Source organism: Megascapheus bottae, chromosome 14 (assembly GCF_031878675.1).
Source record: "Megascapheus bottae isolate mThoBot1 chromosome 14, mThoBot2.hap1, whole genome shotgun sequence".
In the NCBI taxonomy this organism is placed as follows: domain Eukaryota; kingdom Metazoa; phylum Chordata; class Mammalia; order Rodentia; family Geomyidae; genus Megascapheus; species Megascapheus bottae.
In genome coordinates, this window is record NC_143522.1 from 5326731 (window position 1) to 5388347 (window position 61617).

Below are 61617 nucleotides of genomic sequence, written 5' to 3' on the forward strand. Positions count from 1 at the left end.
AAAATCAATCTCAACAAACAAGCCAGGCATCGTAATGCATGCCTCTGTAAGCTGGCAAGTGGTATTATGGCTCAAGTGGTAGAACACTAGCCTTGAGAAAGCCCAAGGACAGTGCTCAGGCACTGAGTTTAAGCCCCAGGACTGACAAAAAAATGAAATTAAAAGTTGTCATTAGATTGTAAAAACACAGATTTTAAAGGTGGATTGAAAGGGTAAACTGTATAGGCCAGCCCTGTCCAGCAGAAAGGTACCTATTTGAAAGTTTAGCTACATGTGTAATGTTAAATTTTTTAGTAAACATATTTTTAAAAGGTGAAAATTATATAATACATTTTATTTAGCCTAATTATTAAAAGTTTATTTCAACACATAATTGTGTAAAATATTCTAAACAATGCATCCCAGTTCAAATTTCCACATTTACAATGCATTATAATTCATGTGCCTAGTCTATTGTGGCTACTGTTAGGAAGAAGTTGCCTTGAGAACAGTAGTCCTGGTTGATTACAGATTGGCTCTGTCTCCATAGACAAAAGTTGTTTTTTTTTGTTTTTGTTTTTGTTTTGTCGGTGGTAGGACTTGAACTCTGGGCCTGGATGCTGTTCCTGAGCTCTTCAGTTCAAGGTTACCACCTTGAGCCACAGTGCCACTTCCATACATATTTGAATTTTTTTTTTTTTTTGCTAGTTCTGGGGACTGAACTCAGGGCCTGAGCACTGTCCTTGGGCTTTTCCTCAAGGCTAGTGCTTTACCACTTGAGCCACAGCACCACTTCCGGCTTTTCTATGTATGTGGTACCACGGAATCGAACCCCCGTCTTGGTGCATGCTAGGCAAGCACTCTACCACTAGACCAAACTCCCAGCCTTAGACAAAACTTTTAGCTACTCATTCCTTTTGCATCTTCCTCTGAAAAGAGAGCCATACTTCTTTAGCAATCTTACAACGTTTGTAATTGTATAAAATGAGAACCTGAAGAAGATTCTTGGAAAGGTCTTGCAATTTTTCCAAGAATAAAGTACACCTGGTGACATTAGTTTGAGCACGGTTTTTTAGGATACTTGTGATTTTCAGTAACCATTGCAGGTCATTACCAGGTGTTAAGATACGAAAGCTTATGCCAGTGCCCCATTGGAGATATATTTCCAGATTAGAAAACCCAATTAAACCAGCTTCCTCCAAAAATGGTTATTAATCTTTTTAAAAATAGACTGTGGCACCGTATTCAGGTTAATTATATCATTGTGAATAATAAGATGCTTTTAATACAGAAGGGAAGAGCCAGGGCGCCCATCACAAGCATTCCAAGAGCCAAAGGATCAGGAAATAACGCAGGGATAATTGACCTGTGCTATTTACGTCACCACTGCGGTACTTCAGTGACACAGAGAAAGACAGAAACACAGGCCTCCAGATGGTCATGAAGAGTAACATTTTTGTGCGTTCTTTTCAGGAGATTCTTTGCAGAGCTCCAAATGCGTCTCCTATACATTGCAGTTATTTATCCATCCACCGAGTTCTTATATCACTTTTCCTCCTTAAGAAATGGCTCAGCAAGTGGCTTGAATGTATTTTCGTTTCAATTTTTCAAAGTTGAGTCGTGGAGAAACAACTCCCTTTGTGGTGTGTCTGTGATCCATCAGTCACTTTGCTCTCAGAAAGGCACCTATGTAGTAGTTCATTCAATCCAGGTCTCAACCTCTCTCTCCTCCCCGTCCCTCTCTCTCATCCCACACATCGGCCCGCCAGTCCTGGGACCTTTTCCCTCTTTCTCTAAGGTAAGACCTTGCCCATCCTCTCAGCTCTGGAGATCCCGGTGGGCCATCCTTAGCAACAGTTGCTAGGGGCGGAGACATGCAAATCAATTCCAGGCCCAACTATCCCAGTGCGCATGCGGCAAGCAAAATCTCAGCTCTCTCGAGATTTCGCCTTCCCGGAAGCTCTGGAGGTCGGTTCCCGGTAAACGGCGTCGCGATGTGTGGGGACTGTGTGGAGAAGGAATATCCCAACCGGGTGAGCAAGCGGGCACCTAGAACTCCTGTCCTAGGGCCGTAGCCGGCCCTTGAGACTCCTCATACCACCACCGCCGGCCTGGCCCGAGCCGCACGACCCCTTCGAATGACCCGGTAGCTGTATTCAGACACCGGTCACCTGGAGCGGCCTGCGAGACTGCCAGGGGCGCCGGGCCCCGAGTCCCCGCCCTGACTGCTGACGTCAGCCGTCACTCCTATTCTCCTGAGCTTGTGGGGACGGCCGAGGAGAAAGCTCACCGCTGTGACTGTCACCACCACACAGGTGGACAATAATCCCCAGTCCCCCCTCCCCCATGCCATCCTCCCCCTCCATTTGTTGACACTAGATTCTCTTACTGAATTCTAGAGCTAGAACTGCTTCTGCGATTGTCTGTCCTGGCCTAGGTTTTCGAAGATGCTGAAACGAATACCTAGGGAAGGGAAATCACTTACTCAAGTTCACATTCTAGATTAACTAAGATTGAAATTTCCAGACCATTTCTTTCTTTCTTCTGTTTAATCTATACCTCTAAGGCTTAGTGGGTTTCCAAGCTTGTCTTTTCTCATTCATTCCGTGTATACCTAACTCGGATGTATAGATTATGTAAGTAACAAGGAGAGTACATGGTTAACAGAAATGAAAAATAGAACTGTGTATAAATGCTATTTAAGTTTATAGAGAAAAGGAAGAGTGATAGAGAAATAGGACCACGATGATTTCCTCCAGAAAAGCTGAGATTCGGTTGGGACTTGAAGAAGAGCTGTGACTAAGATAGAAAAGAGGGAAAGTGAGTTAGAGGCTGGGGAAAAGAACAAGCAATTCTCATTCCGGTTTTGTGACACACACACACACACACACACATATATATATATATGTGTGTGTGTGTGTGTGTGTATGTGTGTATATATATATATACACACACACACATCCCTGGAAGTGTATGTAAGCATGTCCACAAGCTGCTTAGGATGTTGAGGCAGGAGAATAGTGAGGAGTTTGAGGCCAATCTGAGTAAAGTTAATGAGACCTGATCTCAAAAAGATAATACAACTGTAGACATACTGCATTTACCTAGCATGTGCAAGACAAGGGGTGGGGACAACATATTCATAAGGGCTTTATTTGTAATAGTGCTACCAGAGACATAGTTGTCTTAACTCTGTTCTTACATCCAACAAGGAAAGAAAAACAGTGAAATTAGAAATATGTCACATCTGGACACTGACCCTATACATCTGATAGACATGATGGACAGAAGAAGGATATTTACATGCCACAGGAAGAAGACAATTCATTTCATCATAACCCAAGTTTCAGGTACAGAGGAAACAGTAGAGGAAGAGTTAGAGGCAGAGGGCAAAGGTAGGCATGAAGAGTCCCAGTCGCAGGTGTGGGTTGATTGATGGTGATCTCAGTTCTGCCTCTCAAGTTCCAGAGAACTTCCCACTGTCATCACTTGAGGGGATGAGGTGATTCATCTTGCTCCAGGGTGAAGCCTCATCATTATGTGCGATTGTCTTTATTTGGAAGTGGTCTGTCTTGTAAGCCTCTGCTGTTCCTTAAGTATCCTTTGGTTCCTTGTTACAAAGATGTTATCGATCACTCTGTCTTTGCTGGAATCCAGGGTATTGCAAAGTGACTATAGAAAGAAGGCTTAAATCAAGACCAATGTGAAAATCTAAGGTAGAGATGCAAGATTTTTCTTCTGTTTTTAGTTAATTTGTAGGTTCAAGAAGTCAGTGCTTTTCAGCAAAAATAGGTTTATAAAACCTGTTCAAAAAATAAATTTTCAGTAGATTGAAAGAAGGTTGCCTTGAGAGTGGGAATGATAGCATTAGCATTAGCTTTTGGGGTACTTTGTAGTACTTGTGTAGTTTGCCTATGAGAAATGTCTATCCCTACATGCAGCCCTCAGGACCTGAGGTTACCTATGAGTCAGGAAGTTTTAGTTATAGCAGTGTTTTCTTTCAGAGCCCTTATAGTCTGTAATTTCTGTTTCTATCTCTATGTAACTTTTTTTTTTCCCCTTAAGAACTGGAGGCTGTGCACCTGGTGCACTGAGGGCACATGCCTGTAAACCTAGCTACTCAGGAGGCTAGAATCTGAGGGTTGAGATTTGAAGCTGGCCTGGGCTGAAAAGTCTTTTAGGGTTCTTAGAATATATGAAAGAAACAAGGATGAATTTGTAACTGGAGTCAGTTGAAACAATAAAGATCATATTGAGAAGTTTAGATTTTATGCTCTATAAGCTAGGGTCAGTTATCAAAAAATTAGGAATAGAGAAATGACAATGAAATTTGTTGTTAGGAAAAATGAGTCTTGGCTATGAATTAGGATGATTGGATAGAGGTATTGTGAAAGAGTGTCCCATAGCATGACAGTGGTATACAAATGTGACAATTAGTCCTGATTTCAAAGAAGGGAAGACTTGATTGATTTAATGTGAGAGAGAAGAAAGGAAAAGTTGTAGATGGTTCTAGAGTTTTTGGTGTAAGCAACTAGGAAGTTGCAAGTATCATTGCAGAAATTGGAAAGACAAATGGTCAAATTATTTTTTATCAGGCATCATTTGATATTGAAAATATAACAACTGCTCTTTGGGTATGAAATTTAAATAATCATATTAGCCAAATAAAGGGTTCAAAATTGAAAGAATGTGTTATATGAAAAAAAGAATGTAGGGAATCAAAGACTGTGTGACAAAGAATAGATTAACCAGCCTCGGCTACATAATGAGTTTGAAGCAGGACTGCACTATAGTGAGACACTGTCTAAATCCTCATCATCTAGAAAAAGAATAATTCACTAGGAAATAAAAATGTAAATGGAAGAAGAGTGAAGTATTTGAGGTGGTTGGAAAGCCAGGGAAATGCCTTTCTGAAGCACTTTTCTTGCTTTTTTGTCTGTTCTGAAATAATTAAAGGGCTGTCATGAGGAAGAATTAAATTCTTTTTGCATTGAGAAAGGCTTATTTAGAAGTAACTAGTAGGTGGATATTATGAGTTTGTGGAGTTTGAATCCAAATATGGAACTTTCAAACAGATGTTCAAAGATGGGATAAGATCCTTTTAAAGAGCACTGAGCTCCCTTCCTGTTGTTCTATAGTGAATATGTGGAATCCCATGGTTAATTTTCAGATTTAATTGGGAATTTTTCCCCCATTAACTGAGATTCTTTGAAGTCTGATGTATTTTTAAGAACAGTAAACTTAGAAGCCAAGCCAGGCACCAGTGGCTAATGCCGGTAATCCTAGCTACTCAGGAGGCTGAGACCTGGAGGATTGAAGTTGAACCACAGGCAAACTGGGAGCAATAAAGCTGAGCAGAAGTGCAAAGCTCTGATTTCAAGCCCCAGTACCAACACACACACACACACACACACACACACACACACACACACACACAGAAGCCACTTTTGCACAAGCCATAGAAGCTTGGCAAAGGGGTAATAAAATGTGGCAGCATGGGACTGGAAATGTGGCTTAATAGTAGGGTGCTTGCCTTGTATGCGTGAAGCCCTGGGTTGGATTCCTCAGTACCACACAAACAGAAAAGGCCAGAAGTGGCTTTGTGGCTCAAGTGGTAGAGTGCTAAACTTGAGCACAGAGAGGCTCAAGGAAAGAGCCCAGGCCCTGAATGCAAGCCCCAGGACCAGCAAAACAAAAACCAAAAAAACTAGCAGCAAATATGGTTTGTCAATTAACAGAATTCCTAGAAAAAAAAGTGGCTTGTTGGTAAGCTCTAAGTACATAATAAGTAAGTAATATTTAATTATTTATCTTTGTTGTATAACATGGCTGCAGCTTTGTAGTGGATGTTTTTTACAGACCAGAAATACACAGTACTGAATTTGTCTTAAAGCTCTGACCTACTTTGTAATGTTACACCGAGAACTTCCAACTCAAATGTGTCTAGTTGTAAATGATTCTTACTAATGTTCTGAACCCAGGTATTTTTTGTTGTTGTTGTTGTTACTGTTAAACTGTAAATGAAAACTTTTTTTTCAACAAGCATTTTTTTTTTCAAAAAGCATTTGGCACTTCTTTTTTTTTTTCCCCAAAAAAGCATTTAGTAAGCCCCTTAGAATGAGAGCTGTACAGGCCAGGGGTGGGAGTATGGCCTAGTGGTGGAGTGCTCGCCTAGCAAGCAGGAAAACCTGGGTTCAATTCCTCGATACCACATATGTAGAAAAAAAGCCAGAAGTGGTGCTGGGGCTCAAATGGTAGAGCACTAGCCTTGAGAAAAAGTCCAAGGACAGTACTCAGGCCCTGAGTTCAAGTCCCAGTAGTGGCAAAAAATAAAATAACAAGCCAAAATTGTAATAAAATATTTCCAGTTAACCTAGAATGAAACTTCTGTTTCTGTATTTTGTTTTAGCTTTAAGCAACAGTAATACAAAAGAAAATCATTGATTTGGATTAATCACACTGAAAAAATTATTAAGGGGTGGGGAGAGGGAAATTGGGAGAAAAACATGGGAAGGGTAGCAATATCCAACAAGAAGGGTCCTTACTACCTTACATATGTAACTATAACCTTTACATACATCACCCTGACAATAAAATAAAGAGGGAAAAGTAGTGTGAATTATGGTAGTTAAATTAAAAACTACATGTCCACATGTTTATTTACCTCATTTAAAACTAAGCTACCAGCTAGGTGCCAGTGCTCAGTAGTTACTCAGGAGGCTGAGATCTGAGGATTGAGGTTCAAAGCCAGCTCATGCATGGAAGTCTATGAGACTCTTATGTCCAATTAACCACCAGAAAATCAGAAGTGGCACTGTGGCTCAAGTCATCAAGTGCTAACCTTGAGCTAAAGAACTCAGGGACAGAGACCAGGCCCAGAGTTCAAGCCCCATGACGGACCAGAAAAAATAGTGAAGCTACCAAAGCCATTTACTCAAATTACTTATTAGATGAATGAGCTGGATTTATAACTACCAAAACATTTGTATATAGGTAGGTATTTTTAAAAATTATTCTTACATTTTAATATCTGTAGTAGCAAATGTCTGTGTTAATAATGAACAATCTGAAATAAGTAGGCTAACTTCTACTAGGATTATTGAAAAACAAGATTTAACTAAACCTAAAGCAATAGAAAACAGAAAGTGAAGATCAGAATTAGAAAGTAATGAAACAGAGGTTAGGAAATCAATAGCTTCCAGCTAGGATTTGAACTTTTCCTAGTGCTCATCCAGTGAGCTATATTATCACAGCTCTCTATTTTAACTATAAACATTTCTTTGACAGATCATTTGCAAAACGACGTATGTCTTAATTATTAGCAAAAAATGTTTTATTTAGTTTCTTAGAGATGAAGTAAACTTTCTTCCTTCAATACTGTTTATCAATCTGATTTACTCTAGAACTCAACCTTACTCTACCTGCATTACACATTTGTAAAGCCTGACATCTGTACATTGGAATGCTTTTTTGTTTGTTATATTATGCTATTAAGGCACAAGCAAAAGCTATTTTAATAATCAATAAGCCCATCTTTAGTGTTGACTTAGTGTTGTCGTTTTAATTAAAGTTTAATTCTAGCTAGGATGACTGGCACATATCACTGTCTTGGGTTTGTTTTTTGCCAGTCCTGGGCTTGAGCTCAGGGCCTGAGCACTGTCCGTGGACTTTCTCAAGGTCAGAGCTCTACCACTTGAGCCTCAGCACCACTTCCAGCTTTTTTCTATATATGTGGTACGGAGGAATCGAACCCAGGTCTTCGTGCATGGTAGGTAAGCACTCTACCACTCGGCCAAACTCCTGGCCCCTGTGTCTTGTTTTTTTGAGATGGGGTCTCATGAGTGTTTTGCAACAGTTAGCCTAAACTTGGAAATATCCCAGGTATTATGGTATGCTTCATTTAATATTATTGGGTATTATCTTCTTCTGATTTTTCCATTTCACATTTTACTAAGGTTTATTGTTTCTAAATATGTACTTGTACTTGGTTCCCTCTTTTAAATGCAATTGCAATCCTCAGATTTACAGACCTAACATTGTAGTTTTATTTGTCATGAATTACATTTCTTTAGGGAAGCTGGTAATTTAAAAAATGACTTGGGTATGGCTTTCAAGCAAGTAAATCTATCCCTCCCCCTTTTTTCTGTCGGTCATGGGGCTTGAACTCAGGACCTGGACACTGTCTCTAACCTTTTTCACTCAAGGTGAGCCCTCTGCCACTTTGACCCATAGCATCACTTCCAGTTTTCTGGTGGTTAAATGGAAATAAAATGTCTCATGAAAGCTAGGTGCAGTGGCTCACCCCTGTAATCCTAGCTAGTCAAGGCTGAGATCTGAGGATCAAGGTTCAAAGCCAGCCAGCATGTGAGACTCTTAATCTCACCAGAAGTAGTGCTGAGGCTCAAGGGGTAGGGTGGTAGCCTTGAGCTCAGTGACAGCATGCAGGCCTAGAGTCCAAGCCCCATGACCGGCAAAGAAAGTCTCTTAGACTTTCCTGTCCTGACGGACTTTAAACAGTGATCCTCAGATCTTAGCTTCCTGTGTAGCTGGGATTACAGGTGTGAGCCACCAGTGCCCAACTGTAAATTCCCTTTTGGAAAACACTTTAAGCAAGTTTTTCCCCTTTAGAGTGTATTAAATCTTGTATCATTTTTACCAAAGACTTCAAAATAAAAGAAAATTAAATTCCTATTTTTAACATTTTAGGGTAACACCTGTCTGGAGAATGGATCTTTTCTACTGAACTTTACAGGATGTGCAGTGTGCAGTAAGCGAGATTTTATGCTGATTACCAACAAATCTCTGAAAGAGGAGGATGGAGAAGAAATAATTACCTATGATCGTAAGTTGACTTCTTTTAAAAATGCAAGTCTGTTAGTACACACACACTCTCTCTCTCCCCCCCCCCTCTCTCTCTCTCTCTCTCTCTCTCTCTCTCTCTCTCTCTCTCTCTCTGTGTGTGTGTTTTCTGAGGCCTCTTTCAGTATTGTATTGCAATACAGTTACCAGTTAGGTTTTTAAGAAGAAAATATAGTCCACACCTTATTCATTTACTATTATCAGATGTTCTACATAAAAGACTTTTTTTAATGTGTTCTGGTCCTGGGCTGGAATTCAAAGGCCTATGTGCTATCCCTGAGCAAAAACGCTCAGGGCCAATGCTCTGCCACTTGAGCCATATATTCACTTCTGGCTCTTTGGTGGTCAGTTGGAGATAAGATTCTCATAGACTTTCCTGCCTGGGCTGACTTCAAACTGTGATCCTCAGATCTCAGCCACGTGGGTAGCAAGGATTACAGATGTGAGCCACTGGCACCCAGCTTCATAAATGACTTTTGCAGATAACTGAAGTTTTGGTTCAGGCACCAAATTCTTTTTTAGGGAACTTTGTAAATCCTTCATATCACCTTAAGCAAAATGAAGTGTTTTCCTTTCCTCCTGTAGAATAACTTAGTGGTGGCCTCCAATAGCTATTAACGTGTTGAAGACTGCTTGCCCCTATCTAAATGAAACTGTTCACATTTACATTTCTTGTCTCCTAGTTCTTGGATATGTTCCAAATATGTTTGAAGAATAAATGTATAGATAATAACATTTTGAAACTAGCATATGAAAGACACCAAGCCTGTGGGATAGACTCAGACAATTGAAAAATGTTGTTTTTCCCTTTTGAAGTACTACTATTTCAACTCAGGACCTCATGCTTGTTAGACTGGTGCTTTCCTATTTAAACCATGCACCCCATTGTCTTGTTTTTGTTGGTTGCATTTTAGATATAATGTCACAGAACACTTTTTTTTTGGGGGGGGGGTGGTCATGGGGCTTGAACTCTGGCCTGGGCACTATCCCTGAGCTCTTCAGCTCATGGCTACCACCCTACCCTTGAGCCACAGCCCCACTTCCCATTTTCTAGTGATTAATTGGAGATAAGTCTCTCAGCTTTGTATTATCTGCTGGCTTTGAACCTTGATCCTCAAATCTCACCCTTCTGAGTAGCTAGGATTACAGGCATGAACCACTGTGCCAGTACAAAACATATTTTTTTTTCCTCAGGCTAGTCTTAAATCGAAATCTCCCCACTCTGCCAGTGGCATGAGCTGCTGGGTACCTGACATCATTATTTTATTAAGTGTGCATTCACTTCATCCAGGCAGGAGGGCATGATAGTTGAGAGCAGGGCTTTGGAGGCAGATTGCTTGGAGTTGAATTCTGGTTCTAACACCTTCTACCTCACTAGTTGTCCTACTAACTTATCAGTGTCTTTGTTTCCTTATTTCTGAAAGTACAATAATTATAATATTTATCTCACTGGGTTTTTAAGAACATTAAGAGACTACATAGGTAAAAAGAATTTAGTGGGGTGTGGTGGCTCACATCTTTAATCGTGGCTACTCAGGAGGCTGACATCTGTATCGGTTCAAAGCCAGCCAGGGCACTAAAGATGGGAGACTCTTACCTCCAATTAATGACTAGAAAATGGGAAGTGGGGCTGTGATTTAACGGGTAGGGCCATAGCCTTGAGCTGAAGAGCTCAGGAACAATGCCCAGGCCCAGGGTAGGACAGTAGCCTTGAGCTGAAGAGTTCAGGGACAGTACCCAGGCCCAGAGTTCAAGCCCCATGACCCACAAAAAAAAAAAAAAAAAAAAAAGAATTTAAAAGAGCATCTGGCACACAAATCAGTTGATTTTTTTTTTTAATTATGTTCTTGTTTTTACAAAATCTTCTGTTACCATTAAATTCATATTGAAAGGCTGGGAATGTAGCTCGGTGTTAGAGCATTTACCTAGCATACTGAGGCTTTGGGTTTTATCTCTAGCACTGAAAAAAAAATACTACCTTAATATCCTTCGGGGGGTTTTTTATGATTGGTTATGCTAGCAATTTATTCTCATTTTGACAATAAAAGCTTTTAAGTAGTTAGATCCAGGTTACTTTAAAAACACATTTAACTGTCTGTCAGTTAATTACCTTAGAGAGCTTTCAGTAGGAACTAATGCATGCACACTAAGACTTTGAGTTCAGGCCCTAATTATATAGCAATTGCTGTGTGACAGATTGTGAATTTCTTATTATGGTCAGCATTATAATAGATTTTTGCTATGATAAACATCACACAGGATTCTTATACATTATTTGCTGAGAATCAAAGTGCTACTGTTTTAAGAAACTTACCAATACTTGTGTATATAAGTTTCTCTTTGTTTTGGCAGATTTGTGTAAAAATTGTCACCATGTCATAGCCAGGCATGAATATACATTCAGTATCATGGATGAATTTCAGGTAAATATATAAGTATGGATATATTATGGGAAGGGGATACAAATAATAAAAGTACCCTTGAAAATCTACACAAAAGTTTTTAGGGACTAATAGCAAGTATTAGTAAAGGCCATCCTTGTTTTCTCTCCATACACATTGAAAGAGTAACTTTAAATGTGGATGCATCTCTGTAACCTGTCGTCACAAGAGACATAAGTGAAAGTTTCTGCATTAAAAATGGCATTTTTATTTAGAAAAAATAGCTCAGAGCCAGAAATCTTGTTGCATGCCTATAATTCTTGGGAGTAAAGGAACAAAGGTTAAGAGGATCTTTTTGCCAGCCTGGGCAAAGGTGAGATCACATCTCAACAAACACCATCGTGTCTGTATATGTATGGTAGATTTAAGTGTGCAGCCTGATTATGTAGCTCAGTAGTAGGTTTTCTATGTAATATGCACAAGGCCCTGGATTTGATTCCCAACACAATCAAATTAATTAAAATGTAGTTTTTAAGAAGCAGCCTTTTAGCCAAGTGCTGATGGCTCATACCTGTAATCCGTGCTACAGGAAGCTGACATCTGAGGATCATAGTTTGACACCAACCAAGGCAGGAAAGTCTGTGAGACTCATCTCCAAAAAGCCAGAAAAGCCAGATGTGGAGCTGTGTCACAAGTGGTAGAGTGCTAGCCTTGACCAAAAGGAGGTCAGGGACAATGCTTAGCTCCAGAGTTCAAGCCCCAGGACTGGCAAAAGTAAAACAAATTTAAAAACAAAACAAAATTATGGTCACAACTGTGTTGCCCTTCTTGAACTTGCCAGTAGAAAAGGGAATAAAGTTGTCTGCACCGTTGTCTCTGTCTAGTTCTGTAGCGTTCTCTAGTGTTTGCTTAAACCTAAGAGGTCCTGTCTTAATTAATTTCCAAACAACTAGCAATCTCAGTATCAGGTGTAGAAATACTAATAAATTAACAGAGATGTTTGTTTTCCTAAAGAAGACTGAACAGTTTTTTTTAAGTTTAAAATAAATGTTTATACTGTGTATGACTGTATTAAATAGTTTAGAAAATGACAGCTGTAAGAACAAGACTTTGCCCTAAGGATTTTTGCCTAAAATAAAATCCCTTCTGTTTCCAGTCTGGACATTTGTTAAGCCCAAGACACACTCTCTTTAAATAGATGAAATTTCAGGCAATTAGTTGTTTAAGTATGAGGCATGATGTGGTAGTGAATTTAACATAATTATTTTTCTATACTAAATTAAAAGTAGCTTTTTCAATTTGGAAATTTTCTTTCTTTCTTTTTCTTTCCTATTACGTATTTTTCTTCCTTCCCGTCCAAAGACTTTAATATCCTATTAAAAAAATACCTCTCTAAGAATAGAAATTGTCCTTAAGTGCCCATTTTCCAATTGCTTTATTGCTTTAACTAGAAGTACTAAGCCTAATATGTAGGTTTTTAAGTCTAAGAAATAACTATGCACTTCCAAGATGACATTCTCATATTTGTAGTAAATAAAGCATTACCATATACTCAGTTTATGTAAAGAAAAGGCTCTGGGGATGTATGAATAAACCTGATGTTGCTTATAAGTGTTGAAGAAATTGATCTAGTGTACATAGAGAATCTCTATGGCAGTTTATAGGAAAGCTTTAGCCAACAAAGTCAGTTATGAAGCATGCTTTTTTCTATGCCTCGAGGTAATTATGTACTTTGTCTTCTAGGAGTACACCATGCTGTGTCTGTTATGTGGCAAAGCTGAAGATACTATAAGTATTCTCCCTGATGACCCTCGACAAATGACTCTGTTATTCTAAGATTCCTAGTTCTGTTGTAACCACATTGGTTAGTTTATAATACAGCAATCCTGGTGTTTTAGCTGATAATGAAACTTCTTTGCATATTTTAATTAATTTATTTTTTGTTTGTTTTTGCTGCTTAAACAGCAATTCTCTGAACGAAAAAGTAATGGGGATTTGCACTTCTGTAGAGCCAAGCTCTTTTGCCGAAGTTTCTAGTTAACAATTATCTGACCCAAAAGTAACTAAACTAAGTGCATACGTGGGACCCAGCTCATGATTTTCCATAGAAGGAACCAGAACTCCTTGGGAAAATTAAGGGTAGAATAAGGCAGAAAATATGCAAGATGAGCCCTGGAGCATCTAGGCCACAAAAGAAACTTAATGAAATATTAAAAAAAAATAGCACAGGAGAATGTCAGATAGACAAAGGAGCAACTAAAGAAGCTCCCAGTGACCACAGCTGCACAACCTGAACAAAGAAATAAATGACGTGGTATTGGATTATGACCCAAACTATATAATAAATATCTCTGAGTCCATTTGGATGTTAATATGTGATTGAACTAATGAAATGGATAGATGGATGAATGAATGGATGCAAGCAAACAAATCTCTCACAGGAGAGAGGCGCTGAAACTCAGGGCCTGGGTATTTTCCCTGAGTTTCTTTTGCTCACAGTGCCACGTCCAGCTTTTTCTGTTTATACGGTACTGAGAAATGGAACCCAGGATTTCATGCATACTGGGTAAGCACTCTACCACTAAGCCACATTCCCAGCCCCGGGTAAATAATTTCAATGGATACTTCTATTCCTTAGTGTGAGTTGTACACATAATAACTTCATTCTCTCCCAAAGAATAGAATATGGGAAGCAGGGAGAAGAGAAACTATCTAGTGGAAAAATTTGACAAACAGCCAACTTATTTGGGTTACTTAATATCAACAACAGGGTATGTTGATGGCATGTACACAAGGTTAGGAAGGTTAGGAAGAGACTGAGAATATCAGCACTCCAAGGAATCTCATCTTGTTAGATAAAAGATTTATTACTCAGAAAAGTTTAACTCAGAAAAGTTAAATCAGCTGCTGTATCAGGATCAGTTGTTTTATTCCTGGAATATGTTTTCCTTGTGGTTGCAAATCTATATCTGACCTGCTGAGGAGATGGTTTGGTAAAATGGATTTAAAAAGCAGAGAAAAATTCATTACTTTAAATAGCAGCACTGAACCTATTACAGCCTTTGTACTGTCCATTCTTGGAGTTTGCTAATGCTTCCAGCTTAGTCATTTGAAGCTCATGAGTATGATCTTACATGGCCCTGCTGATCTTGATCTTTTGCAGAACATGTAATTAACTTTGTTTGGGGTATAGATTACAAAAATTTTAAACAAGATCTTATCCATGTATTTCATTGCTCATACCATTTTTCTGTGTTGTGTTATTTTTTTGTGTGTGTGTGTTGTGTTATTTTATCTTCTAGAATGCCATATGGGTTTGATAAAATAAAAACTACTTAAATCTAGTCACTTATTTCCTGTTTAAATAAAGGATAAGTAGGCAAAAGCTTTGGGGTTTTTTTTGTTGTTGTTGTTTTTGCCAGTCCTGGGCTTGGGCTTAGGCCTGAGCACTGTCCTTGAGTTTTCTCAAAGCTAGAGCTCTACCACTTTAGCTACAACACCACTTCTGGCTTTTTCCTATGTATGTGGTATGGAGGAATCAAACCTAGGTCTTTGTGCATGGTAGGCAAGCACTGTACCATTAGGCCAAACTCCTGGCCCCACAGCTTTACTCTTCTTTACTTCCCTTTTGAGCTTCTAGATGAAAAAGAAATCACTTGTGAATGTCATTGGAAGCGTGGTCTGGTCCTGATTCTTCATTCTTTTTCTGCTCATTTTATGTAGGAGTCTGATGTTTACACAGTTGACATCTTGAAAGGAAAAGCTCAGCCTGCATTTGTTATTGTATTGCTTTAGGTGTCTTTCCTCAGATGTTGGCATCCCTCAGTACCAATTAATTGACATAGAACCCAGCTTGGACACAACTAAATATTTTGTCTTATATATATTGTTACTAAGACATACATGTTCACTGCTCTGTATTTAAATGTATCAAAAATCCTGCTGATTTCCTTCTTCTATGAATAAGTCTAGTTATTTGACTGAACTTGAAGTACTGGATACTAAAAATGTCAGTTATTCAACTGTAGTACAAGTCTGTATTATGAGATACAACTTTGTATGTAAGTAGAAAAGAAAGCATGAGCACATGGCATTAGCTCTGCCATAGTTATCCTACCCATACCTGTTTAAGAGAATAATGGAAAATAGAAGGCATCATATAAAATGCCATTATTGGGTTTTTTTGGACAGTTACACATTTTTAATGTTTTCATTATGACATTTGCATACATAATAATGTAATTTGGTCATGTTTACCACATACCCACACACATTACTCTCTTGTCCCGCCTCCTACTAACCAACTTCTTCCCAAATAATCTCCCTTCTATCTTCATGTTTTTTGTTTGTTTGTGCTGGTATGGGATTTAATATCTGGGCCTCATGCACTCCCTTTGGTACTCATAACTGGCTCTACCACTTGAGCCATGCTTTCATTTCTGGTTTTTTGCTGGTTAATTGGAGAGGAGTCTTAGGTTTATCTGCCTTGACTGGTATCCTACTTTGATCTTAGGATCTCAGTCTCCTTAGTAGCTAGGATTATAGTCGTGAGCTTTAGCACCTAGATTTTTAATTTCTTTTTTTTTCTAATCTAGAGTTTACCTTAGAAAGAAAACATGAGTCTGGCTTATTTCACTTAACATAGTGTTCTCCATTTCTACCCACTTTCCTACAGTTGACATTAATTTTGTTCTTATGACTAAAGGCAATTTATTTATATGCCACAGTCTCTTCATGCATCCATTGGTGGGCATCTATGCTGATTTCTTGGCTATAGTGATAATGCTATAATTAATATTCCATGGAGTTTTAAAATCAATGCTATAGTTGTGAATGAAAGCATCTTAAGATATGCAGGGCTGTGTGCTGCAGGCCTTCTTTAGTGGCTTTTTTTGTTTCTTTTGTTTAGTAGTAGCTTGTTGCTATTTTCCTAATGCCTGCTGTTTAGAATTTATAGATCAGTAAGGAAAGGGAAAGGATGAGGAAACATCTTCACTCCATTCCAGACTTCTTACTGTAAGCCACCAAACATTCACACTCTCTTCCACTTTTTTGTACACTTCTCTCTATGACTCCCTTCTATCGCATGTAACCGGAGTTTATAAAGATAGTACTATCTTTTAGGATGATTAGCCCCAATTGCCTATATACAAAGAAATATTTATATGGGATTCTGTGTCTACATAAATGCACATACATGTATGTAAAACATACACAGATTTTCATGTATACCTGGATGTACATGAGTACTTTATGTATCTGAGCTAGTTAAGGGTGGTTTTCTTGCTCTGTTAATGTAAGCAACCAAATAACATGGACCTAACTGGGCACTGGTAGTTCATGCCTATAATACTAGCTATTCAGGAGGCTGAGGTCTGATGATCCTGGTTTGATGCCAGCCCACGCAGGAAAGTCCCTGAGACTGTCTCAGCACTGGACTAGAGCCACTGGACTAGAGCACTAGACCAAGCAGAGTGCTTGCTGTAAACATGAAAACTGGACAAGTATGAGGCCTTGATAATGGTAATAGTGATAATCTGGAGCAATCGGTGGCTTTGAAAGAAAATGTGAGCAGCATTTAGAACGACCTGGCTTAGCTTTTATTTCTACTCTTTACTTCTTTTATCCCTGGAAAGTGTTTTGTTCAACTAACTTCTCTTTAAATAGTGATAAAAACTCATCTGATCCAAATGAGGAATGGAATGTATGGAAAGTACTTAATGCTGTTAATGAATATAGAAAATATTTGATAAGGAAGTTTGAGTTTGGCTATTTTAAGAGCAATATTGCAATAATCATTAATATACTTAATCTCAGTCTGTATTTGTTAATGGCCCTAAAGGTACTTCTTCCAAATTGTATTTTTTGTGAGAACTCTCAGAGAAGCGATTATGTCATCCCTCTAAATTGAGCAGCATTATCTCAGCACTTCTGGAAGAGTGTGTTAATGAGACTTCTCTCTACTTCTCAGTGCCCTGAGGGAAATTTGATTAAAAGAATTTGTTTATCCAGGAAAAAGCTTTGCCTTGTGTGTTGCTGCTGCTGAGGGTGAAAAGGGGACAGATGAAAAGTAAAGGAAAAGAATACTTTCTCTTCATTTTAATAACACCACGGTCAAAGGTTCAAAGCTCAGGGTGGCAAAATGGACATTTTCCATCCTTCTCATCTGTTCCTTCTGAGCCAAACTGGTCAGGTCCAGTCTGAATCAAACAGCATTTCCCTGAAGAGCCCTCTTTTGGTATTGTAATTCCTTCTGACTGCTTGCAAAAGTCACTTATACTGAAATACCCATTCCTTTGGGAATCCCTAAATTATTCATTCAACTTGAGCCTCAGAAGAAAGACACACGACACTTCATAGGCATATCAAGCCTTCAATTGCCAGTGACATAATGCTAACATCTAGGATAGCTGGCTATTGCTGGATATAACAAGGGTCTATACCACCATCAAAATGATGAACAAATCATAGTATGATTTCCAGCATGAACCTCTCATTTTGTCAGGGAAGCAATTTGTCTCTGTAGTTTAACTGCTTGAAATCAGTGTGTACGTGGTACTGCCTCAAAAACATTCACGCCTCAGTAGCTTCAAGAAAATGAAAGGCTTGTGTCAAGTTGAGGGCAACCTTAATTTAGCATAAGGTGCCACAGAAGGATGCCAGGGGATTCCCATTGTAATACTCAGGTTACTCTTGCAGTAAAGTACCCCCAGTGACACAGACTTTTAGTTGAAGGTCAGACAATGAGGAACCTTAGTCTCTACCATATTGGCTTCACAGAGGATATAAGAACTTGGAACATGATGAAGAGCAGATTAAAGGGAAAACGTTTCTGGGTGAGCATAGGATTCTTTGAACAGTATTTAGTGTGCAAAACTGCCCCTTCAGGCCTTCTATGAGAAGTAAAATATTCCACCTAGTGGCCAAAGGGAAATGTGTAGTAAGGGTCCAGGGTGAGGTTTATAAGGCAACGGTATAGGGCAGTGCCTCTCAGCACATAGAGAACATGATAGAACCCAGCCTGGGTGGTAAGGTAACGTAGGAATGCACTACTAGAGGAGGGACATTGTCCTTACAAAGCCACTCCATACACCAGTTCTTACAATACCAACTCGAGAGGTTATTAATTCTGAAGAAAGAAATGAACCCAGCCATTCATGCCTCTGTTTGTCTTGAACATAATTGGTTCATATAAGGGCTTGAGAATGGGAAGAATGTGACCTTTAAAAGGAGGCTCAGAGGTCAGGAGTTTGGCCTAGTGGTAAAGAGCTTGCCTAGCATGCACGGAGTCCCAGGTTTGATTCCTCAGTACCATATATATAGAAAAAGCAAGAAATGGTGCTGTGGCTCAAGTGGTAGAGCTCTAGCCTTGAGAAAGACCAAGGACAGTACTAAAGCCCTGAGTTCAAGCCCCAGGACTGGGCTGAGATTCAGAGCCAGGCATGGTGGCTGATGCCTGTAATCCTATCTACTCAGGAGGCTGAGATCTGAAGATCATGGTTCAAAGCCAAACCAGGCACTAAAAAGTCCATGAGACTCATCTCCAGTTAATCACCAGAAAACCAGGAACGGTGCTGTGGCTCAAGGGGTAGGGCAGTAGCTTTGAGCTGAAGAGCTCAGGACAATGACCAGGTCCAAGAGTCCAAGCCCCATGACCTACCAAAAAAAAAAAAAAAAGAGGCAGCTCAGTCTAGCAAAAGATCAAAACCATACTATCCATTCAGGTAATTTGGGGGAAAAATAAAGTCTTGTGTTTCCAGTAACTGCACCCTGTGTGCTTTTGCTGACAGTAGTTGACCAAATGGAATTTCAGAAATTTCCTCAAAGGACTGATAATACCTAGCTGGCCAAATACCCACAGTGAGAATCTTTTCCTGATTGTAATCATCCAGCAACACCCAGTATGCCTAGAGGAAAAGGGTTTTAGTCCTCTTCACTCCTGTTTTTTTCTCCAGTTCTGAAGAGGAGCCATAAAAGAATAAAACGCACATTTTCTACATATCTTCTTGCCACTACAGACCTTGCTTGACAGTCTGCACTCCCGATAGCCATTAGTGTATTCCCTTGATCAACTTCCTCCACCAAAAAGGAACTTGTGTGCCACTACCTCCTCTGTCCTGCTTCAGTGTGTACCACCCATCTGACAAGAAGATACAAACAGCCTGGCCATTTCCACACCTGTCCTTTATTAGACTCATTCTCTAGCAGGCTAGCTCCAGGCCTTTCACACTTTTCAGACATCATCCATTAGGTTTAGGAAGATGCTATCATTCTGTGAAGTCCCAGGGCCTACCTGAATCTTAGAGCCCCAAGTTTAAACACAAGGAGAGTTGAGAAAAAGGGAACAGGTGGATGGAAAAGGCAGGGCTCTTGAATGAAGGGGAATGATGTACAGACAAAGCTTAGGTCTAGCAGTGCCTCCTCAGGGCAGGCTTACTCCTAGGGAAGGAAGCTTAGGGTCTGGAAGGAGAGGGAGTTCAGCGGGCTGAGCAGCTCACATCTATATGGCAACTTTGAGGAGGCGCTTGATGTCAGGCTCGATGTTGATGGTTTGGAAGGTACGGCTGTAGCGGCGGAAGGGCTCCCCCTCTGGCCCTATGAGGAACTTCTCAAAGTTCCAGGCCACATCTGAGCGGCGCACAGGACTCCACATGATGAGCTTAGGATCGGTCATGAGAGAAAATGGGTCATCATAAGGGTAGGGGAGCTTGTCCTTCAGGTAGGCGAAGACAGGATGCTCATTCTGCCCATTGACCTCACACTTTTGGACAAGAGTGAAGGTGGGCTGGTATCCACCCCCAGGACGGACATACTTAAGACTGTTCAGGATCTCCTCATTCTGACAGTTCTCCTAGGGGAGAAAAAAAAAAAGACAAGGAACATGGAAACAGGAAGAGGAAGCCAAGAGTCCACTACTGGAAGTCTTTTTTCCAAATCTCCCTTGCCAGGATCATTCTTTTCTAGCTGTATGACATGTATGTTTCTCTTCCATTTTGTCTAATATCCTTGGGATTTTCCCTCTCCCTGCTATTGTTTGATAGTCTGCTAGGCCATTTCTGAAAGTTCTTGTAGTTGCTAGTTTTGCTGCTCTTAACTGAACATTTGAACTATTGCTTCTGAACATAATTTTCCCTGAGAGGTTCATAAAGTGCTTATTTGAAACTCCAGGGAACCTTAGTTAGGGGTCAGAAGAAGCAAAGGAAAGGATTCATAGCTCATTCTAACTTATTTTACTTACCTACAACCATCTACACACCCATACACACACATACAAGCTCTCTCCCTCTCCCTTCCCCTCTCCTTTTCTCTCTTCCCCTCCCTCCCTCTATCTTTCTCTCTCTCCTCAAATAAAGGATGAAAGTGAAGCTCAGGAGAGTGGGATTACAGTTTCTGGCTTTCATCTTACCTTATCCTAAAACTAAAATGCAAATAGAAGGACATTGATGTAGGAAGAACACACACAAGGGAAAGGCAAAATAGGTAACCAACAACTAGTCTAACAAAACTACGTAATGGCCAACAGGGATAAATTAAATATGATGAAAAACAGGGGTTTCCTGATCTAGAACAGGGTTTGAAAAAATAAGTGCTGCTTGTAGGGCTGGGAGTTTGGCCTACTGGTAGAGTGCTTGCCTAGCATGCACAAAGACCCAGTCAATTCCTCAATACCACATACATAGAAAAAAAAAAATCTAGAGGTGGTGCTGTGGCTCAACTGGTAGAGCTCTAACCTTGAGAAAACCTAAGGACACTGCTCAGGCCCTGAGCCCAAGCCCAGGACTGACAAAAAAAAAAAGTGCTTGAGGAGTAGAGGTTGTAAATATATAATTATTGCTTTCATTTTGCTTCTATCCAAAGACAACCAAACCTCATCATTACTCACTATACTCAGCCACAAGTGCTTTTAGCTTAGAATCTGTTACCTGTCATCCCCTCCTCACTACCATCCCATAACTTGTGCCCAGTCACAATCTCTGTACTTGACAACCCCCAAATGCCAGTGAGAATCTATTTTCTCCCTCCTTCCCAGACTAAGAATCAGATCTCCCTGGGATAGAAAGTTCCTGTCTTTAGCCAGATTCAGTGGTGCATGTCTGTAATCCTAGCTACTCAGGAGGCTGAGATCTGAGGGTCCTGGTTCAAAGCCAGCCAGGGCGCTAAAGACGAGAGACTCTTATCTCCAATTAATCACTAGAAAAGGGGAAGGGTGGCTGTGGCTCAAGGGGTAGGACAATAGCCTTGAGCTAAGGACAGTGTCCAGGCCCAGGGGTAGGGCAGTAGCCTTGAGCTGAAGAGCTCAGGGACAGTGCCAAGGCCCAGAGTTCAAACCCCATAACCCACAAAAAAAAAAAAAAGAAAGTTCCTATCTTTGACCTTCTAGAAGAGTCATTAGTACAGTCAGTTCTAGGCCATGGTGACATTCATGAGCCCCATCTGATCTCTATCAGACTTATCTCTTGATGCAAATGGTTAGCTGGCTCCTGGTAGGTAATGGACTCCCTCTAGCACCTAGGCAGACCAGAGTGATGATGAGGTTAGAGGCCCTTCTAGGGCTGGCAGAAGTCTCTTAAGAGGTTTTGCCTTTCCTTTCTGCCTCTGTGCCTTGGGAAAGGCTTGAAAGAGAGCCAAGAAGGAAATGGTGAACCGAGCAATAATGGTTTTGGCTTCAGTTCACCACAGCCAGTGATCTTTCGTCCTTCGTGCTTACATATCCTAATTTTTCCATGCCTTTCTACCACTGTGAGTTGAACGAAGGGAATTATTAGTGTTCACTTGGTGACATCCTGCCTCATAGAGTGTCACTTGGTGACAACTCAGCTCATAAACAGAAGAATTACTAAAAGGTAGGGCATAAGGTTGAAGATCTGTCATAACTTGACTCAGATTAGACATGGTGCATGTGATTCCCAAAGGCCTTTGCCTTTTTCCCATTCCTTTTCCACTTGACTAAACCAACATGTTTCTGATCTAAATAATAGGTTGCTTACATTTGTGTAATATTTTCTATTTTTCTAATTACTTTTACATGTCTTTCCTCACGAACCTCACAATAGTCCTGTGAGTTAAATGGCATTATCTCTAGTTTACAGATGTGGAAACTAAAATAGAAATATTCAGTGCCTCTTTCAAGGGCTCAGAGCTACCCGAGCAGCATCAAATATAGCAGGAACAAATGTCTCCGAGTCAGTCCAATCATAGTTTGACTTTTGGCCTATTTCTTCACTCGTTCATTCAGCAAATATTTAATGCATGTATTTGGTACCCTAGGCTCTGAAGATAGGATGGAGATAAAAGACACACCTGGTGGCAGTCCTCATGAAAGACAGTGGAAAGACCATAACACATGAGAACACATAACCTCCACGCTTAACTTAAACATCTACTGCCTTGTGGAATTGCACTTCCACCTGAATGAGGAAGTATGCCCATCAATTCCAGACGCTCCAACACAATCATTCACTCCCTTTCTTCTCTTGCAAAAACTATACCCAAAGGACCCCTCACCTGATGTCCAAACTGGTTGCAAGGAAAACCAAGAACCACCAGGCGTCTGGGAAAGCGGCATTGCAGCTCATTGAGCTGGGTGAAGTCCCGGGTGGTTGTGCCTCAGAGCGATGCCACATTCTCGATCAGCACCGCCCTGCCTCGGAACGTGTTGAAATCTACCTTCTCCCCATCCAGGCTGATGGCACTTAGATCATAGAAGGACTTGGCGATGTAGGCCATGGTGAAGCACCGAGTGAGCCCTGCGCAGTCGTTGGAGCCCACTTAAAGGTTTGTGGAAGGGGTGGGGAGGAAGGAGGAGCCAGGAATAACAGAAGAGCACACAAAGGGCCTTTGAGCCTTTCCTGGATGACTTAGCAAAAACATGCACTCACCTGTACACGTTGTTTGAATTAGGAGGTTGCTCCTCCTTCCTTACCACCTCCAGCCCCACCCTGCTGGCAACCTGGAAAGGGCCAATTTGATATCTATGAGCAGATGTGAATAATTTACTCCTTGCGGGAAACAAGAGCCCTAAAGGTCAGATGAGGAGGAAAAAAAGGAGGGAGGCATGCAAGATTGACTTCTATTTGTCCTAGCAGATTGTTTTCACTGGACACAGACATTAACTGAATGCATTTATTCAATGTCAATCTCTGAAAAGTACAGTGGTGTGGGTATGGGTGTGTCAAGAGGAAAAGAATGGGATTTATGTCCACCGGAGTCAGATGACTACTGAAATAGACACAGCACTTTTGACATTTTTCTCTGTAGCTATAGCTTTCCACAAGGACAAAATCAGAGGACCCCCCCCTCCTTAGGAAAGAGAGTATGTCACTTTCTAGAAATAATGACTTTTGGGCTGAGGGGAGAGGGAAAGAAGGAGGAAGAGGAAGAAGAAAAGGAACAAGAGAGGAAATGGAGAGAGAAAAGGAAAGAAAAAAGGAAGGAAAGAAGGAAAGGAAAGAGGGAGGGAAAGAGGGAGGGAAGGAAGGAAGCAAGGAAGAAAGGGAGGAAGGAAGGAAGGAAGGAAGGAAGGAAGGAAGGAAGGAAGGAAGAAAACAGCATTTCTCCATTCTCAGTTTGTGCCAGACAAAAGACATGAAGTTGTGTTTGTCTTAGAAATTTCCTGCCCACCCCCCTGACCCTCCACCTCTGGCCACACTGAGTTGTGTTCTTATTTCCATCTTTACTTCTTCATTGTACCATCTCCTTTTATACCCTTCACCTCCATCTCCCTGGTCATAAGGATGAAGTCGTTGCTGGAGGTGTCACTGTAAAGGGCCACAGAACAGGTGGGTAAATTCACAGTAGATGAACTGTGCCAATCTCCTTTTTTTGTTGTTGCCAGTCCAGGGCTTGAGCTCAGGGTGAGCACCGTCCTGTCCTTTGTCTTTCTCAAGGTTAGTCCCCTACCACTTGAGCCATAATAGCACCACTTCTGGCTTTTTCTATGTATCTGGTACCGAGGAATTGAACCTGGGTCTTGGTGCATGCTAGGCAAACATTTTACCACTAAGCCAAATTCCCAGCCCTTCTCTCTCTCTCTCTTTTTTTTTTTGCCAGTCCTCGGCTTGAGCTCAGGGCCTGAGCACTGTCCTTGGACTTTCTCAAGGCTAGAGCTCTACCACTTGAGCCTCAGCACCACTTCCGGCTTTTTTCTATGTATGTGGTACCGAGGAATCAAACCCGGGTCTTCATGCATGCTAGGCAAGCACTTTAACCACTAGGCAAAACTCCCGGCCCCTCTCTCTCTTTTTTTAATCAAAGGTTTAGTCCTCAAGACTTCACAGAGTGGACTTGTGCTGGCCATCCCCTCAGAGAAGGAAAGGTGAAGCTGCTGTGGTTCTACTAGTGCCCCTAAACTGCCAGGATATCTTTAACTCCAGCTGTTCAGCGAATTCCAAGACATTTCAAGATGATCCAAGGGCTGTAATGGGGAGCCCATAGAAACAGGAAAGACACCAGTGCTACTCCAGTCTTCTCGGCACCTGTCAACCAACTTACAAAAAAATGCCTTGATTTCTTCTTTAGTAAAACTCACAAGTAGGTTTTCCTTAGCTTTGGATTTTAGAGTAAAATTTTAGTAAGAAGATCAACACTTATAGAACTACTTTATGACCCAGGAATCCTAGCCATGGATGTTTGTCCAGTAGAACACAATCAAGGTTACAGTAAATCCACCAGCACAACCACTGCAGCATTAATTACCATAGCCAAAACATAGAATCAGCCCAGATGCCTCTCAATGGATGAACAGATCAAGAAAATGTAGTATATATCCACAATGGAATTTACTCATCTATTAGAAAGAATGATTTTGTACCTTTCATAAGGAAATGGAAGGATTTGGGGAAAATGTTAAGTGAAGTAAGCCAGACTGAGAGAAATAAAGGTTGCATGATTTCCCTCATTTGTGGTAGCTAGCATGTCTCTATAAATGTGAATAAACACACTAGGTGGGATACAAGTGGTTACAAATGAATTAAGTATGATAGATTACAGAAAGCTCAAACAGTGTAATCCTTTAGAAAGACTAGGTCAAAGCACAAAGAAAACACCAGGGAATGGGTACTTCCAAGAAGGAGGGGTGGAGCCAACAGGAGAAGAGTAGGTGAATGAAGGGGCTGGGGAGATGGAAAGAATGCAGTACAAATTTCATTGTATACACTGAAAAATTAAGAAAAATAAGGAAAGGAGTGGGTCAAAGGGAATTCTGTTAAACGAGGTGACACTGATCAAGATGCATTACATTCATAAACTACTTTGTTATATGGCACCTCCTTTGTACTACTACTTAAAGGTAATAAAAATTATTTTTAAGAAGGTAAACACTTCCTAGAAGGTGTTTTCATAGGTATACATCCATTGGGAATGATCTCCAAGAATAGAGAATAAGCAAGGATGGGGAGCAGCGGGTTTTGAGAACCTGATTTGTTGAGCGCTGGAGGAACTATCTGCTATGTATGGAGCGTCTAGCTTTTCTGTCTCATAGCTTGTTGCATGGCTTGGTCCGTGGGAATTGTATATCTTAGCCAGCCTCTCCCTAAAAGTGAACTTCTTTGTCTAGACAGGAATGGAAGGGGTGGCAGGAAGCTCAGAGCTAAGTGTGTCCTCTGCTAGCACTGGGTGGAGTCCCTGGATATGGCCAGTAAGTGTCCTTACTAAATCACTGAGTCAGAGGGACTTGGCACGCTGACAGTGGCTGAAACTTAACATTAACTAGTCAGATTTTTATATGCCTAACTAGAGCTTTGCCCAGCAGCTTGTGATTCCAGAGACCTCTCTTACTCACTGCCTTTTTGAAAGCCCTCTTTGGGTAGACAAAGAGTGAGGGGCAGGGTGCATGCTCTTCCATTTCTCCAGGAAAACATAGAATGCTCAGGGGTCTCTCTGGGCTCTCTTAACAACTGAATAAAACTAATGAGGCACTCCTAGAATATTCCTTTGTTTCCAGCTTCACTCATAATGGCTCCACTTTCCCAGAACTTTTTAACTTTGGATATGCACTAACAAATGTGTTTCTCCTGGCTTTCAGCAGAGGAACGGTGGCTCTGGAAGCAGGACTACCTTAGTAGTTGGTGAAGAAAAGCCTAGGTTGCTGGTTCTAAGTGTCAAAGAGAATTGCTTATAGAGATTTTTCTAAATTGAGATGCCTAAGCTTTGTTCTTTCTCTGGATTCAGTGCAGTGGTTTCTAGTTATAAACTTGACGAGTCCTTTGGCCAATCTTCCAAGCTCCCTGACCACCTAGTTCCTTACCTTAAGAAAACAAAAAAGACAACCTCCTTCCCTCGTTAGATCAGAGGAACAAGGCATTACAAATGCTCTACAAAGTGCTGTTAAGATGGTAAGACTACTTTTGACCTGCCCTCCTTTACTCCTTTCTTATTTCCTTTTCTTCCTCCTAAACATTTTGTGCATCAACTCCACATCAGTATTAAATGTCTAGAGTCCTTTGGAGAGTCTATTCATCCTCTGCTTCCCAGGTATCCAATAAAAAATCTGAAAGATTACTCAGTCCCTCCAGGACAAGCTTCCCGATCCATCTAGAACAAAAGAGAACTACTAGCTTTGAAGACCCCATAGACATTCAGCTTCCTCTACTCCTCCAGTGACTGTGTGTATGTCTATGTGTCCTCAAACTGGGGCTTGAACTTATCTGTCTCTTAGCTTTTTCTTCATGGTAGCATGGTTGGCATGCTACCATCTGAGCCACACTTCAGGCTTTCTGATGGTTAATTGGATAGAAGGCTCATGGATTTTCCTGCCTGGACTGGCTTTGAACTATGATCTTCAGATATCAGCCTCCTGACATCTAGGATTACAAATATGAGCCACTGGCACTTTGGTGACTGCTTATTTTATTTCTGTGATATAAGCCTACTCCGGGACAGTGAAGACTTTGTGGTGTGGTGGAAACAGAAGACGCAAATCCACCACCTCCATTGCCTCTGTACTGCTGCTGTTGAGGCGTTGGGGCCCTTTCTACCCATACCCCACCTATTTTCATTTCCTCTGGGATTCACACAGATACACCTGTGGTTTGAAATATTCTTTATTTTGTAAACATTTCTGTTTAAAATAGATGAACCCTGCTCACGATTCATATAATGGACCCGAGACACAGTACACGAAGTTCCCCTGTCACAGGGAGCTAGTGGGGCTCAGGAGCAGGTGGTGTGCTGGGAAGGGACTGAATCTAAAGACACGGGGACAGAGGAGGTGACAGAAGACAGGCCAGGAGAGCCTGCTCAACAGTCTAGGTCTAGTGCCATAGCCCAGGCCACCTCTTGGACAGGAGGTTAGCGATAAGAGGCTGGTATCTGGCAAGCGTAGCTATACCCTAAAATCTCAACCCTCCTGCTATTGCCATTCCTGTTTGCAGCTGTGACCCTTATGGAGAGACTATATCAGTCCATAGGATCCTAAACCCATGCTTTCCCTTCTAAAACCCAAAGGGTACTGTAAAACTAGAATCCTCTTTCCTGAAGTAGGGGGAGAGTTAGGAGAGAAAAACAGTGGTGATGTTCTCTTGGGGAGCAACAACCCTGGCCTACAAGTTGAGGCTAGTGTCTAATATAAACTTCTTGCACAGATCCTGACTTAGGGAAGCCTGAGAATTGGCTCCACTAGCCTTCTAGGTGATCATTCCCAAGGTGATGCTTCTTACATCTTGATACTGCAGGCTTGGCCCTCGGGAAAGCAGTTCCAGCAAGACACAACTTGATCCTAACTTGACATGTCTTACTAGCCAGTGATGTGTTCTTGTTCCTGCTCTTTTTTTTTTCTCTTTCTTTCTTTTTTTTTTTTTTTTTTTGTGGGTCATGGAGCTTGAACTCTAGGCCTGGGTACTGTCCCCGAGCTCTTCAGCTCAAGACTACCCCTTGAGCCACAGCCCCACTTCCCATTTTCCAGTGATTAATCAGAGAAAAGTTTCTCTGTCTTTAGTGCCTGGGCTGGCTTTGAACTGAGATCCTTAGATCTCAGCCACCTGAGTAGGTAGGATTATAGGTGTGAGCTACTGCAACTAGCATGCTTTTCTTTTCTTTCCACCATGCTATCCTGTCTCACATTCTTAAATCTTCTGCTGGACCTCTACAAGTAGAAAATGTTGGGTGATTTTTACCCTATATCATTTTGTGTGAAATAAGAAAGTGGGCTCTTCTCCTTTACACACACACACACACACACACACACACACACACACACACACACGTTTGGGTCCTGGGTAAGTGAACAATTAGTAGCCAGTTCTTTCACTTTGCCTTCAGCCCTAGTCATGAAGTATAGCCTGGGTCTATCCTCTTACCTAGTCTGTGATGGACTTGATTCTTCTTTTTTTTTTTTTTTTATTATTTTCTATTTTTTGTGCTGGTACTGGGGCTTGCACTCAGGGCATGGGCACTATCCCTGAGCTTTTTTGCTCAGGCCAGTGCTCTACCACTTGAGCCACCGCACTACTTCTCGCGTTTGGTAGTTAACCGGTGATAAGAATCTCATGGACTTTCCTAGGTTGGCTTTGAACTGGGATCCTCGCATCACAGCCTCCTGACTAACTAGGATTACAGGCTTGAGCAGTTAGTGCCCAGTCAACTTGACCTTTCTTGAAGGAACCTCATTCAAGCTATTCTCGGGCCACTGACGGTTAAAGAAACTTCTGAATAGAGAACTCTGGAAGAGGGCATCCTATTCCCTCCCCTAATAGCCACAGTGCAGTTGGCAAGCCCTCGAGCCTACTTGGGAGAAGAAGACAAGAGGAGCATTTGTCTTGAATGGGGGAAGCAAACAGCACCAGGCCTTCCTCCTCACGGTCTCCTTTTCCTTTCCCAGGAATCTTTGCCCTTCCACAAACTTTGGGTCCCAGAGATACCTTGACTGCTGAAGTCTGGGTTCAGTGTAACAGTGACATGTTTATGTCACTTCTTACCTCTGCCAGGAGTCCAGGTACACGCTCTTATTCAACAGGAAAGGAAGGAGGAACTTAGAAGGTCCTGCTATGCTCACATTCCCTCTCCGTGGTGCACAGGCACCGGCTCTGCCCCTGACATCTAGGAGCTAGCCCTTCACTTCTGAGCACACCTCCTTGTGAAGGCTTCACCAGCCCCGGGGCTCTCCTTGCTCCCGTGGTACCCCCAGGCGTTGGTCCACACCTCAAATTCAGGAGTCCATGTGGAGAGGTTGTATACTCGCTGCATGGGAGGTAGAGAATGGAGGTGACTTTGATCCCTGTGGCCCCTCATTTCTTTTCTTCTCTGAAGAAGCTGAATTTCGGTTCACCACAGGCAGGTGGGCAGCAAAGCAAGGCCAAAGCTCAGGAGGGGAAAGTGTAGAGGTAAGAAAACCCAGTTTTGAGGACCACCAAGTGATGTTTCCTTTCTGCCTCAATGATCCACTTTTCCAGGTCACGGGGAGGCAGGCCTTGGCACAAGGAGGGGCAGTGGGGAGGGGAGGAGGGAGAAGCACCCTTAGCCTTTGGCCTGTCACAAAGCAGGGCAGCTTGTCCTCTCTGGAGCAGATGGAACATCTCTGTGTGCCTGGGTCCATTTCCTCCAACCAGGGTTAGGAATGAAGAAGCTGCAGTGGCAGCCACAGTAGGACATTTAGGCAAAAGGGTAGGTGCTGTTTCCACACAAAACACACTGGAAGGGGCCAGAGAAAGAGAGAGTGTGTGGGGGAAGAAGAGAGAGAGCAGAGAGGAGACAAGATGTTCAGAGAGAGGGGCCTTTGAGTGGCCTTGACACAGGCTCAGCCATTGTCCAGGGAGCTTGGGGTAGCGACTTGGTGCTTGCAGCACATTGTGGGTGGCAGCAGACCTGTGGCTGGGGAAACAGGCTGAAGGATACCACTCCAGAATTGAGGGGCTGGGGACAGAGGCTGCTCAGACACCACAGCAGAGCTGCTCTCAGGGCCAGGCGGGGACAGTAGCAGCTAGGGTCACCAAATGAGAGGACAGCAGTGGGCAGAGCCCAGGCTTCCCTGCTGTCCCCAGCCTCTCGAGGGAAGGGAGTTGGTGGGGTACCCCCACACAGGACCTTCAGCACCAGCAGGCTTTTGAAGAGTTCGCTGGGCCCTCAGGTTTGCCCTCTTCTTCCTCCAGCTCTGCCAATGCCAACTCATTGCTGGCACGCGTCCGGAGACCATCCAGTTCCTTCCTGTGGGCTTGCAGCACCAGCTCCGTCAGACGTGTGAAAGACTGGGAAGCCAGGGGGCAAGGGTTAGTCTAGTGCCCATCTGCTGTCCCTGAAACCCAGCAGCGCCCCAAGGGTCAACTTCCTGTTTATCTTGGTTCCTGTGTGCCACTTCCTCCTCTCACCTTCCTGCTCTGCTGGGCTCTACCAGAGACAGACAGCTGGCCCCAGTGCTCTCACCTCTTTAATGTTGAGGTTGGTGCAGGCACTTGTTTCATAGAAGTCCATGCCATACTCCTTAGCCAGCTGCAAGAGAAGAGAGTCATCAAGGGAAGGGAGTGGCTGTGCTATAGGATACCTACTTCCCACAAACCAAGCTGTGCTGAGACAATGCCTCTAGCTAGATCACTTCTCAGAAGAAACTGAGAGTTCCTTCCAAGACCCAGGTTGGCAGAGGATGGAGAAAAATGTTCTATGTATGTACACCTACCTCCTCTGCCTGCCCCCTGGACAGGATACATCAGAATACATCGAAACCAAAATGTAGTGCAGTGCAGTATATCAATAGAAGCATCCTTTTTTTTTTTAATCTCTAAAAGCTATTGTTGTTTTGCCTTAGTAGCAGTGCTTAGATAGTGCCTAAGAACTGTCCTTTAGCTTTTTCACTTAAAATCTGGCACTCTACCACTTGAGCTCTAGTTCCACTTCTGGCTTTTTTGCGGCTAACTAGAGACAAGAGTCTTGTGGACATTCCTGCTTAGGCTAGTTTTGAACTGGAATCATTAGATCTTAGCCTCCTAAATTGGCAGGATTACAGGCATGAACCACGGGTGCCTGCCTTTTCTATCAGCTTTGAACACATTCTTTTTGTATTCAATGCACTGTTTCATCACACTTCAATGAGATGTTTATTTGTCTATATCTACCTGAATTCTCCTTTAATGTCAGAAATAAATAAAAATGAGGAGCAAAGGCATTGGAGTTCAACAGACTCAGACTGTAGTACCAGGGGTGCCATCTCGCAGCTGCATAGGCCTGGACAAGTTACTGCTCTCCCTGAGCTCCAGGCTCATCTCCTGTTAACAGGGAGTGACAGTGTCTGCCAGCCAGGGTGTGGGCTGATTGAATGGAATCATGCACAGAGGAGCACTCAGTAGTATGATGCCACACAGGCAGTACTAGATAAATATTGCTACTCTAATAGGCTACCCTCTGCTTTCACATTTCTCAATGCCATGGACTTTTTGTCAAAAAAATCAATTTTATTTTAAGAGCTAATGGAATGCTATTGTGCTATTGACTGGAGAGAGAGATGTTGAGAGAGAGAGAGAGAGAGAGAGAGAGAGAGAGAGAGAGAGAGAGAGAGAGAGAGAGAGAGAGAGAGAGAGACGGGGGAGAGGGAGAGAGATTCTTGAAGCTCTAAGTGAGTGGATAACTCTTACATCAGAATATCAATCCTTGTCTCTGTTCTCTTAAAATAATGGTCCCTGTATATCTGGTAGGCAGGTGCTCAACCAGTTGAAACACACCTCGAGGCCAATATCCCTGTATATGGGGATATTAATTTAGCATTGTCTCCCTCTTTGCCCCATGGTTTCTCTAGGTGGTCTGGATGCTGTTAGAGAAGACATCAGCAACTCAAAGTAATTCCTCATCACTGACACAAGGATGATGCTTTAAATAGAGGCTGATCATATCTGGAGGGATACAGACCCACAAGACTTGCTGCCTAAGAGGCAGTTATGTATACACTGACCCTTGATCATTGACTGAAGGACAGAGAGCAAACTCTTAACAATGTCCGTTCTCCAGGGCCACAGGATGCCATGGGACTTGCAAGAGAACCTGAAAACAGGGAATGCACTCCTAGGACTATGCTGTCGGGATTAGATAGGAAGCATACTCTTTTTCGGGATTAGATAGGAAGCATACTCTTAGGTCCCCACTCTTAGGACCTGAAGATAAGAGGGTATGTGTCTTAATCCCTGCTCTCAGGATTTGTTCTGAAAGTGCTGCCAAAGATCCAAAGGTGAACCCCCCACTTACCTGCTGCCCTTGCTCTCTTCCCACCTGCCGTTTCTGCTCTTCATCAGCCTTGTTCCCTATAAGAATCTTCTGGACACCTTCTGGGGCATACTAGGAACAAAGGAAGGGCAGAAATGCCAGTGAGGCCACTGGTCCCTTCTCTTTCCAATCTCCCCTTAGAGTCTCACTGGTTTCCACATGACAACCAAGCTTAAGACTGGAGGACAGGAGCATCTCTTATCTGTGGTTTTGTTTCTAACCATTTCAGTTACTTGTGGTCTAAAAATGCTAAGTGGAAAATTATAGAAACAAACCATTCATAGATTTTTAAAGTAAATTTTATTATGGGTTCATTGTTCTGCTTCATTATTAGTATTAATCTTTTACTATGCCTAACTTACAAGTTAGTTTATCCCAGGAGTGTATGCATAGGAAAAAATACAGTATGTAAAGGTTTTGATGCTACCATAGCTGTCCCAGCAATGACATGAGGACAGCTGATGGTAGAAGACAAACTAGCTAATATTGGTATCTTGTTAGGTTGAACAAATGGTATTGGAGCTACAAAGGACCCTGGACTTAATTCAGCTCTTGTTCAACAGATGAGGAACTGGGGACCAGAGAGTTCACATGGCTTGCAAAAGTTTCCCCAATATGTGCACAGTTAGAGCTGAAAGCCCAGTCTTGCAATTCCATCTGTTTCTGAAGTTTCAGGAAGGAAGGCTAGGCACAAACTAATTTCCAGGGAAGGCATAACCATTGGGGCTATGTAAAAAGCCTGAAGGAATGGAAGCTTCAGCTTCTTCACAATTTATTTGCCCAGAGACTTTATCCAGTGCTGTGGAAGGCAAGGTTCCCTGGAAGCATTGACTTACCTACCCTGAGAGCTTACCCTTTCCCCACCCCTGTCAGGGAAGCAGGTATCTCCTACCTCATCAACGTCACTGACCCACTTCATGATGTGCTGGTAGGAGCGCTCACTGCTAATGTCGTAGACTAAAAATATTCCCTGAGAGAAGAGAAAAGGAGAGAGAGCTGGGGAGGTGGATGCACCAAGAAAGTGCACAATCATGAACCCAGAAGGGTGATCCTTACATGTTGGGCCCTTTGTTCCTTCTCCTTGCTTGACATGAGAACCCCTCAGCATCCAGAAATGTTGCCTTCTCTCCCAGATCCCCACACCTGCCTCCTTCTAGATCCATTACACATTTCTCTGGGGGTAGGAAGGCACCACATTCTTTGATCTAGCCATTGTTCCTGGGTGGAGGACAGAAGGGAGGAGGAAGAGGATATGGAACCCACCTCGGGTAAGTCTCTAAGACTAACTGAGGAATGAACAATCAGACAACCTCCAGAAGGCTGCCCTGAGGCTCCCTCCCTGGCAGACAATCTGAGGGCCCTATTTCAGAGGTCAGTGATTAGAGATGACTCAAGCATCCAGACCAGGGAACGGAGTAGCAATATCCCACCTCTAACCTCTGAAAACACCGACTCACCTGTGCCCTTCGATAGTACTGCTTTGTGATGGTCTGGTATCTCTCCTGCCCCGCTGTGTCCCTACAATACAAAGCCAGTCCTTCAGTCAAGTATGGACCAGAGGGGCAGATGGGGAGGGGAAAAACAAGAAATAGGAGTGCCTGTGCTATTGAGAGAGAAACTGGGGAGCTGCCATGTAAAAAATCTGAGGTGCTTGGATCTCCAAAGGAATCCAAACACCCCTGACTCTTCAGTGAGAGGCTTGGTCCACTGGCCTAGGCCACAACTGACAACTATATTTGTACCTGGACCTACAACCTTAACTGAGCCTTGGACAGCTCTCTCTAAAATTTGACCACTGCAGACTCAGCTAGTCAGGAGGATGCCAACTCCCCTTCCCCAATATCCACAAGACCTCTGAAGTTAAAGCCATGGGCTCCATGGTAGCTTGACATAGGGCAAAAACATTATTTTCAACACTGCTGGAGAACCACAGCGGCCCCTAGAGGCTACAAGTAGAAATTGCACTTAACTCTCACCAAGAGTCCCCCCAATAGATAAGATGTAACCTTCTATCCTTCCAGTCTTAACTACCATGTGGTACAGCCCTAGGGTAAAGCCCAATTCTGAGATAATGGTTACTTTATCAATTCCTTCTAATTCCTACCCCTTCGTGACTTAGAATTCCCATAAAGTTTGTTAAGAAACATATCAGAGATTAAGGCTCACACGCTATCATAAAAAATAGTCAGTTATTCCAGAGGAACCTAAGGAGTTTACATATGACAGTAGCTAATGAAGAGTAGCCAGCATCCTCTCCTACACAACTCACCAAATCTGTATCCGCACTTTGATGCCATCTACCTCTATGGTCTTCATCTTAAAGTCAACACCTGGGGAAAGCAAGCAAGCCAAAACATTAGGAAGGGCACTTGTGAGAACTGACTGGGAAAGGTCCAGGGAGCTCACATGTGAAGAGATTACCTTCTGATTAATGTGAAAAAGATCACATGCAGCAAAGGCCTGCTTTAATTATAAACGGACTCTAATCAAATGCCTAGCGATTTGAACTGGGCTTCCACTTAACTCATGGGCTCCTGTTTCTCCAAGCTCCATTTACTACACAGTATAAATCAAGGGCATTTCTCATTACTTAATAGGGTTTCTGGGAAGAGTTAGGGTAACTGGGCACAGCAGCTATTGTTAGGACCTGGGACAGAGCCTGCCGTGTTATGGGTGCACATAGCTGTCAAATGGCCAATGGATGGAGATGGCACACAAGCAGGGTCCACAGGTTCTTCTGCCCAAGGGCCTACAGAGCTAAGCTACCATAGGATGCAAGACACTTAGGGATTTGGAAAATAGCCCAAGGTAGAGACACAGTGGAGAAAATTTGCAGCAGCAGTGGACACTTCCAGCCACAATGGGTTTGCCTCCCCTCTGCTAAATGAGGGGACACTTTTCAGTCACCCTGCTTCTGTCCAGCGCCAACTGTACCCAGTGATTCAAGAGCTGTATCTAGTACAGTAATTAAGCTGAAGTGTTCTTGTATTTCCCGGAGGTGAGTAAGGAGGCATCATGAACCAGTTTTCAGATAGCAGCACAGAAAAGGCAGAGTTCTAGACCACCGTTCATCAAGCTGCACCGAAGGCCTCCAGAAGTTGGGTGCCAGTAGCGCATACCTGTAATCCTAGCTACTTAAGAGGCTGAGATTTGAGGATCGCAGTTTGATGCCAGCCTAGACAAGAAAGTCTGTGGAAACTCCTCTCTCAATAAACTAGTCAGAAAAAGCTGGAAGTAGTGCTGTGGTTGAAGTGGTAGAGCACTAACCTTGACCAAAAGAGGTCAGGGTCAGCACTGAGGCATTCAATTCAAGCCCCAGAACCAGCAAAAAAAAAGACTCCCGTGTGAGCATTTCCAGTACCACTGCCACTCCACCGCCACAGGTGATAGACAGGTGTTAGACCTCTGCCACAGAGGAAAACATGACCTTATCCATCCTGTTCCTGGCTTTCCATGAAAATAGACTAAATTCATCCTCTTCCTTTCTGCCATCAAGACGAATTATCACTTAATTAAAAGGGAGAAAGACTGAGTGAACAACCTGAGCTAAATCAAGCTGATCATCCATGAATCATTTTTCACCAGCCCAAGCTGACTCATATCTATTGAGCTGTATTTTTCCAAATGGGTAGTGTCCAGTAGCCTCCATCCCTATGAAGAGGAAGAGGAGGAGGAGGATAAAAAGAGATGAAGGAGGACACCTAGCTTTGGTAAGAGGCAGAAGCATGCTTCCTCCTCTGAAAAAATAATTTAAAGGTGTGTGCGTGTGTGTGTGTGTGTGTGTGTGTGTGTGTGTGTGTGTGTGTGTGTGTGTTTTGCCAGTCTTGGGCTTGAACTCAGGGCCTGGGTACTGTCCCTGAGCTTCTTTTGCTCAACATTAGCATTCTATCACTTGAACCACAACACCACTTCCAGCCTGCATGAGCCACTAGTGCCAAGCTCACCTTTTTCTTTAAATAAAAAAACAAAAGCTTAAAAAAAAAAAAAAGCCAGGCACAGTGTCTCAGACCTGTAATCCTAGCTACTCAGGAGACTGAGATCTGAGGATTACAGTTCAAAGGCAGCCAGGACAATAAAAAATGTGAAACTCTTATCTCCAATTAACTACTAGAAAACAGGAAGTGGTACTGTGGCTCAAGGGGTAGGGCAGTAGCCTTGAGCTGTATAGCACAGGGACAACACCCAGGCTCAAGGGTAGGGCAATAACCTTGAGCTGAAGAGCTCAGGGACAGTGCCCAGGCCCAGAGTTCAAGCCCCATGACCCACAAAAAAAAAAAAAAAAGTTGTGGGACACTGGTAACTCACATCTGCAATCCTAACTACTCAGAATGCTGAAATCTCAGGATTATAGTTTAAAACCAACCTGAAAAGGAATATCCATGACACTCTTCAATAAACTGCCACAAAAAAAAAAAGCTAGAAATGAATCTGTGGCTCAAATTACAATGCCTTGAGCAAAAAAAGCTCAGGGACAGCACCCAGGCCCTGAGTTCAAACACTAGGACTAGCAAGAAAAAGGTTCCAATAGCATTTATTCCTTCTACTCTATGTTCCCCCACACTCAGGACCTTCCAGCATGAGCACCCTGGCCTGTAGCATCCTTGCCCAAACTTGACCCATTCCCTTTTCTATGTGGCTACTGGTTTTTTCCACTGTGATTCTGCCAGACCCTGCCTGATTGAGTCCTTCACACTCATGTATTCTCACTTGGGCAATTTTGGCATCTCAGCCAGCAGTTTATCCAGCTCTCTCCTTGTCCTGCACTCTCGATATAGTGCCTCTCTACTATATTGATGATGGAGCCTTTCGTCTAAGTTCCACCCCACTCTCCTGTTCACTCTTTCTTGTTCTCTCTGCCTTCCTCAGAAGAGTCTTCTAACCTTTACAGCTCTCATCTTTCAGCTGACTTCTACTCTGGGTGCCTCTCTAAACACGTTACCCCTGTTTGTTGTTTCTTTCATATCCATGAGAAGAGATGTTCTCCATCTGTCTCTACCCACTAGAGTTTGCTCATTCTGGTAGCAGCAATGAATTGCCTACAAGTCAACAGGAGATTGTTATAATGCAGCTCTGAATTTAGGCCAGGTGAGGTAAGAAGTTGCATAAAGCTGGATTCCAGGTGAGATAGAGGTTACTGGCCCATGAATCACACTTGCAAGTAGCAAGTTCCCAAGACTGTGGTTCTCTAAGTATATCCAGGACTACAGCATCACTGTGAACATCTTAAAAAGGAAAACGCTTAAGTCCCATCTCAGACCTATAGGATTCTTTCTGGGGAAAGGAGGAGAAGAGGAAAACCCAGCAGACTGAGTGTTTCAGTAAGCTTTCCAGGAAACTCTTGTGCATGCTTAAGTTTGACAACCATTTTGGCCAAAAGCTTTGCACCTAAAGTCTGAAGAGAGGCAGTAGGCTGTAACCCTAGCTACTCCTGTAACCCTAGCTACTCCTGTAACCCTAGCTACTCCTGTAACCCTAGCTACTCTGGTGACTGGGATTTGAAGACAGAGGTTCAATGCCAGTCCAGGCAAGAAAGTCATGAAACTTTTTTTTTTTTTTTTTTTGCCAGTTCTGGGGCTTGAACTCAGGACCAGCATGCTGTCCTTGAGCCTCTGTGCTGAAGGCTAGTGCTTTACCACTTCCCGGTCATGAGACTCTTATTTCCAGTTAACCACCAAAAAGTCAGAAATAGAGATGTGGCTCAAGTAGTAGAGTGCTTGCCTTGAGCAAAAATGGTCAGGGATAGTTCCCAGATCAAGTATAGACAGAAAAAAAAAAGAGAGAGAGAAAGAGATGGGCGGGGGAAGGGGGGAAAACAAAAAGGAAAGAAAGGAAGAAGAAAGAGAGAAGCAGTATGATTGTTCTTGTTAGCTTTAGAATTACCCTAAGAGTTTGTTGTGTATGTGTATGTTTTAAATAAAGCTACCTTAAAAATAAAATAAAGTGCAGCTCAGCTGGAGTGACATTGTGTGTTAGGAATGGGGGGCGGAGATGGAGGAAAGTGTGGAAGGCCTGATGTAGTGGGAGAGACATCTGTCGGCACTGGAGTCAGATCCTGGTCTGGCACTTGTGTGACTGTGGGGGGAAGTCTTAACTTCTCCCAGCTCCAACTTTCTTATCTGCAGAACATCACTGTCTCCTGAGGTTTGTGGGGGGATATATTTAAACAATGCAGGGAGTGCACCTGACTCACCGAGATTCTCACTCCTACTTTCCCTCTGCTGAACAAAGGCTCCTGGGAGCAGTTGGAACTCTGATGAAGCCAGATTCCACAGTCTGGTCCCAGGTCTTAGTCCCTCATTACTTCACTACTTTTACTAGCACAGAAACGGATACCTTCATCAGGGAGCTTTAGAGATGCAAATTCTCAGGGTTTCCCCACACCCACAACTCTTATGTACACTGAAGCTCTATCCAGCCCAACTCTAAGCACAATTGCAACGGAGGCTTACAGATAGTACTTGTCTGTATACAGAACCCTACAAAGTAGGCAGGAGAGATACCGTGAGGCATAGAGAAGCCAGCCTATGCATGTCTCCATTTCTTGTGGCTCAGCCAGAACTTGGCCAGGCCAGACCCCAAGTTCAGCCCCTGGTTTTCCTCAGAGCACAGGCCCTATTTCTTATTGACCCCTAGGAGTGTGGAAGGAGTCATATAGCCTATGACTGTCCACAGCTTCCTAATGGCTCTGGGGGGTAAGATGCTTCCATTATTGGCTGAGAAGAAGACTTCAAAAGCAGTCCTGCTCCCTTAACTGCCTCCAATATTTTGTCTTCTATCCCTACCTAGACAAAAGTACCTAAGGGGCTAGAATATATTTGATTTGAACAAGTTTTTGTTGTTGCACACTTTGCTTTCTAAATCTCTGCCACCATCATGCACAGTCAGGAATCAAGTAGCAATTCTATGAGAGGAATCCCCAGAGAGCACAAGGAAGACCAAGTAGCCATGGCTACAGAGAAGGGACATGATTCTGCCATTACAGACACTGGTAAGAAGAGTTCCTCAGTTATGTCCAGATTCTGAGACACCTGCAAATGTCCCTTTCTTCACCATGTGACTGGTGTAATGCAGCTCCACGCCCCTTGTTCTCCCTGCCGAGGCCTGACTTCATGGCCTCTGCTCCTGCAGCAGTACCCCTTGGTGACTGCCAGGCCACTACTGGAGTCCTGTAGCACAATGACAGCACAGCCATTAGGCAGCTGGAAGGACAGACAAGGCCCTCCGTAGGACCCCAGGGCTGAGGCAAGACATAGTGATGGTGCAGGGAAGGTGGGCTGGTCCTCACTTGGTTCTAAGGTATCATAAGAGCTGGTAGCTCCCAAGCCTAGCTGCAAATACTGTGAAACAAGGACAACAGGGCATAGCCTAGCTGAAGAATATTCGTTCCCATCACTGTCTGACGCCAACGAAGACCCTGGACAACATACAGGAGCCATGTTTGACACGCGAAGTGTCAGGTCCATCAAATACAATACATGCCAGGGGCTGGGGGCTCACACCCTTTACCCTAGCTTACTGAGAAGGCTGAGATCTGAGGATAAAGGTTTGAAGCCAGCCTGCGCAGATAAGTGCATGAGACTCATCTCTAACTAGCAAAAAAGCTTGAACTAGAGGCATGGCTCAAGTGGTAGAGCACCTCACTAGCCTACAGAAAAAAATGCTGAGTGAAGCCAGGTTCTGGTGACTCATATTTATAGTCCTAGCTACTTAGGAAGCTGAGATATAAGGATCATAGTTCAAAGTCAGTTTGAAGAAGAAAAATCTATGAGACTCTTATCTCCAATTAACCAGCAAAATTTGCGAAGCAGAGGTATAGCTCAAGTCATGGAATGTCACCCTTGAGCAAAAAGGCTATGGAAGAGTGCCCTAGCCCTCATTTCAAGCCCAAGTACCAACACACACACACACACACACACACACACACACACACGCACGCACGCACGCACGCACTCAGGTGGGAGAGGAAAAGGGAGAGAAGGGAGGGAGGGAGAAAGGAGGAGAGAGAGAAAAAGAAAGAAGGAAAGGAAAGGAAGACAACAGGCAGTCAGGGGTTGTTTCCAATCTTGCTGTTGCCACTAATTACCCATGTTATCTTAGGAAGGCCAGTTACCTCTTGTTGGCCTCAGCTTCTTCACCTACAACCTTGAGGTCAGATAAGTTTTTGAGGATGAGATAAGATATAAAGCATGTAATAGGATCTGGTATGGAGCTCTGTGAAACTCTAGGTGAAGATCCTGCCAGTTTCCCTTAGGGAAGGTTATGGTTGAAAATCTAGAGTCACTGCCTAGGGGATGGAAAGAGCCTGAGCTGGGGAGAGAAAGGGCAGCTGGGAAAAGACCCAGTACAAAGCTGAAATGCCTCAACAAACAGAAAATACCACTCATGGCTCCCAGAGTCTGGCTACAACTTAAATCCTGACAATACTAGGCTGTGCCTCTTGGCAGTCAACAGCTGTCTTCTTGCAGCTCAGCAGCAGCGCATGGGTTAATGTCAGATGCCAGCTTGCCAACTCAACAATGCCACATGCTGCAATGGAAAAAGGGCTATTTCTAGGTGCCAAATGTTATCGCCATGATCAATCACAGACCAAAGGACCCGCAGAGTGCCCTGAACTTTTTCATCAGCCATGAGACTGAACAACAAGGAACAATTTAATACACCTGAAACCCAAGGCAGACACTCAATCTGCAGGGCCATGAAGGCTCCAGTTACCAAGCACGAGTCCCAGGAATGCCCTCCTTCCCTCCCCCTACTGAAAGCCAGCGTGTGCTGGATATATGGCACTTCTGGGCATTGTAACAGGAGGTTACCTACAGAAAGGTCATTGCTTTAGGCCAAGGCTGACCCAGTAGGGAAATGACTGTCTGACTTTGCCACCCTAACAGGCATTGTGATAATAATCTCCATTGCAAAACCCTCTTCTCTGAGCAAAAAAAAATTTCTTCATAACTGAGGGGGGTATGTAAGGGACAGAACAAGAAGGAGAAGAACACAGAAAGAGCTCAGAGGTGACGTTGGAGAGACAATCAAGACCAAGGATCCTGGCACACAACTATCCTCATAGCAAGTGAGTGAGGGGGAGGGGACAAGCACAGTTCCATCCAATCTGTCACTAGCTGCATCCCTTTGCCTTCCTGGGGACTCTGACCTCACGCCTTCCTGGTCTACAGGCTGACTGACTTTCTCCTCTCTGGAGCTGTACACTGTCCCTCACGCTGGCTTCCTTCTGGGGAAAAGGTACACACAGGCTCTCAAAGCTAATGCATTAGTCAGTATCTCACCATCTTGCTCTGGGAGTGACAGGAAACAAAAATGTAAGCATCTGATCTAGGCAGACAAAATCATGATCCTGGAACTCATTCCAAAGTAGTGTTTTAGTAAAGTGCTATTGACCAGAATCAGCTAAAGCACAGTGTCTAGGCCTTGAGTTCATGCCCTAGTACCAGCACAGAAGAAGAAGGAGGAGGAGGAGGAGGAAGAGGAGAAGAAGGAAGAAGAGGAGGAGGAGGAAGAGCAGGAGGGGAGGAGGAGCAGGAGGAAGAGGAGGAGGAAGGAGGGAGTGAGGAAAGGAGGGGAAGGAAAGGGTGAAACATTGATTTGCATGGCTCATTAGTTGAACATCTGTTTGCCAAATGGGAAGCCCTTGATTCAAATCACATTACTGGGGGGTGGGGGAAACCCAAGTTAGAGTTTTAACTTCTAGAGTACAAAGTCAGATCAAAGGCACTGATTCAGTGTGTGTGTGTGTGTGTGTTCGTGTGTGCTGGTCCTAGGACTTGAACTCAGAGTCTAGGCACTGTTTCTGAGCTTTTTTGCTCAAAGCTAGCACTCTACCACTTGAGCCACAGCTCTACTTTTGGGGTTATTTGGGGTTTTTGGGGGGGGTACTTTATTTAAGATAAAAGTCTCATGAAGTGGGGCCAGGAGTTTGGCCTAGTGGTAGAGTGCTTGCCTAGCATGCACGAAGACCCAGGTTTGATTCCTTGGTACCACATACTTAGAAAAAGCCAGAAGTGGTGCTGAGGCTCAAGTGGTAGAGTTCTAGCCTTGAAAAAAATCCAAGGACAGTGCTCAGGCCCTGAGCTCAAGCCCAGGACTAACCAAAAAAAAAAAAGTCTCATGAAGTTTCCTGCCCAGGCTGACTTCCTTTCATGACCCTCAGTTCATAGCCTCCTGAGTATCACGGTGTGAGCCACCCGCACCTGGCCCTGTGTTTGTTTTTGACTAACACAGATGCCCATGCATGTGCACACATACCCCCTCTACACAGAAAGAGGGAGATCTGGACCATTCTGGAGGTCACCAGCTTTACATAAAACCTTAAAGCAGCAGGCTTTAGGAGCTACACATAGATGTGGTTTTCCAGCCACCTACTGACCATTGTGTAGCTGGAGTGAGCCCCATGGCTTGTTCTGTAGAAACTCTACTCCAGAGGGCAGGCTGTTCAAGGGGTCCTGCAAGGTCACTCCGGGAGGCTAGCTGATAGACGCTATCTGACCTATACTGAACCTTCCCAACAAGAACACTGACTGCAGTGTAAAGCACCAAGCCCGTGTCATCTCTGCATATACCAAAGGACTCCCAGCTGTCACAGCAGCCACCTCCTACTCCCTGCTATGCCTGAGCGTCTCCTAGGACCTGAAGCTGTACAGAAGATCTCGAAGCTACTAGAAACAACTCACTCCTTACAGAAGTTCCTCCCATATTACCTCAAACACATGCCTGGTGCATTGAGCTTCTCATAGACTTATGAACTCCAAGAAACCAACACTATCTATTATTTATCTTAGGGAAAAGCAGACTCCTCTAGGAAAAAATGTTTTCATTCACTTGCTCATTCATCCACTCATTCAAATGGATGAATGTTAGTGTGTATCTGGAAACTAAGCTAGGTACTCTAAGGCAAGTAAAGAGCCACACAGAAATGATTCAGCCTTGTCCTCAGAAAGCTTCCACACCAAGGGAGATGGATATTTAGCAAGTAAGTAAACTAATTCAGAGAGGTAAGGGTGGGATAATGGGGTAAAGAGTATGGAGAAGAGTCAGAAGTTGGTGGTTCATGCCTATCTACTGAGGATGTGAAAAATCTAAGATCTGAAAAACATGATTCAAAGCAAGCCTGGGCAGGAAAGTCTATGAGACTTTCCAGTTAACTACCAGAAATCTGGAAGTGATATGGCTCAAAGTGGTAGAGCACTAGCCTTAAGCAAGAGAGCTCAGGGACAGGGCCCAGGCCCCATGACCAACAAAAAAAAAGAAAAAGAGTGAGGAGAGGGTGCAAGCTACTTTTGTTGGGCTGCTCAAAGAGGAACCTTTTAAAAGAAGTGTTACCTGAAGGGTTCCAGGTAAGCAGGTACACATTTCAGCCAAACTCACCATTTTTAGGAGAGAAGAGAAATACTATTCTTTCCTCTACAACAAAGGGAGAGCCACACCTGCTCCTGGGTCTCACAGGGGCCTTTGCGCCTGCTTATGGGTATGTGTATACCTATATTCTAGCATACACATGTGTGCATCCACTCTTTTTTTTTGCCAGTCCTGGGCTTGAGCTCAGGGCTTGAGCACTGTCCTTGGACTCTCTTAAGGCTAGAGCTCTACCACATGAACCTCAGTACCACTTCTGGCTTTTTTCTATGTATGTGGTACCGAGGAATCGAACCCCGGTCTTTGTGCATGCTAGGCAGGCACTCTACCACTAGGCCAAACTCCCAGCCCCATGCATCCACTCTTATGTGGATGCTTTACCCTAAAGAGCGCACAAAGAAGTATCTCAAACACCAGCAAGGCCAACTTTGAAGCTCCTAAGTCTCACTTCCTGATGACATCTCTAGAGACAGTAAAGCTAAGTCATACCACTCCTGCGTACAGTGGGGACCTACAGCAAGCATTTGGGGAATGGTGCTTCTCTTGCTGAGCTCTCCCCAATCCCTTGTGCAGAGAGGTCCATGGAACCTCTGACTGGCATAGTCTGTTCCAGTTACACTTGTCCCACCGCACTTTGCCAGATGCCTACCTGCACCTTCACCCCACAACCAGCTGGGCTACTGTTCACTCATTTCCCAGCCTCCACCTGGGTCTGTTTTTTAGCAAAAGGTCTAAGTAAATGGAAACTGAAGCTTGAAAGGGATAAGACCTCCTGATATATCCGCTCTCACACAGAGCCAGCAAAGCAAACTCCCAATCAGCACCTTCCTGAACTAAAACTGGTGTTGCCATGTGTGGCCACTTATCCACTGTCCCAGCAAGGCTGAAGAGCAGCAGCCTGGGTGGAGGTATTTTCCGCAGCACCCCTCTCCAGGAGAGGATGTGTGCTTCCCCTGACTTAGTTCAGTGGGAATTCTTACCCTTTAAGACCCCCCCACCAAAAGCTCTACCAACCTCCCCAGGAGGGAATTCTCACTCCTCTGTGAGTACAAACATTTCCTTTTGCATAAAATCCTCACTGTTTGGAAGCCTGACACTTAAGCTACACTGGAAACACTCAGAGGGCACACCAGAATCGCACTCTTTTCATAGTCTCACTGCATGGTACATGGTAGGTCATTAAATATTATCCAGCACAACTGAGAGTATGAAGAGAAAATGAATGAGTTAGTGAGTGAACAAATGAGTGAGTGAATGACATGACACATGACACATGGCACATGACACATGGCCTAGAGAAGAAAGCAGCAGAGAGAACATTTTCAACAGTGATGAACCATCAAAACCAACTGTTGGCTAGTCAGGAGACTGCACTCTGAGGATCTTGGTTTAAAACTTCTCTGGACAGGAAGTCTGTGAGAACCTTATCTCTACAAAAAACCAGATGTGGAGTTGTGGTTCAAGTGGTAGAGTGCTAGCCTTAAGCAAAAGGAACTCTGGGAAAGTATCCAGGCCTTGAGTTCAAGCCCCAATACTGGCACAAAACAAAAACTATTAGCCCTGCCTGAAGATCACAGACCCTTTGCAAGGAGTTCTTGGTATGTCTGTATCAAAATGGTAATACAAGGGTAACGCTCAGATTCCGTCCTTCAGAGTTCCTAATAAGACTCCTGTCATAGCCCTGTGACTCCCTCAGAGGAAAGCAGAGGCAGAGGCATGGGAAGCAGAGGCATCATAATAGGTACAGGAGGCCACACATTCCCGCCCCTGCCTCACAGGAGACAGTCTCTGAGCGGCAGCCTATGGAAAGCGCTCCTTGTGGAAAAGCATGCCCAAAGCCAATGTGGAGAAACAGAAGGAAAGGTTCAAGTTTGGATCACCTGCATGCAAGACGGGAGTCACTGGTTCTCCAAGGGTCTCAGTTCCTGCCAAGTTCGACAACAGCTTAGACATGAGACCATGCTTCTTCAATGGGAGGAATAAAATGACCAGGCGTTAGTTGCTGGACCTTACTCTCTCTTGACAAAGCCCAGTGATGGAGCAGAAGAGCTAAATGGAGGTCAGAAGCCTGTTCAGGAAATTGGCAATTTTACAGGGAAATGGTCACAAATATTGAATTACAGAAGAAGGCACCAGGAGAAGAGCTGGAGCTCGGGGTAGTAGGGTAATGGCCAAATATCAACTTTCATGCTATGAAGTTCATCGCCAATCTTTCTGGGATGGAGAGAGAAGAGAACACACCCAGGAAGCACAGGGATGCTGGAGGGAACAGGGTGCTTGAAGATGGGTCAAAGTTCCACACAGGTGCAGATGGGTGAAATCTTCCATGCGTTTCAGATGTAGTCTTCCCAGCACTTGGGGAAAGGGGTGGGAGGCAAGGTTTTGTACCTGTGTTGGATAGAGGAAGGGAGGAACGCAGGAACAGAGGCATGAGCTATTGTTACCCCTGAATGGGGTCCCAGGCTGGAGGCAGAGCCACCCCATCACCTCAGGCTGTCCTGCTCTACCTACCTCCTCACTAACTCTTCCTTTTCAGACCCTGGCATAAATGCTAGGAAAATAGTGAAAACAAAATAAAATAGACCCAGCTGGGTGTTTGTGCCTTCTGCCTGTAATCTCAGCATCACACTCAGGTTGAGATCTGAGGTATGTATTTGCCAGCCTGAGTAGGAAGGTCCAGGAGATTCTTATGTTCACTTAACCACCCAAAAGCCAGAAGTGGAGCTGTGGTTGGAGTGGTAGAATACTAGTCGAGACAGAGAGAGAGAAGCGAGAGAGCATGCCCAGGAATAACACCCAGGCTCTGAGTTCAAGCCCCAGGACTAGCACCAAAACAAACAAACAAAAATTCATAAAAGCCCACAGAGCCTATGCTCCTGGAACTCGGACTAGCTCTCTGATTCCTGTGAATCCCCAGCTCTGTCATGGTACCTATCTGGCACATAGTGGGCATTCAATAAATAGTAGCTGAATGACTGAATCTGCAAGTGACCAGCAGGATGACCTCATAGCATATTACTGACAATTTACTCATCAGAACCAACATTCTTATGAGCTGCGAATAATAAATAGTGATGGCAGCTACCATTTTATTGAGGGCTCTACCAAGTGCTTTGTGTCCATTAGCCTCTCTATACTCTTCCCAGCAACCATTAAGAGTCTTTTACTATCATCCATTTAGAGATGAAGTAAGCACAAAAATGTTAAAGAAGTGTCTGAAGGACAAAGGGCTGGTAAGGCTCAAAAGAATGCATGTCTGACTGGGCTCTTCCCATTCTCTCCATTGCTTCTGCCCTCTCCTTCCTTTCTGGGAAGAGAATAGGGGAAGAAGAGATAGGCCTCAGGTTGCTCCAGGGCTGCTAAAACCTAAAACCTGCCAGTGAAGCAAAGTTAGCAGCCCAGCCTTGACCTTCTCACAATATCACACTGTATTTGTACCCAGCTCCTAGCAAAGCCCAAGCATTTGCACCAATGTCTGTGAGGCCTCTTAATTCCAGGCTCAGGTCTAACCCTGGCCCTCAGTCACCATAGGCTGCCAGAGGCAGTTGCAGCAGAACTTCCTGAGAAAGGTGACAGGAGCAACAACTCAGCCTGGGAAAGCTGCCTGAACCACAGTCGTGCAACCAGTCCAACCGGAAAATCCCTGCTCACAGCCTCCTCCTCACCCACAGGAAAAAAAAAGAAGCAGCAGCCTAGGGGTAGCTTTTCAAACAAAAGGCCCAGAGACCAGGTATACTGTCTATTCCTACACCAAGGATTGGGAGGGAGAAAAACATCTTTTGGCAGTCTCCTCACCCTCTATCAGTAGCTTACTTCCCAGCTCGGGCCACCATGAAGGAAGATCACCAGAGGTCCCCCGCATACAGATGTCTACATAGGGTATTTTCTTCTTTTCTCAGCAGACAGCATGGGTCATAAGGGATTCCAATGCCAGGTTGACTGGTTTGAACTATTTCCCACTTCCAGAAGGAAAGCAGGGTAGGTGAGTGATCACCAGTGAGAGACGGGCCCTGAGAGCACAGATAATACCACAGCCCTGTATGAATGAACCCTCTGCTTCAAGTCTCACCCCCACTCTTCTAGCCAACAACCTCTCATTGCTAGGCTCAAGCTCCACATCCCCCAGCCAGGCCTTTGATGCTCTGCCAACTGGCTCTAGCATCTAATCATTAATAATTTACCATGCGTTGAGATGGTAGCTAGCACTGTACTGGGACCTATGAAAACAAAGAAGCATACGGTTTGACCTCACCCTCAAAGCACTTATAGTTTAGGAGACAGAGAGATAAACAGAAGAACATTCTCTCTCTCCTGCTTAAAAAAAAAGAAAGAAAAACCAACTCTGCTGCTGCAGCCAGACTGCCCCCAGTATCATGGACACCCACTCACTTCGCACCTCTGTTATCTCTGCTCAGCTCACGTTGTTCCATCTGCTCCCTTCCACTGCAGGAGCCAACCCACAGGCAGCCCACACAGAGAGGCCCAGCTTTTAGCCTTCCCTGTGGGTTTCTATTAGTGGCTTACATCCTGGTCCTGGCCACCATGCAGAATGGGTTTGTCAAAGACCCCCTGAATGTAGATGGCCTAGGGGGACATTTTCTCCCCATCTGGTCAGACAGGGTGGCTTCCTCTGGAGCCTTTCCTTCTTAGTCTCCCACAGCAATGCACTCGACAGGCTGCCTCTATGGCCCACGGTACATGGATAAGCACTGGGAGGCCTGCATTAAAGGGAGTGATAGGATCATCATTTGAACGATGCTTCCTGTGCCAAGCCCATATTATCTCATTTAGGCAATAGCTATTTTATGTCTTCTGTCCTTGACTACACTACAGGCTTGTGGGCAGGAAAAGGTGCACAGCAATATGCCTCTAAAATGCCTGGCATGGTACTTTGTAAGGATATTCATCCATTAACAGATGAGATGGTCTTGTCAGGAGGCTCTCACTATCACTCTCTGAGCTACCCCCATCAGCTGGCAATTCCAACCTAGAGGCAGGGTCATCTGCCTGTGTGCTAGCCAAAGAGACAAGAAAGATGGAGGGAAGGGCAGCCAGTGCCTCAGCCTACCTGGGAGGTCTCAGCTCCCTGGCCAGCTCTTTCATGGAATGTCCTAAGCTCTCATAGTAAGCATTATACACACTGAGCCACAAAAAACGTCATCCTAGATGATAATCAGTGTGAGTCACGAATCTGACAGTAACTGGTGTATTGCCTTGTTTTCCCCATTCACCAAAATAAATAAATAGGTAGACAGGTAGGCAGATAGGTAAGAAAGAAAGAGAAAAAGAGAGATAAAATGCCTAGATCAATGGTCAGCATGGCAAAAGAATGTTTAAAGCCCAGCTTGAGAGCAATGACTCTATATTATTTATCTGGGACTCTCCCAAGTTTAGCATTCAGGACACACATTTTTAAGTGAATAAATGAATAAATCTGACCTGGTAACCCCCATTTCCTTGGCTCCTTGATTTGTCTCTTGGCTGCCCCTTCCTTGGAAAACTTCCCAAATCACCTAAGGAAAAAAGCTTCTCTTCATCATCCAACTCTTGCCTTTCAGTGTTAAGTGAATGCTGAAAACATGGCCAGCATGGAGGGAATCATATGCCATTATAAGCTTTAAATAAGGAAGTATTTAAGAAACAAATCCATGGGGACAGACTGAACAAAGGCCTGTGTGAAAAAACGCAGGTTTATTTCTCTTCCATCAGATCCAAACTCCTAAGGAGTCCTTGTAGCCTATGCGAAGATAGGCCTAGCCATCGTTGAAAACAGGTTTTTAGCCAAGAGCCTTTTCAAGGAAAGAGTGCCACTGAGACAAGTACCAGCTCACTACTTCACCTTTGCCCTCAAAGTGGCCAGCCCTGGGGTGGGGGGGGGGGGAATCCTGAGGAAGCCCCTGTGGTCTATGTGTCAGGAAAAGTATAATACAAGATGAAGAGGTAAGGATGGTGATTACAGTTGGGGGGGGGGGGTAAGGGATGGTCACCTTTTTAGGAAAATACAGTTTTATCAGGGTCATCCTGGTAATTTAGAAATAAGGTCTCTGTTTTTGCTGAAACTGGTACATGTCTCTCCCCCTGGAAGCTAATATCTCAAAATTAAGCAAGCATCTCAAGAACTTCTGAAATGATGGGAATAAGTCAAGTCCTCAGTGAGCCAAGTCCAGGGCACTCCTCAGACTTGGAATGTGGCCAGGACACCAAGGTATACACAACTGCTCTTCAGGCAAAAGTTTGGCACCCCTAGCTCTCTGCAGATAGCTCCACAGCTCCTGGCATCAAGCCCATGTCAAAAATAACTACTTCAAGTTTCTATCAAGTGGTAACCTGCTGCCCTTTGTCCCCAAGCTGGTCTTATACCCCATCTGGCTCCCCAGCCACTCCCTGGCTCACTCCCAAGCCTTTCTTCATCACCTCTTTCCCCAGCCCTCCTGAGAGGCATGTAGCCCTCTCAGCCAGGGCCCAGGGTCTCTTCCTCTCTAGATCACTGAAATGTCTCTCACCCAAACAGCAGCCCAGTCCAAGCTCCTGGGTCTCTTAAGAGCTGGCCTTAAAGCTCCTCAGAATAATTTGAACAAGCTCTGCTCTCTGATCCTAAATCTCTTGAAGATAGGAATCCCAAAAGAGGAAGAGCCCCACCCACCACCCCCTAAAAACTCAATGATGGTAACACCCCAGCAACAACAGCCAGCCTTACCACTCCTGCTGAATATTTTCCATACTGATTTCATTTAATCCCCATAACCCTCGGGGTTATATCACTATTAGATCCATTCTATGGGCAGAAACTAAAACTCAAAAGCTTAAGTCACTGTCAATATCATGTTGCCCCAAAGGGAGGTCTCCAGGTATGTCTGACAACATATACCTGCCTCTTAACCTCCAGCCTCTGGTCCCCTGACTGCATCTAGTCATTCTTTCCTCTCGGATGAGGATGCTGAGGGATTGGAGAGAATTCTCCAGAAGAAGCTGAGAGCTAGGGCCCTCCCTGAAGGCCCCAGGGGTCACAGGAGAGCATTCCAATGTGATGACCAGCTGCCAGCCCTGTTTCTCCTGGCAGCCTGGGTAGTAAGGAGGCGGCTTCAGGAAGAGGCTGACCAAGAATGGAGGGAACCAGTAAGTAGGTATAGACAGAATTTCTTCAATTCAGGACCTGTGGTGGGAGTCCTCTGGGACCTGTCAGGGGCCTTCTGAGAATACTCTCAGAAGGAAGACTGCAGACCAATTCCAGGAAGAGTAATCAAAAACTTGTCCAGAATGCCACTAGGCCTTGTTCCCCTAACCACAGGCTCCTGTACCCCCCAGATCAGCGTCTACAGTGGACCCTCGCCTTCGGAGTCCGTGGTCTTCATGAGTATTCCAAACCTTCTTCTCCTTCTTCTTCCTCCTCCTCCTCGCCCCTCCCTCCTGGACTTGCAGGCATCCATGTCCTCCTCCAGGTGTCCCACCTGGTGACTTGCCTTCCCAACTGTGCCCTGGAAACTCAATCCCTGTGCCCACTCTCATCCATCCTGACTCCGCACCGGGTCACCCCTGAACTAAGGGCTTCTCCGTGACTTACTGACTAGTCCCCCACCCTGACCTTTCCTCGCCCCCCCTTCATGTGGGACTAGACGGATGACCCTTGAAGGCTATGGTTTTCACTGCCCCAGCTTCGGGCACTCCCGGCCTACACCCACCGCGGGGTGTGCTCAGGGCTTGGATGGGAAGGCTCCCCAGCCCGAGCCGGAAATCCCACCCGGAGCGGGCAGCGGGGACCCCGCACCTGCAAGAACCCAGGCTCAGGTCCGGGAGGGTGGCCACTCCCCCGACCCCCGACCCTCCGACCCGCGCCACCGCGTCGGGCGGCAGGGGCGCCAGCTGGGGTGGAGGGGGGGCGCCCCGGGCCGCCGCCCCTTACCGATGGTGGAGATGTGCGAGGAGTGGAACTCGTTGTCGGTGAAGCGGCAGAGCAAGCAGGTCTTGCCCACCCCGGAGTCCCCGATCAACAGCAGCCGGAACAGCACGTCGTACTGCTTCGCCATGGCTGGAGTCCGAGGGAGCCGGGGGGGGGGGGGGGACGGGGGGGGGGCTGCCGGCGGCGACGGCTCAGCCCCGCTCAGCCGCTGCCATCGCGGCGGCGCCGGCCCCGAGGACGCTGCGGGCGGCGAAAAGAAGGCGAGCCCGGCCCCGAGCGCCGGCCTGGGCGCGGGGAAGCGCGGCTGCGGCGCCCCGCTCCGCTCGGCTCGGCGCGGGGAAGCGCGGCGCCCTCTCCGCCCCGCTCCGCTCCGCTCGGCTCGGCTCGGCGGCAGCGCGGCTCCGGCGGGCGGTGGGCGGAGAAGACGGCGGCGGCGGCGGCCCCAGCCCGCCCCTTCCCCCTTCCCCCTTCCCGGTCCCCGCTGCGCCGCCGCCGCCGCCGCCGCAGCCCGGGAGAGGGGGCGGGGAGCGCGCGGCGGAAAGCGGGGACCCCGCGGGGGCGCCCCAACTTCCTCCTCCCACCCCCTGTGATGCGGGGAAACGTTGGCGGCCCCCTGGCGGACACGGGGTGGCGGAGTGGGGGTGTGATCCCACCCTGCCCGCCGCCACCGGGCTCCACTTGCCGATCCCGCCGCTTGTCCCACACGCACCCCAAGTCTAGCCCCACGAGCTCCGCCGCCCCCGGGTCCCGGCGCCGGCGCTCACCCCGGGCTGGGTCTGGACTCCATCCCCATCCGCAAACACCCAGCAGTGTTCGCTACCGGCCTTCTCCCTCGGTGCCAGTGGACCTCCTCAAGCCGGAGGCCGGCACCCCCCGGCCCACCCCTCAACCCTCCCCCCCCCCCCCGCCCCGCTTTTTGCCTGATCTCGTTTTCCCAGGGTAAAAGGATGGATGATCAGAAAAGACATTTACACATGCAATATCCTTTGCAGGAGTCACACGCACGCACGCACGCACACACGCACCATCTCTGTTCTAGGTCTTCGTTGCTTAGGTAAGTTGCCGCGATGGGAATGCATTCTTTCAGATCACTAAATACTGGCATCGATGGGACCCAAGATGAGTGGGCTTCTCTCCAGGCTCAGTGTACTATCACTGAAGATGATAGCACGGGAGAAAGACAAATAAATGCTCTTTTGAGTCCAAACAATTGTCCATTCTTAAGAATAGGTACTAGGGAAAAGGAAGTCCAACCCGTTAATCTTTATATTATTAGAGTTGTTGTTATTATCATGATCTTTAGTTGTACAAAAGTTTCAGTTCAACCAATAAGTTTGTAAATACAATGTATCTTATGTCACCCGGTCACTGTTCATCCGTTTACGTGGTTCTCTCTTTCCATGTGTCTGCTCCTCGGCCGTTGGATCTTCACAAAGCAATGGAAAGGTGTGCACATTGAATATTTTGAAGAATGGATTTTCAGTAGTAGGTCAAGGAAAGTAGTCTATTTACTTGACTCACTGAGCTATATTTAAGACAAAGTATCTAAATTTATATTAAAGAAGGATAGATCCTAAGCCTGATAGCTACTTTAACTACACTAAACTCTAAAGAAACGCACCCTTGTGGAGTCCATTAAGCTGTGCAGGTACATTTCTTTCCCCAGGTTTATATGGGGTTTCCAGCGCATGCCTGAGGGCTCTGAAGTCAGCATACTTGGACTCACAGCTTTCACCAACTCAGGAGTTGTGCCACCTTGAGCTTCACGTGCCTCATCTCAAAACGGGGATGTTTAAGGTAAAAACCTCATGGATTTTTAGGTGAAATACATAAAGTGTGGAAAAGACAAGCACAGCACTCAGCATGGTACTCAGTAGATGCTAAGGACACTCTGCCATGATTCCCCTCTGCTTCCCCAGCCTAGAGGACTATTCCACAGATAAGCAGGGCCAGGAATGTTTTTACCAAGGGGAGTCCAGCCTGCTGGGTTGCTTCTTTCCTTCATGTACAGAGCCCAGAGCCCAGGCTCCACTCAGCCCACTCCTTTTGGGCCTGGTGGCTGCCTTCCCGGTGATCCTTGCTATAATGGGAAATATTTTTCTACAGCCTTTCTCGCTGGGCTGTAGTGATTCTTGCTTCTGTCAGAGGAAGCTGGAGGGAAGATGTAAGCTAAGGTGGATCCCTCAATCCATAGGAAACTTTTTTTTTTTTTAAATAAACTGCTTGTCCTAGGCAAGAGAGAAAACAGAATAAGGTTTCCTAAATGAATCTGGGCTGGGGGGCAGGGGAGTGGACTGCTCATACTAATAAGAATTTAGGATGTTTCATCAATACTGGGATGATTTCAAATATAAATTGATTTTTAAAATTCAAAAATGGGGAGACAGAACAGGAATCTGTGGACAACATTTCGATGGACACGTTAAATTGTAACACTCTTGTATAAACTTTTGAAGTTCAGAAAACTTAACTTTAAAAATGAAAAAAAAAAATGGAACCAGGCACTGGTGGTATTCCAGTAGCTGGTATAATCCTAGCTACTTAGGGGGCTGAGCTCTGAGGATCACGGTTCAAAGCAACTGGGAAAGTCTGTGAGCCTCTTATCTTCAATTAAACACCAGAAAAGCCATAAGTTGAGCTGTGGTTCAAGTGGTAGAGCACTAGCCTTGCACACGTTTTCAAGGGCAGCACCTAGGCCTTGAGTTTAAGTCACATTACAGCCACAAACATATAACAAGTGCACACATGCACACACAAAGGGAAAGAGAGGGCTAAGCTAAGCATTGTGGTGTGCTTGTAGTCCCTGCCATTGGAGGAACTAAAGTAGGACAATCGCTTGAGCCTATGAGTTCAAGACCAGCCTGGCGTCTCATCTCAAAATAATAATGATAATGATAACATTTTTTTTTTTTTTACCATTCCCAGGCTTGAGCTCAGGGCCTGAGCATTGTCCTTGGGATTTTTCAAGATGAGAGCTCTACCACTTGAACCACAGCACCACTTCTGGCTTTTTTCTATGTATGTGGTACTGAGGAATTGAACCCAGATCTTCGTGCGTGCTAGGCAAGCACTCTACCACTAGGCCAAACTCCCGGCCAGTAACAATAATTTGTCGATGAGTGAATGGTCTAGAAATTCAAGCTTCAATGATCTTTTCTCTTCCTAGCTCAGTTACTTTCACAGCTACAAAGATCTCTCTTGAGCACTCTCTGTCTCTGTGTCTGTCTGTCTGTCTCTCTCTCTCTTTCAGTGTGTGTGTGTCTGTGACTGTGTCTCTCTCCATTCTGTAAGATAGAGGGATTGAAATTTGGGACAGTGTTTGCAGAAGAATCACACACACCAGTGAAGACATCAAAGTTCATTTCAACCAAAGTCTCTGTAAATAAACTACTTCTACCCTCTCACCAAAGTCACTCAGTGGGACATTTTGACATCCTCTCCAGTTGTAGTCATCTTGGACTGGGACAAATTTCTCTAGAGCTGAGACATACAGTATGTCTCTTCCACAAGAAACCTCCTACAGTCACTCAATTATACTGATTCTTTTACCAGAGAGATGAATCTTTGTCCTCCCCCACCTCCTCCTCATGGAGCTCTGCCACATGGAACATACCACTCCAAAGGCCTGCTGTGACATTCGCCATAGCATCAAGCTGAATAACCTAAGAAAGGCTCAGTGGGCAGTCTATCTACCATGGAGACAACACCTCTGGCTCCCTGGCTCCTCATTAAGGAAACCCAGTGAATCTCCCAGGCCTATCCTGTGTGTTCACTGTGGTGTGCCCACTATTTTGTCTCAGAATTAGAAAGAAAGAGAAAACCGGGACAAAAGCCCTGCTCCTCACCCCCAAGTTGGTCCTTTTTCTTTATATCCTTTTTCTTTCTTGTTTCTGACTGAAGTGGCTCTGAAATGGCAAAAGAAGACAGTTACATCTTAGAGTTGCTGGTGATTTGCCTTAACACAAAATAAACCACAGTACCATTTCACGTTATCCTTCATGTAAGCAAACAGAAGGTAGATACAGGTGGCTCATGACTATAATCCTAGCTACTGAGGAGGCTGAGATCTGAGGATCTAGATTTGAAGCCAGATCAGGCAGACAAATCCTAGAGACTTTTATCTTCATTTAAACATGCTCCCCCACCCCCACCAAGCCAGAAGCAGAGCTGTGGTACAAGTGGTAGAGTGCCAGCTTGAGGGAAACACTAAGGGGCAGTGCCCAGGCCTTGCCCAGTACTGCCACAGAAAGAAAGAAAGGAAGGAAGAAAGAAAGAATAAAAGAAAGCAAGCAGAAATGTGCTTTTCCACAATTCTGAAAGTTAGAGGTCTAAGTTTGAGTCCCCAGGGTTAGTTCTGTGAGCAGTTGTTCCCTGGTTTGTACATGGCCATACCCTGTTTATAGTCTTCCTTCTGTGAATGTCTAGATCTTCATCTCCCATAAGGATTAGTGTCCACTCATATGACTTTGTTTCCCTGCAGTTATCTCTCTAAAATCCCTGTCTCCTGGTAGACAAAGGGATCATAACAAATAAGAACAAAAGAGAGCAAAGGGTTGTTTTTTTTTTAATTTGTTTGTTTGCAGTGCAAGCAATCAACCCAGGATTCTATTGTGCTAGCCAAATACTCCACCACTGAGCTGCAACCCTAGACTCACCAAAAAAAGGAGCACATTTGCAAATCCAGAAACACAGGCTCAACTCGACAGAACCTATAAGTTTGAGCTGTTATCAAATTCAAAGGCTTAGAAACCAACATAAAGAAGAGTAGCATGAATTTCATAGGTGCATTGGAATGTCCAGGTCAAGGGACAAAAGTGGTCACTCAAGTAAGTTCTAAAACCTTTGTGAAATATTTTGAGATTCCAGAAAGTTGTTCTCTGTGGTGAGTTCAGTTTCCAGCATAATGTTCATGTTGGGAAATCTCTTAAGGCTCAAGAAAAGACTTCTGTTCTTTTTTTTTTTTTTTTTTTTTTTTTTTTTTTTTTTTGCCAGTCCTGGGCTTGAGCTCAGGGCCTGAGCACTGTCCTTGGACTTTCTCAAGGCTAGAGCTCCACCACCATTTCTGGCTTTTTTCTATGTATGTGGTACCGAAGAATCGAACCTGGGTCTTCATGCATGCTAGGCAAGCACGCTACCACTAGGCCAAACTCCCGGCAACTTGTGTTCTTTCTTAAAGAAAAAAATAAAACCTTATGAAGCCAGCTTTGCTTTTACTTCGTCAAAAATCCTCTTTGTTCTTGGAGATTAGGAGTTAGAACTAAGGATCCTAGAATTAGAAATTAGAACTTCAACATGAATTTTGAGGGGTAGTGGCACAATTCAGCCTATAACAAGGACCGAGTGAGAAGCCTTATCTGATTTGATTTCCTGTGCACAGTTTTAGGGACTCGTTTTATTTTCTCACAGCAGGACATGAAAGCTGCAGTGTGTTTCTTACAGCTTCTTAGCAGGTGGTTTTAGCTACGGAGGATTTTGTAATGGGTAAAATCTCTGAAAAGATTTTGTAATGAGAAAGTCTCAGACAGGCTCTTTATGAGACTAGAGTTTAGAGACGTGACTCAGTACCACCAACCATACAATATAGATCTTTTTACTATTGTGTGGTGCAGTAAAACTTTTACTGTCCAAGTTAGGTTTAGGGGACAAAATATAATTTGCGATTAGGAATCTAAGCTGGAATGAGTCATCTCATATATTAGTCAAGGTAATGCTAGTTGTTGTAACAGATACATTTTCAGAATTTAGGGCATTTCATCAAAGATTTATTTCCCCCTCACAGGAAGTCAATAGGCAGCATGGTGAGGGTGGAAAGATGAGGGTGGCTCTGTTTCACAGGGTCATTTATGTACCCCGATGACAGAAGCTCTGTTATCTACAGCAAGGGAATTTTTGTAGCAAAGATCATGGAGAATATGCAGCAAGGACATCCTTCACACAGCACGATTTATACACTTAACTTTTCTCACATATGTAAATACAGCTAAGATTGCCTTACAAACAGCAGGAGAAAGTCTTCAGTTAGCAGACTTCAGAAAGACTGCGCTGGGTGCTGGTGGCTCATGACTGTAGTCCTAGTTACTTTGGAGGCTGAGAGTTGAGGATCACAGTTTGAAGCCAGCTCAGACAGGAAAGTCTGAGAGTCTTATCTCCAATTAGTCACACAACAACAACAACAACAACAACAACTGAACGGTGGCTCAATTGATAGAGCCCTAGCCTTGAGCTCAGGCACAGTGCCCAGGCTCTGAATCCAAGGCCCAGGATGGCACCAAAAAAAAAAAAAAAAAAAGGGACGAAAGGAAGGAAATCCTCAAGATTTAACTGACAGAGAACAAGGGAGGAAATGGACGACTGAGTAGATGTTTTTAAAGAGCCAGACCTGGACTTGGTGAACAGCATCTCTTGCATGTTCCATTAGCCTATATGCAAGGGGAACTGTGTGGTGGGTGTGGTAACCTGCCAGGATTAGCTGTCTAATTCTGCTTTTGTTTCTTTTGTAAAAACACTTAATCTGGGGGCCAGGAGTTCGGCCTAGTGGTAGAGTCTTTGCTTAGCATGCATGAAGAGCTAGGTTCAATTCCTTGGTACCAAATACATAGAAAAAAAGCCAGAAGTGGTGCTGTGGCTCAAGTGGCAGAGCACTAGTCTTGAGGAAGCCTAAGGACAGTGCTCAGGCCCTGAGTTCAAGCCCAGGACTAGGTGTTTTCCTGGTACACAGGACCACCTGTGTGTAGTGCTCCCCTTTAAAAGCTCAGCCCCACAGAAGGTCAGGGCTGCTCTTTATCAGCCCAAAGGTGGAGAGTAGTCATTGTGCTGCTATTAAACTGACTCCTAGCTTGGTTCCCTGAGTGCTGGTGACTCTATTGCTGGGGGAACGGTTCAGGGACCTCAAAATGATTGGGTTATTACAGTGGTGACTCCCCAACTTTCACTGACCCTTCTCCCATGGGTGGAGAACAGGACTCTGGACTCCTGTCCCCAGCTGTGCATCAGTGGAGCTTTTAAAAAATCACGTGTGCCTGGGCCCTAACCCTGGAGATCTGATTCATTAAGGCTAAGATGTCACCTGGGAGAATCTGCTTGGAAAGCTTCACTGCTGATTCCAAAGCACTGGTAGGCACAGGTGGGCTTCAGAGTCACTGGTGTGTTCTGCAGTGTGCCTCTCTGGCATTGCCTCTCAACCATTCTAAAATTCATTTCCGAGGGATTGTGTGTGTGTGTGTGTGTGTGTGTGTGTGTGTGTTGTGGTGCTGGAGATCAACCCAGGGCCTTATACATGCTGGATAAGCAAGCGCTCTATCACTGAGATCCCCAGATCTTTTCCCAGTTTTGTAGTGTTCATTGTGTTATGTAGTTGGCTTCAGTATTGCATATGTTGATAAAATAATTTCCACCATCACAACAGACAATAGAAAAGGGCTGAGAGTGAATACTTCCATATAGGTTTTTGGTAATGGAGTATTATAGTGATTAATAACATATATGATTTATTTGCTATCAACGTATGGCAAAATAAAACAATGCAGGCTAACTAGCATGGTGGTACACCTGTGAAATTCCAATAGTTGGGAGGCTGAGGTAGGATCATGAATTTTTAGGACAGCCTGGGCTACACAGAGAGATTGCAGTTCTAATTAATAATAATAATCCAGGTATTTAGTTTGGTGATTTATTGGTTACTGAGAAAACTCAGTTCTTTTCTGTGTCATAAAATCATTATATTTAGAAAGATATTCTATTACTATAATTAGAAACTTTTTAAAGTATTTTCTTTTGTAAGATATCAGAAATGCGAATAAAAATAGAATTTCACAGTTTTAACATTCTAATTATTTAAAAGATATTTAAAATCATTCACTGGGCTTGGATGTGGCTTCATGGAAGAGTGCTTGCCTGGTATGCACAAGGCCAAGTTCAATCCCCAATAGGGCAAGTGTTTTTGTTTCTTTTTTTGGTGGGTCATAGGACTTGAACTCTGGGCCTGGGTACTCTCCCTAAGTTCTTCAGCTTAAGGCTCTACCCCTTGAGCCACAGTGCCAGTTCTGATTTTCTGGTGATTAATTGGAGATGAGTCTCATGGACTTTTTAGTGCCCGGGCTGGCTTTGAATTGAGATCTTCAGATCTCAGCCCCTGAGTAGCTAGGATTACAGGGGGAGCCACTGCACCCAGCTCTGCCTTACTTTTGTGTATTTATTTTATAACAAACTATCCAACACTAAGAGCTATAGAATTGTTTCTGCAATTATTTGATAGTGAGCTCCTGGAGGCTACGGCTAATGACATGTTCACTGTCATTATTTCCCACAGCATGTCACACAAATGTTCATTACAACGGCTGGAAATCATTTAAGTCACTTAACTTATTCAGTGTTTTGTGCCAGGGAATGCAGCAATGAGCAAAATGAACAAAATTCCTTGCTCTGTAGAATATACATTTTAGTGAGATTGGCGATGGTAAACAAAATAAATGCACAAAACACAACATTTGTGATCTGATAGTAAGTGTGATGGAGGAAAATAAAGCAGGAACTTGAGATAAAGTGGTGCTGGAAGTGAAAGTGGAAGGGAAATAACTTTAATTTTAAATGAGAAAGTCAAGAAGGACCTCAAAGAAAGAAAACAAATTATACTAACGTGTAGATTTTAGACAGTGAAGAACGAGCCATGTATGTATGTACGTGGATAGAACCAGGCAGGGAGGAAAAAGGTAAGCGTAAGTTTTTTGAGGCTGGAGCATGCTAAGGTAAACAGTGACAAACCAGATGTGTGTGTGTGTGTGTGTGTGTGTGTGTGTGTGTGTGTGCGCGTGTGTTGGCTGGGAGTGGTAACAGAGTGAGAAAGCAAGAAAGCACCAAGTGAAGAGACTAGTGAAGTCATTGGGTGGGCCTCAGAGACCACCTTGATTTTGATCCTGAGTAAGACGAGAAGACAATTTTGAGTGAAGAGACTTTGCTTTTTTAAAAAAAATTCGGTCTGAGGCTGGTGGGTGTCAGTGGCACACATGTAGCTATGCAGGAGGCTGATATCCGAGGATTACTGTTCAAAGCTAGCCCAAGCAGACAAAGTTGTGAGACTCTTACCTCCACTTAGCCAGCAAAAGTCAGAAGTGGGTCTGTGGCTCAAGTGGTAGAGAACCAGCCTTGAGCAGAGAAGTCAAGTGAGAGCATGAGGTCCTGAGTTCAAGCACCAGTATGAGAGAGAAAGGGAAGGAGAGAGAGAGGGAGAGAGAGGGAGCATATTAGTAATGTTTGCATCTTCATATGAAAGAAGCGGGGTTTCTGAGGGTTCTTTCATAAGAGCTCTAATCTCATTTATGAGAGCACTACTTCCATAACTGAATAACCTCCCAAAGGGTCTATCTCCGAACATTTTTATACTGCGGACTATGTTTCAACAATTGTTTTGGGGGGGCAGGATCATACAGGCACTGCGCCTCTATTACGTTTATATGAGAGTATGGGGAACAGAATGGAAACAGAACGGTCAGGGAATTCATGTAATATTGCTAGGAAGTCCAATAAGAAGAATTGTCATAAGGACTGAGAACTCTTCCTTGGATTATGCTGGAGATTTCATTAGGAAGACCTAAATAAGAAATCAGATTAAAATGAGTTCAAGGGAGAGTTGGGAGAGGAGGAATTGGAGACAGGAGTAGGGGAGAGTCCTCTTAAGGACTTTTGCTTTCAAAGCAAATGAGTAATGGAAACGTGGATGAGGGAAGAAGAGGGCTAAAAATACCTATTTTCCTCACAAGAGTAGAGAAATAGTATGTTGGGGGGAGCGGATGGTTTTGATTAGAGGGAAAACTTGATGTTTTAGGAGCAGGGCATGAGGAAAGGGGAGGGGCTGGGCCACCTAGGGTAATCTAGAAACAGGGATATGACAGGGGAGTAAATGGGGAAAGAGCATTAATTACCCAGGGGGATAATAAGATCTTTTCATTTTCCCAGTGTTCCAAA

General features: G+C 44.3%; 3 protein-coding genes across 6 annotated transcripts; 1 reads left to right on the plus strand and 2 right to left on the minus strand.

Annotated features, from left to right (window-relative positions):
- The first annotated feature begins 1958 nt into the window (after positions 1–1958).
- Churc1 (churchill domain containing 1) lies at positions 1959–13541 on the plus strand. Of its 3 annotated transcripts, none has more exons than XM_090344300.1 (5): positions 2364–2615; positions 3192–3374; positions 8732–8821; positions 11191–11261; positions 11809–12167. In XM_090344300.1, exons 2-5 carry the CDS (start codon positions 3218–3220, stop codon positions 11821–11823), a joined length of 333 nt encoding a protein of 110 aa, XP_090200426.1. In that variant the 5' UTR covers positions 2364–2615; positions 3192–3217; the 3' UTR covers positions 11824–12167. The 3 variants fall into 3 exon arrangements, with proteins under 3 accessions (XP_090200424.1, XP_090200426.1, XP_090200425.1); XM_090344299.1 differs by lacking the exon at positions 11809–12167 and adding an exon at positions 12963–13541 and having other exon boundaries at positions 2376–2615; XM_090344298.1 differs by lacking the exons at positions 2364–2615; positions 3192–3374; positions 11809–12167 and adding exons at positions 1959–2012; positions 12963–13541 and having other exon boundaries at positions 8686–8821.
- Positions 13542–19384: 5843 nt separating this feature from the next.
- Gpx2 (glutathione peroxidase 2) lies at positions 19385–22960 on the minus strand. Its single transcript, XM_090345378.1, has 2 exons — positions 22725–22960; positions 19385–20070 (listed from the first exon to the last, which is right to left on the minus strand). Exons 1-2 carry the CDS (start codon positions 22944–22946, stop codon positions 19720–19722), a joined length of 573 nt encoding a protein of 190 aa, XP_090201504.1. The 5' UTR covers positions 22947–22960; the 3' UTR covers positions 19385–19719.
- Positions 22961–28702: 5742 nt separating this feature from the next.
- Positions 28703–52007, minus strand: Rab15 (RAB15, member RAS oncogene family). 2 transcript variants are annotated; one of them, XM_090344290.1, is made up of 8 exons: positions 51661–51743; positions 49200–49273; positions 34666–34726; positions 33854–33914; positions 33289–33366; positions 32379–32468; positions 30573–30638; positions 28703–30397 (listed from the first exon to the last, which is right to left on the minus strand). In XM_090344290.1, the coding sequence occupies exons 3-8, from the start codon at positions 34710–34712 to the stop codon at positions 30239–30241; spliced, it is 501 nt and encodes a 166-aa protein (XP_090200416.1). In that variant the 5' UTR covers positions 34713–34726; positions 49200–49273; positions 51661–51743; the 3' UTR covers positions 28703–30238. The 2 variants fall into 2 exon arrangements, with proteins under 2 accessions (XP_090200416.1, XP_090200417.1); XM_090344291.1 differs by lacking the exon at positions 49200–49273 and having other exon boundaries at positions 51661–52007.
- Positions 52008–61617: the final 9610 nt, after the last annotated feature.

Coding starts and splice junctions, on each gene's coding strand:
- Churc1 (XM_090344299.1), top strand. CDS start 3,218: ATGTCACATCTGGACACTGACCCTATACATCTGATAGACATGATGGAC. Junction 3,375..8,731: donor GTTAGAGGCAGAGGGCAAAG/GTAGGCATGAAG, acceptor TGAACTTTACAG/GATGTGCAGTGTGCAGTAAG. Junction 8,822..11,190: donor AGAAATAATTACCTATGATC/GTAAGTTGACTT, acceptor TTGTTTTGGCAG/ATTTGTGTAAAAATTGTCAC.
- Rab15 (XM_090344291.1), bottom strand. CDS start 51,784: ATGGCGAAGCAGTACGACGTGCTGTTCCGGCTGCTGTTGATCGGGGAC. Junction 30,639..32,378: donor GAAGAGAGCAAGGGCAGCAG/GTAAGTGGGGGG, acceptor CTTCTCTTGCAG/CTGGCTAAGGAGTATGGCAT. Junction 30,398..30,572: donor CCAACCTCAACATTAAAGAG/GTGAGAGCACTG, acceptor CTGGCTTCCCAG/TCTTTCACACGTCTGACGGA.